This window comes from Hypanus sabinus, chromosome 23 (genome assembly GCF_030144855.1).
Source record: "Hypanus sabinus isolate sHypSab1 chromosome 23, sHypSab1.hap1, whole genome shotgun sequence".
Classification (NCBI taxonomy): Eukaryota; Metazoa; Chordata; class Chondrichthyes; order Myliobatiformes; family Dasyatidae; genus Hypanus; species Hypanus sabinus.
In genome coordinates, this window is record NC_082728.1 from 18,985,870 (window position 1) to 19,057,958 (window position 72,089).

At 40.5% G+C, this 72,089-nt stretch overlaps 1 long non-coding RNA gene across 1 annotated transcript; it reads left to right on the forward strand.

Annotated features, from left to right (window-relative positions):
• The first annotated feature begins 22,428 nt into the window (after window positions 1-22,428).
• Window positions 22,429-46,854, forward strand: LOC132380010 (uncharacterized). Its single transcript, XR_009507610.1, has 3 exons — window positions 22,429-23,074; window positions 25,105-25,169; window positions 46,703-46,854. It is a non-coding gene; the product is annotated as an uncharacterized LOC132380010 (long non-coding RNA).
• Window positions 46,855-72,089: the final 25,235 nt, after the last annotated feature.

Below are 72,089 nucleotides of genomic sequence, written 5' to 3' on the forward strand. Positions count from 1 at the left end.
GTAACTTCTTCATCCCACTCTGATCTACTACGCATGAGTAAGATTTGGCAGTATATTCTGAATTAAATGTTACCCCATTATTGCAGCACTGCATGCACTATATACACTAGAGATTCTGCAGATGCTGGAAACCCAGAGTAGCACACACACAGACTGCTGGAGAAACTCAATGGGTCGGGCAGCTTCCATGGAGAGAAATAAACATTCAACATTTCGGGCCAGGATCCTGCATCAGGGCGTAGTTGTTGACAATATTTTATTGGACAAAAAGGCTTCTGGCTCTGGACACCATTTAACAACCTGTGTTTGATCTATTGTGCTGACTGCACTAAAAGAGACCTAACAGAAGGAGTAAAGAGACATTTTGAAACGTGCAGAACCTTTGGAGAATGGAGGGTTGGGTCAAGTGCAAACATGAGGTATTACGTATGATCACCTGAATGATTTCGGCACTACATTGCGGGCTGAAGGTCTTGTCCCTGTGTTGTATTTTTCTATGTACTTTAGTTTTTGTGGTATCTTGTTCTCCCCTTTCATGGGGCCAACAGGGGATTTTTGTAAATATTTAGTAAATGGGTGCCAATATAGACTCGTGACTTTTCTCCCCACATTCCCCAGCCGAATTACAGCATTAACTTGGAATCATTTGGTTACTTGCCCATTGTTGCAATTCATGCAAAATTTACATGGGATTGTACTGAAGTGGGAAGATGGAACCTGCCCACTTGGCTTAATCCATCTAGGTCAACAGCGATCCCAGCCTAACTACGTGCTTTCCCCACTTCCCTCCCATCTCCAATCTATGCTATTCAGAATATACTGATATTGGTTCTGCTTCACTCAATTCCGGCAATGATTTTACTAACTTAGAATCAAATGACAAAATCACTTCTCCTAAAATTGGTCCTGAATTTCATACCTGTGTTTCATACCCAGCGAAGACAGGAAACTTCTAGAGTGAAAATCAAAGTAACTGCAGATGTCAGAAATCTGAGACTAAAACAGAAAATGCTGGGTAAGCTCAGTCATTTCAGCTGTGATGAAACACTCTGGACGCAAAATGATAACCATTTCTCTTTTAGACTGCATTTTGGTCAAACAATGGCTTAGAGAATACCACACAATTCCCATCAATTAGTTTCGCATGGTAAGAGTCACTATATTGGAAACTAATCAATGCAATTCAACAGGCCTGGCAGCATCTAAAGAAATGAATAAACAGCCGATGTTTTGGGCCGAAATCCTTCTTCAGAACTGCAAAACTAATCAATGTTTTCTTTCAATAAGCAGGGTATGGTAATCCAGTATTAGTACGACAAACCCCGCCCCTCCATCACACCCAACTCCATTCAGTAAATGTGGCCTAAATCGTAATGGAAGAACTCACAGACATTTAGACTTCTTGGTCTGTCTGGGTGGATTAAAGAATTAGGCCTCAGACCTCAACCAAAAGAAAATCCAAGCTGCAAATCCTGTTTTGCATTTATTACCCAATAATCTAATCTTCTCCTGGTTTCCATGAAACTTAGCCAGAATCCGGCACACTGATGAGGTTGAAAATTGCAGAAGGAAGGGAATAGTTAATACCTCAGATACAGTGAAACTGAACCACAGTTATAGACTCAATATAACTAACACAGGCATTCTTGTTGCTCAACCATGTCTGCCCTAGTTCTTCAAACGGCCACAGTCAAAAATCACAAATAGGATAATGAAATTAACTCCCAAGGGAGCACAGTTTCACTGCAATTTCTTCAATTGCATTTAAAGAGCAAGTACAGCTTCCACATTTGCTCAGACAATTTTTCCACAAACATGTCTGTGACAGGACATCCTCAAGTCACTGGGGTTTCTTATGCATGTTTAAAGATGTCCAAAGTCCCCTACTTTGGATATCTTTAAACATGCTCACAAAATCCCAGGTAATGATTCACAACTGGTGAAAGAGTACAGATACGTCTACACATCCAGGGAGAGAAGTCCCTTTAAGGGCTGGCTGCCAATCTGGTTACTTTATTCTGATCTGAGAAAGGCTACAAAAGAGAGAATACAAACCAGGCTTTCTGAATAAGATGTCAGATAATACTTACACAATGCTAATTAGGTGATAGGTCATGACAACTTTGCTGTCTGGTTGGCTAGCAAGGAAGCACCAATCCCAAGCCTTCTATTCTTCAAGCCAAATTAAATTTCATTATGATACTAAGATGCACCTAGTGTAGCTTTTGTCCTGGAGTTTGCCAGCTCCATGTTGAAAAGGGAGACAATATAAACAATCGGGGCATTGGCTCAGAGCTTAACCATCGTTGCTTCTACCTCTGAAGGGCACGGTTGGTGCAACTCAATGAAGGTAACCGAACAATACAATTTGCTCGTTCCCATGTATCTGAATGGATTAGGCAAAGATCTCAGATAATAAGAACAATCATAGATAATAGGAGTTAGTTTGTGGCGATTTCTTGGACCCAGTTTCAAAGCAGCTGCTCAGTTGCAGATATTTTTCAGCTGTTAACCATTAAAATGTGCTTTCACATAAATAATGCCAAATTTGTTTACTCTGTCGTTGCAAGGCAAAAAAAAATGCATCTTGTTCTCCAAAGTTAAAATAGGCCTCAAGGTGATTCAAATGAGGTCAGGACAAAGAATGGTTTTCAAAGCAAATTTAAATCAAAACCACACAGCTGATAGCCATACAGGAGTTGGACACAATCCATTGATAGCTTTGCTTCGGGGCCAACAGGTCAAATAACTGAGTTTTACCAAATGAGACTCATGCATTTTCTCATTAATATTCAAGTATCTCAGATAACCAAAATTTCACTTCTGTTCCCCCATTTACTCCCCCCCCCCCACCCTCTCCAAATGCTCCACTCTTATAGTGGAAACATAGGGCCTGTTGCCAAAACATAAAATAGCATATATGCTGGAAATCAGAAATGAAGAAGCAAAATGAAGAGATGCCCAGCAGGCAAGGAGGCATCTCTGAAGAGATGAGATTGAAGTTTATCTCTGGTTGCCAACAAGATTAACTGTAGCACTGGCATTTTCACCTCCATAAAATCAGTTCCATTGAATACAAGCGTGCAAAAAATAGAAGGCAGAGACTTTTTAACTTCTACTTCAAGATAATGGCTGAATTGTTGCCATAGAACGACTTTCCTGTCTTAAATGCCATAGCTATTGATCAATGTCTCCAAGATTCTCTGCCCTCTGGGTCAGGGGTTCACAACACAGGGTCCATGGACCCTTTGGTTAACATAGAAACTTAGAAAACCTACAGCACAATACAGGCCCTTCAGCCCACAAAGTTGTGCCGAACATGTCCCTACCTGAGAAATTACCTAGGGTTACCCATAGCCCTCTATTTTTCTGAGCTCCATGTACCTGTCCAGGAGTCTCTTAAAAGACCTTATCGTATCCGCCTCCACCACCGTCGCCGGCAGCCCATTCCACACACTCACCATTCTCTGCGTAAAAAACTTACCCCTGACATCTCCTCTGTACCTACTTCCAAGCACCTCAAAACTGTGCCTTCTCATGCTACCCATTTCAGCCCTGGGAAAAAGCCTCTGACTATCCACACAATCAATGTCCCTCATTATCTTATACACCTCTATCAGGTCATCTCTCATCCTCCATCGCTCCAGGGTAAAAGGCCGAGTTCACTCAACCTGTTTTCATAAGGCATGTTCCCCAATCCAGGCAACATCCTTGTAAGTCTCCTCTGCACCCTTTCTATGGTTTCCACATCCTTCCTATAGTGAGGCAACCAGAACTAAGCACAGTACTCCAAGTGGGGTCTGATCAGGGTCCTACATAGCTGCAACATTACCTCTCGGCTCCTAAACTCAATCCCATGATTGATGAAGGCTAATGCACCATATGCTTTCTTAACCACAGGGTCAACCTGTGCAACAGCTTTGAGTGTCCTATGGACTTGGACCCCAAGATCCTTCTGATCCTCCACACTGCCAAGAGTCTTACCTCAGTGGTAGGGGTCCATGGTAATCCCTGTTCTGGGTGAAGGAAGCTCTTACCACTGTGACAATCTCCCAAGCCCTTCTTTTGACATTGCACTCATTGGTTTTTGACTCCACAGCCAGAAGAAAAAAACAACATCCTGGGCTTCACAGGGTGAAATAAAAACATTATTTTATTCCTTTCAGTAAGATCAGCTGTCCTTTTAAGTTCAAGGGATCAATGGCCCTATTTGCTTAATTTCACATCATTTGGCAAGCCCGCTATCCCATAATCAGCCTTGTTGCACTCTGAAACGTGTGCACTTTCTTTGTAGGGAGACCAGGCTTGTTCACGGTGTTCTGCACGACATCCCTCCAGTGCACTATACAATTAAACCAAGAACTCAATTCTTATAGTATCTGCTCTCTCTTACGTCTCCATGCAATTGCTCTGCTCTTGTTCTCAAATCCTTTTGTAATAGAGCTCAATATACTATGTCTTCCTTATACTATTCATTACAACAAAGGAAGTGGCCATTTGGTCTATTAAGTTCATGCTAACTTCCCATTGATTCCAATAATCCTATGACTCCTCCTTATTTCCCTGTACTTTGCCACATGTTCACATACACACATACAAATTCTCCCTTTGCTGTGCACCAACTGATGCACCATCAGTAACTCACTCTGAGACGCAAGGCGAGATATCGGCTTTTATTGACTGGAAGAAGGAACCAGGAGTGAGTGACCATCATACTACGTCCTGGAGACTGAGGCCGAGCATCAGGCCTCAGATCGCCTTTATACAGGGGTCTGTGGGAGGAGCCACAGGAGCAGTCAGCCAGGGGCGTGTCCAGACAGGCTCACGTAGTTCACCACACCTACACAAAGGGATAATCACTACAGCACTCGATTAACCCAGTTGTACGTCTTTAGCTGTGGAAGGAAATCACCAGAAATCGATGCAGCCACAGAGAGAACAGACAAACTCGACCCAAACTGCACTTGACAATTGAACCCGGATCCCTCAAGCTGTAATATAGCGGAGTTAGAGCTGCAACATGCCTGAACCAGCATGTATAACTTCACTCACCTCAACACTCAACTGATTTCACAGCCTCTCGATTCATGTTCAAAGACTCCACAACTCATGCTCTCAGTGTTATTTATTATTAGGGTTTTTTTTGATTGTCTGTTGCACAATGTTTTATTGCTGGTCCTTGTTTGTGCATAGTTTTCTCATTGATTCTTTTGTGTTTTCCTTCAATTGTTTCCATGATTTGTATTTTTTTTCTCTCTTCGCATTGGATGTTGGTCTTTTATTTTTATTTTTATTCTTTTTTCTTTAATTGGGTTCTTTCGGGTACCTTTCTTTGTGGCTACCTGTGAGCAAGCAAATCTCACAGTTGTATAACTTATACATTTGTGGACAATAAACAAATGCACTTTGTACTTCTTTGTACTGTGAATGCCTACAAAAAATGAATCTCAGGGTAGTATATAGTAAGGTATACATACTTCGACAATAAATTTACTTTGAACATTCTGCTGCTGCCAACTGCTTGCTTCAATCCATTGTGGCCTTCTAAATTACAATACCCTTCAACCTTTAGAAACTCCATTTTTAAAAGTGTTTCTTGTCTACCTAAGTGGAGGACTTTAAGTTTTCTGTGTTGTATTCTAACTGCCTTATCCACCCCATTCACTGTCTATATCCTGTCTATATCCCCCCGCAATACCTCTCTGCATTGTACTGCAGTTCACACTCCAGCCCACCTTAGAATAACCAACTGATTTTATATACAGCACTTGATCACCTAAACCAAATCAGGATGATAGGTTATGAATACCTGGCACTCAATTATCTGCTTATTTCTATTTTTTTTCCATCTGTTAGCCAATCCTTAAAAGCACACTAAAATAATACTCACAGTGTTATATGTATTACTTACAAATTGTGCTTAACAATCTCAAGCGTCTCCTTAACAAAGGCCTTCTGAAAATCCAAATTCATCACTTCAAATAGCTTGCTTCATCTCCTTGGCTAATAACAAATTCCAAAATATTCACAATGGTCTTGTCAAACGTGATGTCCCTTTTATAAATTAATTTTGGCTTTGCAAGAAACCCTACAAGCAAGCCCTTATCTCCTTATTCCAGAGAAGCTGATCTCATGGGTGATATTGCTGGGGATATTTCTTTAAAGTAATTCCATAGCTGACAATATGGACACTTGTCTCTTTATCTGAGGAAATCCCATCATTTCATCAGTAAAAGTTTGCAGACTTTCAAAATGTAAATATGAAAGCAGTTGAGCAATAAGCTTTTTATTTTGCCATAGTCTAAAGAAACAAAGATTTAATTTTGATTTCTACTATATTTTTTATTCTTTTCCTCTTACTTTCACCTATGGAATGAAGTGACCAAATCCAAAACAAAAATATGGCAACAAGGTTGAGCCAAAGTGGTGGATGAGGATTTCATTTCAACACTTAAGAGAAGTTTGGGTAAATACGTGGATGGGAGGGGTATAAAAGGCTATGGTCCATTTGTGTGTTAATGAGAGTAGGCAGAGTAATCGTTCAGCATGGACCAGATGGGCCAAGGGCGTCTGTTTCCGTCCTGTAGTGCTCTATATCACATTGAGTCAATCACAATGACTCAATGTGATTGATTCACGTTAAACAACATGACTGGGGCTGCTGCACGGTGATCCAGCAAACTTAAAGATGACATCAAAAGACGCTGCCGTCCTGTCAGGAAACCAATAAATGCAAATTCAATGACTTTACTGCAATCCTATTATCAAAGCCTTTCATGAAGTTGGCAGGTTAAAAATTAATCATAATTATAGCTCAAAAACACTTCTACAAAGATAAATCTGCTCTTTCATTTTCTGCCATACTGCAGTTAATATCTAAACGATATCAATGGATTCCGCTATCGTAGTGACAATTTCAGTGATTAAAGTATATGAGTGTAGGTGTACATTTGTTACTGTACTTACAAATAGCATCCAAATTAGAAACTGCTCTGTGACTTGTTGGGGTCACAGTGAATGAACTCAAGCTCCTTTAGGCCACTAAAGCTAAATAAAATTACCTTTTAGTTATTAGCTTACTCAACAGGATTTTTTGAGAAGCTGAAGAATAAGATCTCATTCTGAGGAGGAGGAGGAGCTTAGGAGAACTAATAGAAACATATAGAAAATAGGTGCAGGAGTAGGCCATTCGGCCCTTTGAGCCTGCACCACCATTCAAGAGAATGTGAACGTGAACCTTCTCTGTACTCCCTAATGGCACCTAACAGTCACTCCTTTATTTGCATCTTTGGAAACAGATCTATTTCTGTCTTTAATATCTCCATTTATCCCTTTTGGGGTTGTTTTCAAGACTCTGACATGGAGTTATATGCTGACAATGGTCCTTTATGGGAATGGTTCCTGCTCTCGGGATTTTACGACTGGCCATTATTCAGCACGCCAAGGGCACAGCCTAAGAGCTTGACTCACCTTCGGAGGTCTGAGATTTCGTGGCTCTGGAGGCGGGCTGGGGGGGTGGGGGAGATCTGAGGTCGGTGTTCGGTCAGGAGGTCGGTGTGTCATGGGAGTCGGAAGATCCAAGGCTGTGTGCCTGGAGACCCGAGATCTTCGGGCACAGAGCTCGGAAAAAGCGCCGCAACGGACTTTTAACATTGTAAACCAGCCAGCTGTTTGTTACGTCTCTTCTATCGCTGTGAAACAGAGATACCTCTTTCTCCCTTTTTAGGGAGAGAGCCTCTGGTATGTCGAATACAGGGTGAATGAATAGTCTTTGGTGTACTGCAAGTCTGTGTCTTTGCTATTGCTTTGCTCCACTCTTGAGTGCTCGGTGGTGGGTGCTGATACTTTTTTTTGCTAGTGGAGGAGGGAGGATCATTGTTTGCTGCTGCTTATGTGCGGGAGGTAGGAAAGATGGGGGGGATTTTGGGGTTTTAACATTTAACTGTCATCCATTCTTTAGGGGCACTCCTCTGTTTTTTTGTGGATGGTTGTGTTGAAAAAGCTTTCTTTAGGTAACATCTGTACATTAGATTCTGACAATACAGTTTGAAGAAGTTGGCTGATACAGAAATGGCAACCAAAAAGTAGCTTTTTACTTGCATTCATTCCAAAGGTCAAAATTCAAAGCGAATATTATTATCAAAGTACATATATGTCACCATATCCAACCCTGAAATTCATTTTCTTGTGGGCATTCTCAACAAATATAGAGAATAGTAACTATAACAGGATCAATGAAAGATCAACCAGAATGCAGAAGACATACAAATGCAAATATAAATAAACAGCAATAAATAATGAGAACAGGAGGTAAGGAATCCTTGAAAGTGAGTCCATTGGTTCTGGGAACATTTCAATGTAAATTGTCAATTTTCTACCTCCGATATTGCCGGTCCTCTTAAATAAGAATTGGCCTAATTGACCTATCACTCACTCCATCTCATATCCCCTTCCCGGTGGAGCTGCCATGTTCTCTCAACCATCAGACTTTGTTGAACCAAAAGGAATAACTTCACTCAACTTCACTTGCCCCATCATTGAAGTGTTTCCACAACCAATAGACTCATTTTCATGGACTATTCATCTCATGTTCTGAATATTTTTTGCTCATCTATTTACTAATTGCTATTTCTTTCTTCTTGTGCTTGCGCAGTTTGTTATCTTTTACACATTAGTTGAATGCCAAGTTGGGGCATGTTTTCATTGACTCGGTTATGGTTATTATTCCACGGATTTATTGAGTATGCATGCCGGAAAGAATGAATCTCATGGTTGTAAAAGGTGACATATTTTTACTTTGATAATAAATGTACTTTGAACTTGGACATTTAACTCTCTCTCGCATGTTCTGTTATTGTCCCTTTATCGTTTCTTTTTGTACAACCTCTGATTGCACTACTGTTTTTGAACCTTGTGTTGCACCTGTCACTGGATTTGTGTGTTCAATTTATTATCATCATGTATACTGTTTACTCTGTGAACTCATACAAAAAAGAGTTTCATTGCATCTTGTTGTACGTAACAATAAACTCACCTAAATTTGGATCGAAATCTGAGTGTCATTATGCAAGGAGTAAATTTATTTACACAGCAACCTTAACATTAAATAAGATTATAATACCATAAGATATAGGAGCAGAATTAGGCCATTTGGCCCATTGAGTCTGCTCCACCATTTCATCATGGCTGATTCACTTTCCTCTCAGCCTCAAACTCCTGCCTTCTCCCCATATACCTTCGTGCTCTAGCACGAATCTAATAACCTCTGCCTTAAATAAACCCAATGTCTTGGCCTCCACAGCCACCTGTGACAACAAATTCCACAGATTCACCACTCTCTGGCTAAAGAAATTCCACCTCATCAACGTGTTGCAGTAGAGAACTTGTTCACCCAATTGCAAAACTTCTGAGCGGCAAAACACCTGTTAACAAATTTGACTCCTGAGTTTTTGTTGAGGCTCCTCATTTTCCTCCAAAGTTCGGGTGCTCTTGAATGACGTCAACTGTCATTCAATATGCAAAATTAATTTACAGTCTTACTTTTCACCCCGGTTCTTTCTACGTGCAGTTCAATCAGGAGTCATTAACCCCCCCCCCCTTCCCTAAATCCGCACTATTTAAAATTGACAGCATGTTGTAACAAATAATACCACAAAACATCAGTTTCAGCATGGCATTCCTCTATCAATCCTGTGGAAGTTCTTGCAGCTGCTGGTACTTATTCCAGCAGACTTAATCCCTGAAGCCATCTCTAAAAGGGACGTGTCACCTTGCCGACCACAGTGTGCCAGCTCATAGAAAATATTGTACTGGAACAAACGGTAGCTGTAATGGTAAGAGAGAGTAAGAGAATGCTCCCAAGGTATCTGAGGGTCCGAGGCAGCTCGCTGAGCAATAGTGTCCACAAGATTCATGTTCCGTTTTCGTGGACATTCGTCAGGCTGCAGCCAGGTGGTCCAGGTAAGAGTTGCTAAGAAAGTCTTTAAAGGGTGTTCTTTAAAGCTACACACAAACATTGATCTGCTTCAGGTATTACTGATTTTCATCTGCATGGCATTGATCTTTTCCCCCCTACGTATATCTGTGTCAGTGATTCCTGGAGCAGAGAAAGGAGCATGAATAGACTTATAAAACACAAAGAAGATTCTCCAGCATACAGTTTATAGCCTTCACCTACCTTTCCACCATGCCCATTTTGCTCGTGGTAAAAACATCTACAAAGCACAAAGGCTTCAATCAGTCTGCTTTACAAGTCCCAATGTAAAATTTCCTATCTTGCATTTGATCAGACACAATCAATTGGTCAAGCAATCTTTCTTCCAACTAAAACAACAAGTTGTGCGTTCTGAAGCTTAATTTAAGGAGAGTCATTTATATAAAAAGTACGTGCAACTGTGTTTAACGCTTCGGAGTGCTGAAGCTGATGCTTTTGATTATGAGCACAAATGGGAATGCAATACTAGAGCTTAATTTGAATTTGTCGCACTAACCAAAACGTTCATTCTCAAAAAAAAACATTAATAGATTTGGTGAGAACAGGATCACATTTCCAGTCTTAAGGGATAACAAGATTCCTCTATTGTCTTCAAAGCATTGTTGCCTTATCCGTGGTTCTTCAGCTGGAGAGCAGTCTCAAAATTGTCAATGATTTCTTTTCAAGTGACAAAGTATATGATTGACAGGATCTATATCATAGGCTGACAAAGAGGTCTCCAGGGTTTTAGCATTCATGAGATCAGTAAAAAAAACAATTCTAGACAAGGTTATCACTTTCAAGTTATCTGTGTGGGTTCCAGGGGTTAGATCCTTTTAACAGGAACCACCTAAGCTGAGCAGTGAACAGTATGCCTGACAGGAAGGAAAATGAGGAAAATTTGGCATAAAATTCAAAATCTTCCAAGCCTTCCAAGTTTAAAATAACATTTAAGAGGGGTTTAAATAAATATGATTGAAGGACTAATTGTAATGCTGGTCTCTTTGACACCTGAAATACAATCATAAAACTACATAGTGCCCATCATCTGAAGTTGGAAAACTCAACATTGGGTCTGGAAGGTCAAAGTGCGCCTCACCTTGGAGCACATGATAGGGTTCATTGGAGCACAATAGAAGGCAGAGCTGTGGACACATCACAAAAACAGCTTCCCATCAATGGACTCTGTCCATACTTCTCACTGCCTGAGTGAAACCTCCAACAAAATCAAAGACCTCACCATTCTCTCTTCGCCACTCTTCCATCATGCAGGAGATAGAAGAACCTGAAAACATCGACCACCAGCTCAAGGACAGGGTTACAAACCCACGGGTTTCATTTACTGTGGACTGCCACTTTAAAAGAGTGCTTCAGTGAGGCAGGACGATGATGCTGTTCACTGACTGATTCGCAGCTTGTTTACCCTTAAAACAAGGACACAGACAGTCACAATTACAAGTCAGAAGAAGAGAGAGAGTCGAGCGAACCTGGAAAAGGGTAGTAGCTCCAGCTTGTCGAAGCTGGGTATTTGGAACTCTGCTACACCCATGAGGGTGGGTTGATTATCGATCCAGTGCACATCGAATGTGCGGCTGCCGCTTCATATAGGAGTAGATTTAGGGAATGTCCTGTGGGACCACTCGAAGTTAACCCTTCCCTGGGTATGTTATGTGGTAACCCCTTGAAGACGGCATCCCTGTGACAGATCACTTTGCTGGTAATTCATGTGTGGATTTGGAACGGCTCAACGGAGGATCTTTGACAACTAATATTTATTAATTACCATCGTGGAACCTGTGGAATTTGACGTAATTGCCTTCTCTCTACATTTTACCTTGGATTACAAATATCTCTCTCCCATCATTTATTCAGTGGATGAACTGAACATCCATGCTTTACCATCTCAAGACTCTAAGCCTTGTTCTCCCAAGCTCAATATCTTGGGAGTTATATTTACACACACCTACACATAACACTGTTAACTTTTGTTTGTCTTGTTTAAATTACAATATTATAAGTAGATATTAATAAAGATAATGGTTTTAAGATCAAAACCAGACTCTGTGTGAACTCTGTTGCTGCTGGTTTGTTTCTAAAATATTACAGTTCATAACAAAATCTTCAATCCTTTTGTTATGGTTTCCTAATACAATCAGTTGGACTCCCAATGATCTTTCACCTTCCTGCTTATACCCTCTCTGTGGCTGCTCCACTTTATTCTGTGTTCTGTTATCATCCTACCTTGTTCTACCTCAATGTACTGTGTAATGAATTCATCTGTATGAACAATATGTAAGACAAGCTTTTCACTGTGTCTTGGTCTGTGTGTTAATATTGAATCAATTCCAACTGAAGTGACTGCAGAATCAAGTGATGTCTCACCCAAAGCCCAGAGTCATGCTTCCGAACCAAGCAGAGTCAAGTTACAAAGAAACCACACACATACGGATGTCTCACTAACATGAAAGCAAGCATATTGTGAGCAGTGAATCCAGTATAACCAAATGTTAACATAAGGTAACTGGAAGAGTGTGCTCAGTGCAGGGGTTCCCAAACTGGGGTCCGAGGACTCCTCGGTCAATGGTACTGGTAAAGGATAGTGAGAAGGGAGGAGGTCACATTTCCTGCAGTTACGTGGCATATTGCTCAGGAATCTAGAAATTATTGGTGGAGACGTAGAGTGAAATAATGCAACCAGCATGAACGCACAAACAGAAGGTTTGAAGAGGAGAGGTGGAAACCACTGGAGGTACTGGAATCAGTGATGACAATCCATTAACAATGGAGCCTAAAGCAGGAGCCTTAATAAATATCTGAAAAGTGTGAGATTAAATATATAGGACATGGTTCACTACAATCCTCAATCCTCTCAACTATGTTGGAGAAGCCTCCCTTGAAGAAAAAAGAATACAGATCATGAATAATGATTCATCAGAATGGAGATGGCTAAACTGGGAGGATAGTGGAATCTGTGCAGAAATGGGTGGAGGGAACAGGGTTAATGGATTTCTGGTGAGCGCTTATTACCATCTTTCCCCTAAAATGGAGAGGAGAGCATTGAGGAAGCTGTCAACAATCCTGCCTCAAGAAAATGGAAGATGTCCATGCTTTTCAAACAACACTGTGGAACTTTTCACTGTCCCTGAATGGACTAGACAGGACCTTGCCTTAATGTCCATTCCAAATTAAGCTCTTCAATGCTACAGCACTACAGTGAATTGTCAGCCAGATTGACATGACAGATGCAGCCTCTGATTCCATGAGTGTAACTGCTGAACAAATATTGAATTGGCAAAAAGCAAAACAGATATTGGGCAAGTTTAAATTCTGTATTTGAATGTTACCATTTTAATTTTGCAATAATGGTTTAAACTTACATTGCTAAAGGCCTTTAGTGACAGAATGAGATCTGCAAGTAGTTTGCCGGGATTCTTGATAGGACAGTTTATCAGGAGAGGGAGAGAGGGAGAGAGGAGAGAGAGAGAGAGAGAGAGAGAGAGAGAGAGAGAGAGAGAGGGGGAGAGAGAGAGAGAGAGAGAGAGAGAGAGAGAGAGAGAGAGAGAGAGAGAGAGAGAGAGAGAGAGAGGGAGAGAGAGAGAGGGGGAGAGAGGGAGAGAGAGAGAGGGAGAGAGGGAGAGAGAGAGGGAGAGAGAGAGGGAGAGAGAGAGGGAGAGAGGGAGAGGGAGAGGGAGAGGGAGAGAGAGAGAGAGAGAGAGAATGCATTAGGGTGTCTAAGACTTTTGCACAGTACTGTACTGTATTTGTCAAAGTGGAGTGGAGAGAGAGTTTGTAAAACCGGTGGAAGCAAAAGTGGTTGGGAATGGTGAGGATGAAATACTGTAGAGGGGTACAGTACAGTGCCAGTTGCGGGGATAGCGGGTGGGTGCCACAGGTGCAGTCACACCCGGCCCTTAGACACCAGGAAAGGTCATTTGATGCCAAACAATTGGTTTATTGATCATTACAGGATCTCTCTCTGGTGCTTCCTGCTCCCTCTTTTTCCCTTCCCCTTTTCCCAATTATGATTCCCCTCTCCCTGCTCCCTTCCCACTCTCAGTCCACAATAGAGACCCATATCAAAATCAGATATATCATCACTCACATACGTTAAGAAATTTGTTATTTTTGCTGCAGCAGTACAGTGCAATACATAAAATTACTGCAGTATATCTACAGTATGTATATATCTATATTTTAAATATAGATGCTGAAGTCCTTTGCACAGTATTGCACATATGAATAATATAATAAGCTTAAAGATTTGAATGGTCATAAATTATACTGCTTTCAACAGGTATAACTCTGCACTAATTATTCTGTTTCTAAGCAAATTATTTGTACTGTCCGGAATGTGTTAATAAGTAGAGAACCAAAAGCAGTAAACGTAAACAACTGATGTTCAGGATAATTTTAAGATACAAAAATAATAGTTTGTCATTAAGTAGCTTCAGCTATTGTACAATGTTTGGTGTAATCAAACAACACAGACCTTGACAACTTGTTATCCATTTGGAACATGTCAGGTCTGTACATCTAATACCACTACATTGAGGAAGGATTATATAATCAAATTTCAGAGCACAACATTATTTAATTGCTTCCTTAGTGCACCTGAAGCTGCCCAGGACTTCCTTGGTGAATGAGGCCTAGGTAAAGGATTTTGCAATACTGGAGGGGGGCAGGGTAGGGGGAGGAGGAGGAGGAGTCTGGAACCAGAGTGAATAACTTCAGAGTATCAGGATGTACCTTTAGAATAGGAGTTCCCTATCTTTGTTAGGCCATGGACCAATACTAGTAAGTAAGGGGTGCATGGCCCCAGACTGGGAACCCTGCTTTAGCACAAAGATGAGGAGAAATTTCTTTAGCTAGAGGATGGTGAGTCTATGGAATTCATTGCCACAGATGAGACTACCATTACCAAGTCATTAGGTATACTTAAAGCGCAAGTTGTTAGGTTCCAGATTAGTAAGGGCATAAAAGGTTGCTGGGAGAAGGCTGGAGAAGGGGTTGAGAGGGATAATAAATGATCTATAACGGAAAGGCAGAGCAGACTCAATGGGCTGAATCACCTAATTCTGCTCCTATGTCTTATGGTCTTATTATTATTATTAGGGGTCATTTTTCTCAACCAACATTCAGCTCAACTATTTCAAAGTGAAAATGTTCTGTTTGCAGGAAATAGCTTTTCAACCAGAGTTCTGTTGCGACCCAGTATTCCCAGAATTAACAACTTTCTTGCCAAAAATACAGGTATTCTGTAAAGCATTTGTAAAGTCCAAATTCCCCCTCACAGCATTAGTAGGCTGGGCAGAATATACAAATCCTTGGTTGCCAAAGGCCCCACTTGCAGTGATTAGTCACACTGAAAGACCAATTTTCCTTTTTAAATACAGCTGTTGCCATAATTTTAACTACTATCTTAGCACTCAGCTTTGTCAAGAGTTCCTGACTCAATTCACTTGGTTATAAAAAAAGTATGACTCAACTCATGATTCCTGATCGCTGCACTCTACTAGACAATTCTTCTTTCGTGAGTAATTTATTTCCTGCTAGATTTACGGGCACTGTCTACAAGAGGAAATGGATGGCTGAAGGTGCAGCAGCACAAATCCTGAGCCAGTATCCCACAGACGAGAAGCAGCTCTTGTCCGTTGCTCTATACAGGTTAATGGGAAGAAGGAAAATAAGGGTTTTAAAAAATCTATCAGGTGAAACAAAGTAATAACTTTCCAGTCACCACACTGGAACAGTTCAAACTCACCTGGCCATCTCATCAGTACGTGGTATGAGCATGAACTACACAAGAAAAATTCTACCAGACATTCAGCTCCCTCGGGGCAAAAGTATTTAAAGTAATGTGTAAAACAATATAGAGTTTAAAGTTAGACAAGACTAGGAATGTTCAGTAGGTCAGCCAACATCTGTGGAGACAGAATTAATATGCCAAATTGATGATGTTTCCTTAGGAGAAGTGCTCTTGACCCTTTGAGTATTGCACCGAAAACATTTCTGTCCTAGCATTTTGCGTTTGCTGAGGTTCGATGTAAGCCAGCTTATTCAGCTTCTAATCTTAGTCATATCACTGTCTAAATCAAATCGTCTGGGTTCAGTCCTTGGAATAATACTTCTGCCAGTACTCCAGTACAGTATCTGGAAAACTGTGTTATTGAAGCTCCAGCGTGTAAAATACAAATAGTGAAATAAAGCCTCTATCTGTTTCAATAAGGACATTAAGACATAACAGAAGTGGGCCACTTGAGTTCTCATGTCTTCACTGATACATTTTTGATCTTCCACTTCGCCACTACTTTGGGATGCCAATTTAATATTTCTTGATATGGGCTTATTCCAGTCAGCCTTCCCTTTTTTTAAATCAATTACTTCGTCCTTCTTAATTAGGGTCTGAATTTTCCCTACCCTCAAAGCTAATTCAACATAATAAACCTTTTCATTCCATCCCATGTTGTCTTTAACTTCTCGTGCCAGCCACAGTAGGACCACTTTTGCTGGTGGATTTTTGTGCTTCAGGAGGGAGTACGTCTTCTGCAAATTATGTATTAATTCTGCAATTCATAACCGGGAACCGTCAAGCTTTATTCACAACCGTACTTCATAAGTCCAACACCAACTTATGTCATTACAGTTGTACTCTGAGGTTTAAGAGTACCTTTGAAACTTTGAAGACCCTGTTTATAGATTCAGTGGTTTCTGGCCCTTGCTTTTTTAAAGGAAAACATCAGCTTAATTTGTCACGTGTACACTGAAATATACTGTAAGTGCATTGTTTGTTTCAAATCAGCGAGGACCACCAAAATGATTCTGCCTATTGATTTTCACAGCCAACATCATTATCAAGACTACGCTTTCTTTTTTTTATTTTGCCCTTTTTCATTTCAATTCATGTTGTAAATTTAACTGTGTTATTTTGAGACCTCTAAGCAGGCAGACAAAGAGTCCTCAGCTTTGCCTTTCTAATCATATTGTTTGTATTGGAAGCATTCTCTTATGTTTTCCTGGTCCATCTCTTCCTCAGGGGCCCTGGTTATCAATATCCCTTTCACTTTTGTACTCAGCATTTTGTCCCATCTCCTTAACATTCCAAATTTCCCATCACTTCCACTAATTAGTGTAAAGATGTATCTGGCTCAACTGGTCCCAACTTGATTCAGGTGAAGATCTTCCTAACTCAACAGGGTTTGCTGGGGTTATTTTCAAGCACACAAACAGCAAGGCTTGGCTTGCCCTCACAAAATCTGATCATAAACATGAAAAAGTCTGCGGATGCAAGAAATCCAGAGCAACACACTCAAAATGCTGGAGGAACATAGCAGGTCAGGCAACACCTATGGAAACGAAAAAACACCCAACCTTTCGAGCTGAGAGCCTTCTTCAAGACTGAGAATGAAGGGGGGAGATACCAGAAGAAAAAGGTGAGGGGAGGGGAAGGAGGCTGGTTGGAAGGTGATAGGTGAAGCCAGGTATACTGGAAAGGTCAAGGACTGGAGAAGAAGGAATCCGATAGGACAGGAGAGTGGACCATAGGAGATAGGGAAAAAAGAGGGGACCTGGGAGAAGTTAGGCAGGTGAGAAGAGGTAAAAGGCAAGAGTGGGGAATAGAGGAAGGGGGAGTGGGAGGGATTTTTTTAACCAGAAGGAGAAATCAATAATCATGCCATCAGGTTGGAAGCTACCCATACGGAATATAAGGTATTACTCTTCCAACCTGAGGGTGGCCTCACCTTGGCACAAGAGGAGTCCATGAACTGACATTTCAAACAAGGGATGGGAATTAGAATTAAAATGTTTGGGCATTTTAACAAAATTGAAACTTTTTTTTGTTTTCACATTACTTGCTCTACACAAGTTCACTGACACATTTAAATATAGACACCTCAGCTGGAAACTATTCAGTTAAAGGCAGTCTATAAATCTAAATTCTTATTTTGAATGATTACATTCTTCTTGGCAAGGTCAATGAGAGGGTTAATGAGGAAACAAAATCTCAACGGAATTCTTTAGGCTGATGTAAGATAACTCCTGCTGATCGTTCAACTGTGTGACTAAATATTTGCTTTCCAATAATTGTTAAATTTACAGTACATATTATTTTGTTATATTTTCAGAACTTTGTTTCCAGTCCTGTGAATGTCTTGCATTGCCAGTTACATCCAAAACAATAGGCCGATGAGGATTCTGAAGAAAAGACAGGAGTTGGTTAGCGACATTCAACACAGCTTTGTGTGCAAGAGATCATGTCTCAAGAATTTGATTGAACTTTTGTAAGCAGTAACCAAGAAGGTCGATTAGGGCAGAGCAGCAGATGTTCTACATGTTCTTCAGTAAGGCTTTTAATAAGGTTCTGTGAGATATGTTAGCTTGCATGAGATCCGGGAAGAACTAGTTAATTGGAAACACAATTGGCTTGGTGGTAGAAAGCAGAGGGTAATGGCAGAAGGTTGTTTTCAGACTTGAAACTCGTGACCAGTGGAATTCGCAGTGGTCAGTGCTATTTGTCATCTATGACAATGATTTGAATTAAAGTGTACAAGGCATGGTCAGTAAGTTCGCTGATGACACCAAGATAGGTGGCATTATTAACAGCGAAGATGGCGATCAGGTTTGAGAAGGATCTTGATGAGACGGGAAAGAGGGCCAATGAGAGGCAAAAATGGAGTTTAATTGGGATCATTGTAAAGTGGTGTTTTGTGGGTGGGCAAACAAGGGAAGTAATTTCACGGTGAATGGTAGGGCCCCGGAGAGTGCTGTTGGACAGAGAGTCCTAGGAGTACAAGAACATGGTTCCCTGAAAGTAGCATCACAAGTAGATATGGTGGTGAAAAAAGCTTTTATCACTCTGGCCTTCAGTCATGACATTGAGGAGAGATGTTGGCATGTTGCAGTTGGAACATTGGAGAGGCTGCATTTGGAATATTGTGTTCTGTGTTGGCCACTCTGCTGTAGGAAAAATGTCATTAAGCTGGAAAGTGTGCAGAAGAAACTTATGGAGAGAGATTGTGCAGGTTGTGATTTTTTTCAATGCACCACAGGAAAATGAGGGAAGATCTTACACAAGTGCATAAAATTATGGAGGACATGGACAGGATGAATGAGCACATAGTTATTTTCCCAGGGCTGGCCAATCAGGAACTAGAGGGCATTAAGCTGAGAGGCAAACTATTTAATGGGAAATAGTGGAGCAACTTTTCATCCAGAGTGTCGTCAGTATATGAAATTAGCTGCCTTTGATAAGAAAAGACCATTTAGAAAGGTGCTTGCACTGATACATAGATAGGTTAGAGTGATATAGATCTAATATGGGCAAATGAGGCTAGCTTAGATGAACGTCTTGATTGGCTTGGACCAGTGGTCAATGTTGTATGACTCGATGAGAGTTCATTAATCGAAAACATCAACTTTCATCACCTTATTAAATGCTATCCGACCTTATGGGCACCTGGAATATTTTAAATTTTTAATTCAAGATTCTAACCAGCCTATTTACCTTGATGACAAATCACTTTGCATGGGTCCATTATTTTCTGGCTTTGCTTCAAGTTTCTCATTTTAACCAGGTCATCCGACTTTTTAAAATTGAGGGGAACGTCAACTGAGATGTGCACTACAAACACAATTTACTTAAAGGGATAGCAGTGATCATTGGAAAAACTGGGGAAGAAATATTTTGTTTTAAGAGAATTGCTCCTGAATTTTTTGCTCTCCAAATTAAAACAAAAAGCCAACGTGCACAAGTTGGGAAAGGAGGATGGATAGGGAGTGATCAGCCAATGGCTCACTCAACTTTATTTAATATCCAACTTTGACTGCACAGAGCTTTCCAAAAACCCAGAATAAGATCACACCCAGCACAGAATCTAAGCAATTCAGTGCAAATTCCTAAGAAGGTTCAAGCAAATTACGACAGGGAAAGAACTCCACTTACAAGAAATAGCAAGTTTACTAACAGAGCATTAAATCATGGAAACATTGACCACGTCCACTGTCACAAGGTCACACAGAGTCTAACAAGTGCTGACACTTGAAGAATGCCTATTTTAATCATCATAAATACATTATGAATTAGATGCAAATCTTTCGCAGTGCCCCCAAAATTGAAGATGACATGCCGTTAAAGTGCATTGTCCAGCGGACCAATTAAGCCAGTCATTTCCAAGCCTGCTCACACATGGGAAGCACTCACTGTGTGCTCACAGGGTGACTGGAATGTCATTGTGCAGTTGGATTGGCTGGAAATGCCAGAGAAAAGACAAAACAACTTGAATCTGCAATCAGCAGTGGCAGAGCTCTCAGCACCGGACTGGGCTACAAACTGAAAGCAGCCCAAACTCCAAGCACCCTCCTGAGAATATCTCTACGGTTATTCAAGAGAGAAGTGTAGCTGAAAGAGTTAAGAAGCAACGGGCACACAAACACTTCTCTGCTCATTTTACATTTATTCCTCAAAAAAAATGCCCTTTCGATTTATGAAGTTTAATTTAAAATTGGCCTCAGCCCATTAAACCACAGGAGATCCCCACATGGTCCGAGCTGAAAATGGATTGGTGTGACCTAAGTGTCAAGTATTAGAAATATTCAGGCACATGGGTCAGTCTTACTCTCTCCCTGAAATCCCCTATTGGATTAACCACAGACATGTGCTAACTGTTAGCCTCAGCTATCTGTGGCAATTTTGAATGCTATTATTTCCCCATCAAGGAGAGCAAGTGGTGGTGGGGGGGGGGGGGAGAATGGCAGTAAGAACATTACAAATCCATCAACCCCATGCAAAAGGCTTTGTCAAATTCCAAAACAGGCCGGTTGATTGGTTGGTGGGGAAGTGGAATAAAGGACATGCCTGCAAAACCTTGAACAATCTTCTGTTCCCCATCTCTGTCCTCCAATGTAGATGCCTGAAAGAGATGAGCAAAAAACTTCAATACCATCTCATTACAAAGGCTACAAAAAGTGGAAGTTTATTGCAGGAGATGGTATATTGAAAGAGCTCTCGCAGATCAAATTAGGATGGATTTTCTGATTGTAGAAGCCTTCTTTGGAGCAGCTGATGCAATGCAACAATTGTACTGACTTTTAAACACATGTAATAACAATACTAAGCTGCAAGCAGTAAAACCCTAACCATGACTAACAGAAACAGAATGGATTGATTGGGACATTACATTTGAACTGGCTATTCCATTTGCAGATAAAACTCCAGGGAAGGAAAAATCTCAGCCTGCCTTGAAATTCTGGTCATATTCAGGAGATCAACAGGGGATTAAGGATTTCCACAGGATCCAAAGTAGAACTAGAATACAAGATGTCTTAAAAAAAAGATTGCCCATTGACTGCTTCTACTTAAAAGAAGTGGAGGTTAATGTACTCTGTGATAACAATAATTAAATGATCCACAAAGTACAGGGGTATGTAAAAATCGTAAATTTAAAGAAAAAATATTCTAAGTCCCTTTGATGACTTCACCATAAGACAAAGGAACAGAATTAGACTCTTCAGCCCATCAAGTCTGCTCTGCCATTCAATTATTGCTGATTTATTATCCCTCTTAACCACATTTTCCTGCCTTCACCCCATATCCTTTGATGCCCTTACTAATCAAGAATCCTTCATCTTCTGCTTTGAATCGTAAGGTATATTACAGCTAAAAATAATCATAAAGTATTTTCACACTTGCAGGGACAGCAGCACTGCACAAATGTAACCATTCAGAGTACATTATTAAACATTTCATATCTGTCTGCTCAGTGCCTAGAAGCTCTCTTAACTTTATTCCTTACATTAAACATCGGTGAATACGAATCAGTATTTGTAATATCAAACCCACTTGTGTATTTAGACGATAAGACCATAAGATATAAGAGCAGAAGTCGGCCCCTCAGCCCATTGAGTCTGCTCGGCCATTTAGTCGTGGGCTGATCCAATTCTTCCGGTCATCCCCACTCTCTGTCTTCTCCCCATACCCTTTGATACCCTGGCTAATCAAGAACCTATCTATCTCTGCCTCAAATACACCCAGTGACTTGGCCTCCACAGCCACTTGTGGCAACAGATTCCACAGATTTCCCTCCCTCTGACTAAAGTAATTTCTCTGCATCTCTGTTCTATATGGACATCCTTCAATCCTGAAGTTGTGCCCTCTTGTCCTAGACTCCCCTACCATGGGAAATAACTTTGCCATATCTAACCTGTTCAGGACTTTTAACATTCGGAATGTTTCTATGAGATCCCCCTTCATTCTCCTGAACTCCAGGGAATACAGCCCAAGAGCTGCCAAACGTTCCTCATGCGGTAACCCTTTCATTCCTGGAATCATTCCGGGACTCTCCTCTGAACCGTCTCCAATGTCAGTATATCCTTTCTAAAATAAGGAACCTAAAACTACACACAATACTCCAAGTGTGGTCTCATGAGTGCCTTATAGAGCCTCAACATCACATCCCTGCTCTTACATTCTATACCTCTAGAAATGAATGCCAACATTGCATTTGCCTTATTCACCAACTCAACCTGGAGCTTAACCTTTAGGGTATCCTGCACAAGGACTCCCAAGTTCCTTTGCACTTTGAATTCTCTCTCCATCTAAGTAATAGTCTTCCCTTTTATTCCTTCCACCAAAGTACATGACCATACACTTTCCGATTTTGTATTCCATTTGCCACTTTTTTGCCCATTTCCCTGAACTATCAAAGTCTCTCTGCAGGCTCTCTGTTTCCTCAACACAACCCGCTCCTCCATTTTATCTTTGTACTATTGGCAAGTTTAGCCACAAATCCATTAATTCCACAGTCCAAATCATTAACATACATCATAAAAAGCAGCGAACCCAACACTGACCCTTGTGAAAATCCACTGGTAACTGGCAGCCAGCCAGAATAGGATCCCTTTATTCCCACTCTCTGTTTTCTGCTGATCAGCCAATGCTCCACCTATGCTAGTAACTCCCCTGTAATTCCATGGGCTCTTATCTTGCTAAGCAGCCTCATGTGTGTCACCTTGTCAAAGACCTTCTGAAAATCCAAGTACACCACATCTACTGCATTTCCTATTTGCTGCTACATCTCCCTACATTACAAGAGCTACCATATTTCAGTAAGTATTTTTGTTTAACCTGTGAACTGTTTACCTTGAGAATGAAAAGATCCTGCAGCAGTGTACCTCATTCCCTGTCTCACCAGGGTTTGAGGCCTGCTGGCTACCCTCCCCTGGTTTAGCCTGCCTGATGAAGTGTTATAACAGGGTGTGGCCATGATTGCATGCAAGCAGCTACTTGGAACCACATGTGACAGCCAAATGTCCAGTGGGGACTATATGTGAGTTAGAAGGCAATTCTACAACTCTTTGTGGAGAGCAGAGAGCATGACAAGGCACAGAAGTCATGGTCACACACGTGCAACTAAGGAAGGCTCCAGTTGTAACAACTATTTGTACACTGCAGCCAGACTTGCAAGGCTGAGAGAATGGAACCACTTGTGCAACAGTTGTTCCACTTTAAAAAGTCTTCCACACAGGTTTCCATCATCGTCGGATATGATAGACAACCAATAAAAAGAAATCATACTTTTTTAAAATGTACTTTTTGGAAACGGGTGATTCTGAAATGTTTATTCAACCCAAATTGTCCTTGACATGATGCTGGTCCATACTCGCATGTGGCAATCTATGCCAGCTATCACAGCAGTTTCATTCCCTCCACTAACTTTGCCCATAACCAGTCCTCCACATGTTCTGTCAACTCCCCTCAGATCTTACCACTCATACGCATCGGGGCAATTTAGTGGACAATTAAGCTACCAACTCACATCTTCACGATGTGGGATAAAAACAAACCACTGAGAATCAGGGTTCCGACAAATGGGCAAGGAGATCCAAAAACTGGGAACATTCTAATATTTTCACTCAAACCACCTGATTTCCAACTAATTCAGGCTCATCGAGCCAAGAAACAATTCATGAAAGTGCCAAGATCTACAGCCACCCGTGCACATGACTCATGTAATGACCACAGCTTCCAATGAGAGAAGAAAAAAAAATTATATTGCTTTATAATTTGGCATGGAGTTCCTTGTGACATTATATCGAGGTATTTAATCATGCAGCTATCTAGATGCAGTATTTAAAACATCATTTCAGAAGCACCTTTACGAACACAAGGTGAAAAAAACAATGTGGTGAGGAAGAACCCATGCAATTTAGGAAAATACAAACATTTTGACTGGATGTATTTTTTTAAGCCTCATATTTTTCTTGGTTACCCACGTGGGTCAGCCCACAATAGTGGCAAGATACACTCATTACACTTTATTAGATACAGGAGTCATCTTGGGTGGAGCCCATCCCTCTCCAAGTTTTTTTTTAAATGAGGTTGAGTTTGACACAGATCTAGCTCGACACAAATGGAAAACATGCAAGGGAGCTGGCCAGATTCGAACTCGGGATTTCTCACCCCAAAATCCAGCGCTGATGCCACTGCACCACCAGCAGCCTTTATATATAGAAGCCTGAGATTCGTTTTCTTGTGGGCATACTCAGTAAATCCAATAACCATAATAGAATCAATGAAAGACAGGGTGGACAACCAGTATGCAAAATACAACAAACTGTGCAAATACTACAGAAAAATTAGAAATCCCAGTAATAAGTAAATAAGCAATAAGTATCAAGAACATGAGATGAAGAGTCCTTGAAAACGAGTCCATAGCTTGTGGGAATAGTTCAGTGATGAGGCAAGTGAAGTTCAGTGAACTTATCCCCTCTGGTTCTAGAACCTGATGGTTGAGGGGTAATAACTGTTCCTGAACCTGGTGTGTGAATCCTAATGCTCCTGTACCTTCTTCCTGATGCCAGCAGTGAGAAGAGACCATGACCTGATGGTGGGGGTCCCTGACGACATACCACCATAGGTGTCTCTCAGAAGGGCAATGAAGGCTCATTCATTCTTTGGTTCAAAGAGAACTCAGCAAGGCACCACTTGCACATAACCTGAAGCAGTACAACTAAAAAATATAAGCTTTGCTTCTGTTTAGAAAGCACTCATTGCTCATGCATAAGTTCAGTTAAGTTTTTCCTTGAAGTAAGATTTAAAGTTCAGTTGTAATATTAACTTGGGACCTTCTTTTCAGAGGCGAGGCTCTAAGGGCAAATGATTCCCAAGTTTTCTACTGATTGAAAGACATCCTGGCTCAGGGTAAGACAGAGTGGGTTGAATAGAGTACCTGTGTTGTATTTTGCTTATGTAGAGAATTTGAAAACTTGTGTTATAAAGATTTATTTATTCAACTGCAAGGGGAAAGGAAACGCAAGTTATTTATTTTGTAACTGCCAAATTTTTAAAAACACCTCTTTCCAAGCTACGACTTCTTCTGCCATTTCTGCCAAAGGATCCATACAGTTTTCCCCCCTCTCTCTCTCCAAAAACACATCTCTGAAATGTCCTGGGTCTATCGGTAGTTATTTTGTAATTTACTACTGATAACTATACAAGGAAAGTGGTCAAGGAATAGTTCGCCTATTCAAAAGTGGGCTATCAAGTGATTGGCAATTAGCAGCCACAATGGCCAAGGAGTTAGCAAGAAAAGAACTTTGCATTTATAAAGTGTTGCTTATTCCTGTTGGAACCTCCCAAATCCTTTTCCACACAATGTACCTTTTGAAGTCTTGGTCCTGGTCTAATATAGAGATAAGCAGAGCAGCCAATTTGAGCACAAAAGTAATGAGATAACAAAGGTATTTCTTGAATTTTTAAATGTCAATCAAAAAACTGGGGAAAACACTCATCTTTTTTCCTCTCCTCTAAATAATCAGATATCTTAAATCCACTTAAGTCGACAAACAGTGGCTTGCTTTAACATCTCAGCTGAAAGTTAGCCTTTCTGACAGTCCAGCACTTCTCCAGAAAATCCAATGCACTAACCTAGATTTCTCAACTCAAGGCTTGGTCTGGGAGTCCTTGAGCTTAGAGGCAAAGCTACTAGAAAATGAAGTCAAAGCTAACCAGTGATAGGCAATGGATTACTTGGTTACAAACACAGCAGCTCAAATCCTATCCCAGGGTAAATGGGTCAAAAGAGTTTGGGAGACCCCTTGTTTCCTCACATGGCCCAAATGAGTATTTCTACTCCTTCTGCTCCACAAGTAAAACTGAACAACAAGGCAATTGTTATTCAGTTAACAATTGAAGAATAATTTCCAGAGTGAGTGGAGATGATTTGTCATTCAAATTTGGTGACCACACTCTTGTAAATCTTTTGCTGAGGTTTGTATGTGTTTGAGAAGAGAATGCAATTTATTTCACTTCTGCTCTTTCAATGCACGTTTTTTCTCAGCAAACAGGATTAAGTTTGTTACAGAATTGACAGTTAGTTCTAGCCACTCCAACTGCCCTCTGATCAACGCACCAATGGATGTGGTGATGCCAATAAATACTCTGAAACAAAGTACCATTGTGCTTAGCATTTTACAATTCTCAGTGTTACAAGCAAAATAAGTGGCGTCAGACTGGCACATTCAACGCAAGCGTTCTGGCAGCTTTGAGCATGCAGAACTATACGAGGAACTGAAGCAGAAGTGAATTATTGGAACCAATATGTTTGCATCACTTTTCTCCACGAGCCCCGTGTTCTACAATTTCCTATCTTAAGAAAAATAATCGGTTACTATCTTAAATATGCACAGTAACACTGCTTCCACTAACATTCTAGGTAGTGAATTCCAAAGAGTCACAAACAACTGAATGAAGAAGCTACTTTTCATCTCAATCCTGTATGGCCAATTCCTTATTTTGAGTTCTGTTGTCCAGTTTGGGGGAAATTCCAGCCGTGAGGAAACCTCATTCCTGCATCTATCCTCTCAGGACATATCATGTCCCAAAGATCATCTCTCTTTCTCTAAGGTCAAGAAAGGATAAACCCAGTCTACTCAACTTCTTCCTGAGGCACAAGTCTCCCATCTCAAGAACTGGTTCAGTGAATCTTTGACAACTGACCTCCACTGCAAATATATCCTGTCTCAGATAGGGAGACCACACCTGCACGCAATATTCCAGGTGCAGTTTTACTAAGGTCTTGTAGCAAGGCATCTTTATGTTTGCACTCAAATCTTCTTCCAGTAAAGGCCGATGTAAAGATCATCTGAGATACAGAGGGACAAGGGAGTCCTTGCGCAGAATACCCTGAAGGTTAACTTGCAGTTTGAGTTGGTGGGGTGGGGGAGGCAATGCCATCTTAGCATTAATTTCAAGAGATCTAGAATACAAGAACAAGGATGTGATGCTGAGGCATTATGAGGCACTGGTGAGGCCTCACCTTGAGTATTGTGTACAGTTTTTGGCCTCTTATCTTAGAAGAGATGTGCTGGCATTGCAGAGGGCCCAGAAGATGGTCACAAGGATGATTCCAGGAATGAAAGGGTATCAGGCGAGGAATGTTTGATGGCTCTGGGTCTGTACTCGCTGGAATTCAGAAGGATGAGGGAGGACCTCATCGAAACCTTTCAAATGTTGAAAGGCCTAGACAGAGTAAATGTGGAAAGGATGTTTCCCATGGTGGGAGAGTCTGGGTCAAGAGGGCACAGCCTCAGGATTGAGGGGCACCCTTTCAAAACAGAAATGCAGAGAAATTTCTTTAGCCAAAAGGTGGTGAATTTGTGGAATTTGTTGCCACGTGCAGCTGTGGAGGCCAGGTCATTGGGTATCTTTAAGGCAGAGATTGATAGGTTCTTGATTGGACATGGCATCAAAGGTTACGGGGAGAAGGCCGGGAACTGGGTTTGAGGAGGAGATTTTAAAAAAGGATTTGCCATGATTGAATGGCGGAGAAGACTTGATGGGCCAGTTGGCCTAATTCTGCTCCTCTGTCTTATGGTCTTATATATTGCTTACCTTCCTAACTGTTTTTTAAACTTGCAGGTTAATCTTCATTTGTTGTGTACTTTTCAATTTTGACTAACTTTTAATCCAGTGGCAGAGTCATGACATTTGCCGTATCTCTGGATTTGGTTCTGATGTGGACAAGGATGACAGGATCTTTCCTCTTCCCACAATCACACTACAGTAACCACTGCCTTATTTAAATTAATGAATACCAATTAAAGACCTGGTTGTTACTCACTAACATTTGTCTTAACAAATGACAATTCAACAGCAGGAAATTGTAATAAGGATGAGCCTATGTTACTTGAAATATGAAGACACTCCAATGCAAACCTTTGGATCCCCATGCTTACTTCAATCCTGGTAACATCCAACAGACTCCTTGTCTAATGAGTTCTTCAGAAAATCTAGTGGGTATGGGTAATTCAACGCATTGGGTGCTCAGTTGTGCTAAAACTCTTGATCTTTTGGTCAAACAGAAGGCCTACACTCCCAGCCTCAAAATATATGATGGTAACATTCAGCCGATTCATTTAATTTACTTTATTAAATCTTTTCATTGTCCTTACTCAACAAGATCTGTCCTCTGTGGACAACTGTCATATGTAATGCCAATCAGGATGAAAACAAGATGGAAACTGTGCTCAATTTCTTCAGGGTTGAGGAAGATTAAAAAAACCAACCACTGAGTCATTCACATCTCCCCATACTTTACCAATCCCCACCCACTACAACAATGAATCGCCAGCATAACTTCCTGCCTCCAGCATGCAGTTCACTTCACCTGATTGCTGTCACTGCCATCACAGAGAGCATCTGCAGAGAAAAGCTGGCTTATCTTTACCAAACAAATCACAATGCCTTATGATGTAATGAAAAGAGAATGACATTTATCTTGATGTTCAGTTCGTTCCAAATACCATTTAATTAGGAACCAGACACAAAAAGCTAGAGAAACTCAGCAGGTTAGGCAGCATCTCTGGTGGGGAATAAACAGTTGACGTTTCGGGCTAAGATTCTCTTCAGCCATCTGCAGAATCTCTTGTGTTTACCATGTAATTAAGTCTGAACTCTTAGCTCAGATCAGATTTGTTCTCAGCAAGAGCTACTGAGATTGCCAGCAAAGCTCATGGTTTGCTTACAGGTTGAAGTTACATTGGCCAGGACTCTAGAATTCTGGCACAATAGCATGGTGGTTAGCATAACACTATTACTGCACTAGTGACCAGGGTTCAATGCCACTGCTGCTTGTAAGGAATTTGCATGTTCTTCTTGTGGTGGCATTGATTTCCTCCAGATGCCCCTGTTTCCTCCCACTTTCCAAAGACGTGCGGGTTAGAAGGTTCATTAGTCACGTGGGTGGAATTGGGCTGTGCAATCTCATCGGGCCAGCAGGGCCTGTTGCCATGCTGTCTCTCTAAATAAACAAAAAATAAATAAAATTTTGAAAACCCACTGCACAAGTAAGATCCAACTGTATGCTAGAGTTGTATGTCCAACTCTTGGGGCAGGACTGACTCCCTTTAACATTTTTTTCCAAATTAAAGAAATAATTTTTGTCCCCAAGATCCTTTTGATTCTCTTTTGGGAACGATTAAAGATGTCATTAAGAAAAAACTGACCGAAGGAAAAGTGCAATTATTTATAGAGCACAAAACAAAATTATAGCTTTAACAGCCATGGAGAGCTCCTGTATACACCTCTGCTCCCTTCTCCTTCTTTAAGTTCCAGTGATCCTTGCATCAGGGTTAACACCCTCATAGAGAATTTTTCTGCACTTACGTGATCCCTGGCTTCCAAAAACCTTGGCCCCTCTCCTACTGATGAGACGGGAACGAAGTCCAGGCCTGTGACTGCAACAGGTTCAAGTAATGAATGTTTCTTGCATCAGCCAATAGCAACACAGAAGGCAGCAGTTTACAGACATATTAATTGCAAGGTAAAAGAAGGTTGCATTGCAGAAATAGAACATAAGCCGTCTGAGTGGCGATTAGCTACCAGATAAAACTTCCTCTTCTCAGTCTGTCACTCTGGACTGTGGGCAACAACACATCAATGCAGCTATAAAGAAAGCAAGACAGCAGCTATACTTCATTAGCAGTTTGAGGAGAATTGGTGTGTCCTCTAAAACACTTGTAGATTTATACAGGTGTACTATGGAGAGGATTCTAACTAGCTGCATCACCGCCTGGTGGGGGGGAGCTACTGCAGAGATATTTTTTCCCCTCACCCTTTATGGGTAGTGTGTATATGTATTTTTCCCACAATCCTTATCCTCTACCAGAGGCCTGGGAGCTTGAGGGTTTGGCACAGGATCCCTGCTGTTCCTAGTAATGCGCTCTTCTGGACTGAGGTCTCATGTTGTTCTTGGGATTTGTTGGAAACACTTTCCCAGTCCAGGTGTCACAGCTCCAAGTGCTCCTATCACCACCCTGGCTTTAACCTTCAACATCCTTTCTATCTGCTTTTTCAAGCCCTGGTATTGTTTCAGCTTCTCATATTCTTCCTTCCTGATGGGATTGCCACATCCATTATTATTGATTTCTTCTGTTCCTTGCCCAGTATCACTATGTCTGGTTGGTTGGCCAGAACCTGTTTATCAGTCTGTATTTGGAAGTCCCACAGGATCTTAGCTCAGTAATTCTTCACTACCTTCTCCAGTGTTTCCCATTTTGGACTTGGGAGTGTCCAATCCATATTCAGCATAGTTGCTCCAATACACAATTCCTGCAACTTGGTTGTGCAGTTCAGTGTATGCTGTCCCTGCCTGCATCTTGCACCCTGCTACTATGTGCTGGATGGTTTCAGTGAATTCCTTGCACAGTCTGCATCATGGGTCTTGTCTGGTGTGATAGACCCCTGCTTCTATTGCTCTTGTGCTCAGCGCCTGTTCTTGTGCTGCCCCTCAGCCCTGCCATTGGTAGGACTTTCTTATGTCAGTCACCTCCAATATCTAGTGATGGTACCTCCCATGCAGTGGCTTCTCCTGCCATGGCCTCTGGTCCTCTGGTTCTGCTCACCTGTTTCCACTTCCATGTCTCCTGCCCGCTGTCTGAGTTATTCTCCTAGTAAATCATCCTTAGGGACCATCTTCCTGACACACTTGTGGGTGTTTTGCATTTCTTCCAGGACTGTGGCCTTGACACTTCCAAGTGTCTGTCGTCCTTTATTCCAGGAGGTGTACAGTCATTTGACATTGGACTTTGGATGAAATCGTCCATGCATTGTTAGTAGTTTCTGGGTCTTGATGTCAGCAACTTCCAGTTCATTCCTTGGCCAGCACACTATTGCGACTGGGTATCTGATGACTGGTAGGGTAAACATGTTGATGGCTCTGATCTTGTTCTTCCCATTCAGCTGGCTTTTTAGGATCTGCTTCACCCTTTAGAGGTACTAGGATGTTGCAGCCTTCCTTGTGTCCTTATCATGGCTTCCATGCGCCTGCAGGATCTCCTAGTATTTGTAGCAGTCCTGTAGATCTGATACGTGGCCTTTGGGTAAATCGACTCCTTCAGTCTTAATAAGTTTTCCTCTTTTGACTACCATCCAGATTAGGGAACTTCACAGGCCGACACTGGGAACCGTCCGGGATCAGCGGTTCAGGTCCTGGTGGTGACAGCCCAGTAGGAGACTTGGGCTGGATCCCTCGTTCTGACGCTACATCTGCCCACAAAAACATTCAGAGAGAGTGACAAGCACAAGAAGAGTCAGACCGGCTTGGATATTGCCCAGATTTACAAGGTCCGTGTCAATGGTTGAAGAAAGAACTGGGATGATCTGGTGATAAATTGGCTACCGAAACAAACCACAAATTGACGAGACAGGACAGATGAATACACACACACACACACACACACACACACACACACACACACACACACACACACACACACACACACACACACCACCTTCTTCCCCCCCCCCCCACAATAAATATAGCTCATTGTTAAAACATTCTTCCACTGACTCCTTTGCCAACCTTTCTCTAAATTAAGTTTTCACTATCGTGCATCACCGGTAGGTGAACATTTATTGCCTGTCCCTCACAGACTTGAAGTAAAAGATCTTGGCAGAGAGTGAAAACCACATGCAGAGAAAGTCAAATCACATACCTTAATCAATGTGGAAAGCATATTCAGCTGCTGCTGCACAAATCCCTTCAGTGCAGTCAGGTTCCCATTATTCAGCAAACCACAGAGTTGTGTCACCTCTCCATTCAGCCTCGGAAGCATCACATTAAAGGCTGTTCCAAATATTCACACACTTGTTTCTCACACAGTACTACTCAGTGGACCATAGATCAGTACAGCCCAATACAGTCCCTTCGGCCCACAATGTTGTGCTGACCCATTAACCTACAGTAAGGTCAATCTAACCCTTTCCTCCCACATTGCCCTGATTTTTCTAAGAATCTCTTAAATGTCTCTAATACAGTATATTTGCCTTGAACACCACATCTAGCAGCACATTCCATGCATCTGTGTAAACTCCTGCCTCTGAAACCCCCTCCCAAATACTTTCCTCCCAACATCACAAACTTATGCCTCCTTGTATTAACCATTGCCACTCTGGGAAAAGGTTTGTGGCTGTCCACTCAATCTATGCCTCTTTTCATCCTGTACACCTCTCTCAAGTCACCTCTCAACCTCCTCCTCTCCAAAGAGGAAAACAAATCCTAGTTCACTCAACCCATCCTGATAAGATATGTTTTATAATCCATGCATCATCCTCGTAACAATATTCCAAGTGTGATCTAACCAGGGTTTTATAGAGCTGCAACATTACCCCATGGAGGGAAAATACTGAAGTTATAACACAATGAAATAGATTTAAATGTCTCGATGCATTAGGGGGTTGGATGTATAGGAACTGAACCCCTACTACAATTTCAGGCAAGATCATTGATGCTTATAGTCATTTAAGCAAGGAGAAATATACATTTTCTGTTGAGACTGGCAATCAGTGCTCCACTGTATTTTTAGTCTGCACAGAACAGTGGTAAACCGGATAGATTTCATTCAAATAGTCTTGAAAACCTTATTTTGAGAGCTAAAGGATTTTTATCAGAGAAGATCTTAACAAGGATCAATTGTACTTAAAGTGCCACCTGTCTGTTACCTTTTCATCAACAAACGTGAAAGAATGAGACATTAGCCCAAGGCTTTCATAAAACAAAACTCAACTGTTAATTTTCTGGTAATAATCCAGTATTAACAGATCTTCCCTCGGGTTACACGAGTGACCCTTGAACATCATTTTCTTCCTTTCCAGTAGTCTCTTAGCAATGTACGGCATTTCCGCACTGAGCTGTGGTTAATACTTGCAAAAGACCTCAAAAATCAGAATTTGAGGAAAACAAAAGCTAAGCAAAAATCTATCCTTAGCCAGGAGTCCGAGTTTTGATGTCAGCTCTACCCTTTGACTGCATCAGCCTGATTAATAACGGGCAGGATACAAACTGCATGGATCCATTACAATGTCAGATTGAGCAATGCAAGGACCAAAGAAGGAAACCAACAGTATGTTCATGGGCAAAAGGCTGGCAGCAAGTTCTCCAAGCTCCAAGGTACCAGAACCACCTGAAAGATCTCAATGAACTGATGCTGGATGTGATGGAACCAAATAATACTGAAACAGAAACAGAGAAGGGAGGTGGATTTCTGACCAATTAAAAGTTACCTCTGCTATAAAGGTTGGCGGGGTCCACTTGATCTACAGTATATGAAAGAGTAGGATCATGAAAAGAGAAATAGGGTTAATATTTCAGGGCAATGACTTTTCATCTGAACCTGAAAGGTTAACTGCTTCTTCAGCCACAGATATTGCCTGACCTATTGAGTATTTTCAGCACTTTTGATTTTATACCGTTAGAAAAAAAAGTTATATAACACCTGCATGATTTCATATTCTCCCTAAAAAAATTTTCACCACCAATTATGGGGAAAGGTTTTAGGTGTTGCAAACAAAGCAAAATACCACTGCACGTCTGTACTCCCTTGATCCTATCCCATTTTAAGCCCAACCTATATATGAGCTTTTTCGCTAAGTTGTGTATTTAATATTTCAGTAATATTGCAAATATATTGTTTGATTAAACATTTTTACTTTTACATATAAACCACAATGCATTATGTAAACAGCAGGTGAATAGCATACATCATCATGTCACTTTGTCACAAGTGCATGCCTCGCTTAAAGTAAAAATGAAACTTGGACATATTCTTCTGGGCCCCCTGCTTTTCCTTTCAATTAGATTTATGTTTTGGAGTTACAAGCATTGCACACCCATAAGAATTACTTCCAACGCAAAAGAAACTCATTTGTTGAGCTCAAAATCAAAACTTGAAATGCACTAATAGCATGAGATCTTGGCATAAAGATATGAAGAATACTAAACTGTGGTATTCTGATTGGCCATAGAGCTGCAAAAAATAACATTGTTTTGCTGTGCTCATTAGCATGTAATTACCTGAAGGCAAATTTAAGCGAATGTGCAGATTACTGCGTATTATATTTATGGATGCATACAAACAGCATAAAAAGGTCTCATCACTCTCTTCCATTACCAGTCCCACCATCTAACAAATACAGCTGTTTATGGTGAGACCTTAACCATAAACCATAAAGTGGGGATTCTGCTCCCACGTCCAACACTGAACAATGAAATGGAAACTTCTTCAGGGCTCCAGGGGAAACTAGAGAACAAGCGTCACCCTGGAGTCAATACGGGTCTGCTATCTGTCACTGTGTAAGACTGTGCCAACCAAATATGGCCAAGAGGTCAACCTACTGGTTTTAGCATCTGGCCAATTTTAGATCAACTGAAGCAGTGCTTTAAGTTATCAGTGAATGCAAAGGGCATCAAAAGATCCAAGTGCAAGAATCTGTCATCAAGATCAAAATGGGTTGATTGGGTATTTGTTTCATCAATGTTTCCATCACTTTCTTTTAAGGATCTTGATCAGCTTTTTGGTGACATTGATGTTCACGAGAAGGAGACCAGTAGCTGGGTCTACTAGATATACTACTGCACTACCAGCAGGGTGTAGAGCTAACAGCAAAAACCATGAAGGAATTACGGTCAAAATGGCTCTGCCATTTCTCCATACACTGAGCACCACCCTCTAACTTCAAGTCAGAAACTGAAAATACTATTACACACACAAGAGAAGATCTGCATGTGCTGGAATCCAAGCAACATACACAAAATGTCGGAGGAACTTAGCAGGCCAGTCAGCATCTATGGAAAAGAGCACAGTCGACATTTCAGGCCGAGACCCTTCTTCAGGACAAATGATGAAGGGTCTCGGCCCAAAATGTTGACTATGCTCTTTTTCATAGATGTTGCCTGGCCTCCTGAGTTCCTCCAGCATTTTGTGTGTCTTGCATAGCATTACACATGTAGTGCTTAATACAAAATATGCACATTGTGACATTGTGGTCAAGGGTTATTTTTCAACATAACAGATGATCTAGTCATAATCACCCTGCCATTCATGGTTCATTGCTATGAGCAAGTAGGCTCCCATGTTTCCTGTTCAACAGGAGGGACCACATTTAAGAGAAATAACTTATAAATTACATCGTGCCATGTTGAATCCTCCATTAATGCAAGTCTTGAAGAACAGAGTGAGAATCACTTGTTTCAATTTTGGCAAAACACGGCAGTAAAAAAAAAAATTACTTAACAGAGGTTAGGCTTGTGCCCTGGCTGATTCTTCTCTGAAGCTTAATAGACCAGCTTTTTCACAGTTGCCTCTCAATTTACAGATGAGGAGGTAACACTGCCAAACCCTTCTGCTGATGCTTCATGCTTTGTTCACTAGGTAAGGCAAGACCTGAATCACACAAAACAAACCAGCCCTCCACCATCTTCCTCTCACCAAAAAAAAACATAACCTCAAAGTCAAAATAAAATATATTATCAAGGTATGTACATGTTGTGATTCATTCTCTTGCAGGCATTTACGGGAATGTAAAGGAATACGATAGGATTTATGAAAAACTATACATCAACAAGGTCTGACAAATAACCCATGTGCAAAAGAACGACCAAAGAGCCTTCTGCATGATACTGAACATGACTAGATGACAAAATGGAAGTGGGACATTTAATGAGCATTTATTATACACTCAGTAGCCAATTTATTAGTACCTCCTGTACCTAACAAAGTGGCCACTAAGTACACATTCATGGTCTTCTGTTTCTGAAGACAATCCACTTCAAGGTTCAATGTGTTGTGCAGTCAGAGATGCTCCTCTGCACACCTCTGTGGTAACGCATAGCTATTTGAGTTACTGTCACCATCCTGTCAGCTTGAACCAGTCTGGCCATTTTCCTCTGATCTCTCTCGTTATCAAGGTGTTTACACCCATAGAACTGCTGAATGTTTACTGTTTTTCACACCATTCTCTGAAGGCTCTGGAGGCATGAGAAGTCCAGGAGATCATCAGTTTCTGAGATATTCAAACCACCTCATCTGGCAATGACAGTCATTCCATGGTCAAAGTCACTCAGCTCACATTTCCGCCGCAGTCTGATGTTTAGTCTGAACAACAATTGAGCCTCTTAACCACGTCTGCATGTTTTTATGTAACTGAGTTGCTGCTACATGAATTGCTGATGAAATGCTTGCATTCACACAGTATACAGGTGTCCCTAATCTGAGTGTATATAGCAATCCATGGCTTTTCTCTGATAGATGGATTTAAATCTTTAATAATGCCACCTAAATTTAACCCTTTTTAAATTTGAACATAATTTTTTTGGGGGTGGGGTGGGGTTCTTTCATTGTAGCACCCTGAACCTCCCTCTGTGAGTGCAAAGCAGCAAATTTGCATTTCCTCCCAGTTAGGATGTCAACGTGGCTTTCCAGAATACCTACTGCAATGTTTGGATGAACAAAAATAGTTATTGGGGCTGGAGCTGGGCTCCCAGCGTGTCATCCGAGCCAACGCAGCTGCAGCCAAATCCTACAACAGTATCAGGCACAGCGCAAGCAGTTGAGTCAAAATGTTCTCCCAGACAAAATGTTCTGAACACCAGATTGTGCTTTGAATGGCTTGGCCATAATTTAAATGGTCAACCATCCCAGCCAAATTACATTCTTGCCAGCCAATGATAATGTTTTTTCAGTGATATTTTCAGCTTTGCGCTGCACAAACAAATATAGCAGGACAATTTTTATTTTTTTTAATATATGCATACATATCCATTTTCTAAAATTGTCTAACCTTTATCCAAATACATTTGAAACTAAACAAAATTAAAGTTAAAAAATAGTTAGGAACCACAAACGAAAAATTACGGGAATGTGGCCTGTATGGATTTGGGAGGTCTCTCCTGAGTGAGGTTGTGAGACGTTGTTTGGCTTGATGTCAATTGTGTTTGATTACGCTCCTATGAATGCTGGGGTATTTTTCTGCTAATATGAGCGGCTATCATTTAAGATAATTGGAGGAAAGTATGTAGGGTGAGGGGAAGGTCAGAGATAAGTCTTTTTTTTACACACAGAGAACAGCGGGTATGTGGATCGCCCTGCCCAGGGGTGGTGGTCAAGGTAGATACATGAGGGACATGGATGACAAAAAATGGAGGGCTATGTAGGAGGGACCTATCTTCGAGTAGGTTAAAAGGTCAGCACAACATCATGGGCTGAAGATCATGTACATGCTGAATGTTCTGTATTAGAACATGCCTCATAAGTATGAATTGTGGATGCTCTAGTTCAGAGAATTCATATACCAAAAGTATGTGATAAATATTTGCATCCTGGGCCAGAGGCCTCATGTTTGCTAAGCTAACTTTCTAAACACAGCCACCATCACTTGTAAAATTGCTGTTTAGTTGCTAAACATAAATAGGAGTTGGTCTTCAGTTTTTAAAATGCAAATTATGAGCAGTAATCAGCTTGAAGTTAAGCATCTCAGCCTTGCAAACAAGTTCTGTGAAACTCTAAGAAGTTAGCTTCACAGCATTAATTGTAGGTACCTGTGATTCATGTGTCCAAAAGTGCTTTTAGACCTCTTGTGTAAGAAGGGTATCTGAGGAAATATCAAATGCATGTGAAGTCACACCCAGGTGGCAAAGAAAAAGGTTATAAATGTACAGAGCAGCTCAGGCTTATTAGAAATGGGGTAAGGATATTCAAAGAACATGAAAGCAACACGGGGTGAAATAGAAACCATTCCTCTCGCTTTGGTTTCTGCAACAGTTGAACTGTTTGTCTGTATCATTGATATATCTTCTTAGTTCATGACAATTGTATTTGTGTTTTGGAAAAACTTCATTTTTTGTATTTTAGAATTTTTTTTTAAATTTGCTGAAATTAAAGATGGAACTTAAAAGAAAAAAATTAAGATAGAAATCCTCTAAGTTTTACATTCCATTTAAGAATGTTGTTTGGATTTGCTGTAAATGTGTATCACTGTAAATATATGAACTGTTTAAACTACTTTGATAGCTGAAGGTTTCTTCTCCTTGGTAGGAAGAGGGGGCCCACCACTCAGATTGTAGCTATCGGCAGTTAAACATCATAGAAGATAAGCAGGAAAGTGAACTTGTCTTTGAAGACTGGGTAGTTACACTATAATCTCCCTTTAGGTGTGAACTTGTGGCTACTTTTATCCGCCGGGCTTAAATGATAGTCCCTTGTATTAGCATAAATAATACCCCAGATTTTCGATAGGTTTGAGGGTCCAATAGGACCAATGGGGCTCAAGGTCTTCATTTGAGTATAGAACTTTACAGTCAGCAAATACAATATCATCACAAGTAAGCTTATTAAAATCTATGTTTGAATGCACATCAGTAATAATTTTATGCCATTAACATTCCTTCAATGCTCAGTTAACTAAAACAAGGGTTAGATGGTCAGTTTACAAGAACCGGTTGCATAATCTTGCCTTCCATTGAGAAATGGGTCACTGGTCATTGGTGCCAAATTCTTGTATAACCACAAACTGCTGACAATGTCAGCTCTGCATATGTGGTCCAACAGACTTGAAAGAATATACAGATGCAAGCAGAACTAAGAGGAGATACTCTAGCACAAAGTGGAATAGCCAATGAATCTCAATGGAACTGAGTGGTTAAACACTGAAATCTCAACCTCTTCGTGAGCTGCAAGAAATTAATGAAATTTTCTAGATTTTTGTGGTGTTTGACTGTCCTAATGGTCAGAGAAAATGTAGCTCAATGGAATTGAGATTTGGATCATCTATAATCCAAATGCATAGCAGAACAGGCTTTTGAGTAGCTGAATGGCTTGCTCTGTTTACTTCTTTCCCCTCCCCTATATCACAATACTTTCAAAGATTTATTTTCTTTAGTTAAATTGCACAACCAGTCCTATAGTGTCTAGTTCATTGGTTGTTCCTATATTCTAGACAGACTGATTAATAATTTGTTGCAGACCATTTGTCTCTAGGGATCATAGAAAAAATGGCCTCGGCACAAACTATCACCACGCCCAGCCAACATCATAATGTGGTAACCATATGGCAACCAGTTTAATGGATCCTGTCTATATTTGACTACACTGTCTCTATGCTTTGGACTGATCACTTGAGGCTCTCCTTAATATTATTCCTGTCATGAACAAACTCAGTTGACACAGAGAGTAATGGCGTTTCTTGTCTTGGTAACTCTAATTTTGCTGCATTTAGCCTCAACTTATTCAATAAGATCATGTCTGTCCCAATCTCATCCACAGCACCAATATCCCACTCTGATCTCATACCCCACGACTTGCTTGACCTTCAAATGCTACAGATATCCATCTTGAATATATTCAATACCTGCACCTCAATGGGTATCTGTGGTAGATAATTCCAAAAGAGAGTCATAAACTATAAAGAATACACACCACATCACTATGTCAAACCTCCAAGTTCAAAACCATGACCAATATTTCTAGATACCTCGCCTGGGAAAACATCCTCCCAGCATCCAGCCACAAGCTCCTTCACTGATTATGTACCCACCTATGATCAGCACAACTCTGAACAGAATATGGACTTCATTTCAAGAAATCTACAAGTCACGTTCTCTGCATCTTTTTTTGGCACAATTTTGTACATTGGCTGGTTGTCAGCCTTTACGTATATTTTTTCATAAATTCTCTTGTAAATTCTCTTCATTTCCCTGTAAATGCCTGCAAGAAAATGAATCCGAGGGTAGTATATGGTGATAATACCTTGATAATAAATTTACTTTGACTTTGACAGTGGTTTGAACTACTGGACATTTGCAGCTCGAAATGAACAAGAAAACGGGATGAATGTAAGATTAACCTACATGGGTGTTTGACGTTCGGTGTGGAGGCAGAGGGCCAGAAACCAGTTTCTGTTCTGGTTCATTCTTTCTCAGACTCTGTCGGAACTCAAAATAACCAGCAGCCGAGGGAGAACCTAAAAAGCCGCCTCTGATTCAATGAATGGAATTTATTTTAAAGGCGTCCCATTCACAGGGTACTGCCAGCAGGTAACCTTATTTAATATTTGAAGCAACTTTGCAGCCCTAAGTGAGCCAGACTCATTTACAAACATGTCAAACAAAAACAGTGAATTGATCAGTCTGTATGCTGTCCACATATGAAGGAATGCCTTATCAGTGTGTTTGTATTCTCACCACTCCCTCCCCCCCCCCCCCAGGAATCATTTTAAAGAAAGCCCTTTACATTCAGACAAAACCTCATGGCTTTGTTTAAGATCATTTGTTCCAGAATTAATTTTATTACCCGGCTGCTTTTGTACCTTATCTTTCCCTCAGCCTCTCCTTACCCACCTCTCACTTTCTGTCAAACCGGTTTGCTCTATTTTTGTTTCAATGTGGATTATCCCTATGGCAACATACAGGTGATATATGGGAAAGAGCACCTGCATCAAATTGTAATCCATTGAAGTGTGTCAGGACTGAGCATGTCCCCATACTAGCCTTTGTCTCAGAGCCAGAACTTAATAAAATCATAACATTTGAGCTACTGTTGCCTCAAGGTAATACAGTCCCTTGCTGAGATTGGAAAGTTTTTCAAAAAGTAGTTCACTTCTGAAAAGCAAAATGACTGGCTTGAACAATGATTTGAATTCTCAGAAGTGTTTAAAATAAAACAATTGTGCTGTTTGGGCAAGCTCTCAGGTTATTAAATATTAAGCCTTGGGGGTTTAGGAAGTATTTTCTTTTGTTGGGGAGGGGCAGGCATGCAGTGATTCTGACATAAAGACTTCCTTTTCTCTGTTCTGCCTGATTGCACAGAACAAACCTGGCGCAATCTCCTCCAACAGTTCAAGGCCGAGGTATTGGAAGTGCTAACCATCCTTCTGGGTAAGAGACGTGCAGGAGAGATGGTCATTTCAAGATGGGCAAGTTGCAGAATGTCCTTATTCTCTCCCAGCAATAGCAAGAACTAACACAACCTCACAGTTAATCCTGCCATAATGAGGCCACTCTCAGGCTGGAGCAGCAACACCTCATATTCCCTCTGGATAGACTCCAACTTGACTGCATGAATATAGATTTCTCTAATTTGCTGTCAATTCTTCCCCCTTGCCGCTTCGCTTTTCTCCCATTCTGGCACCCCCTTACCCTCACCTCTAGTGCCTCTTCTCCTTCACTTTCCCCCATGATCCACTCTCCTCTCCTGTCAGATTCCCTCTTCTTCAGCCCCTTAGCTCTTCCACCTATCACCTCCTAGCTTCTCACCTCATTCCCCACCGCCTCCTCCCAGTTTCACCGATCATCTGTCAGCTTGAACACCTTCCCCTCCCACCCCCCCCCCCCCCACACACCTTCTTATTTTGGCTTCTTCCCCCTTCCTTCCCAGTGCTGATGAAGGGTCTCGGCCCATAATGTTTAATTCTCTCCACAGAGGGGGCCTGATGTGCATACTTGCTCCGCCATTCTGTGCTTGTTAGCCCTGCAGCTTGCTCCCCCCAACAGCACCTCAGTGTTTGCTCTCCTGGGAAACCAAATGTGTTTAATCCTGGATAGAATATCAAAAGTGAGGAAGGAGAACCAAGGTATTTTACAGCTCGTCATATTGATAGTCCTGTGGTCCAGAGTAGTTTGTGTGCAATTCCAACAGTCAAAAGAGACAGTGTGACAAAAGGAGGCCACTCTGCCCCTCTAACCTACTCTGTCATGCAATGATCATGACTTGTCTGCTCTGGGATAAGTATTCTCGTTCTCTGCCAATAGATACTTCTGTCACTTTCTTTTAATGTTAGTAAACTTAATTGAAGACACTCAAAAATTGGTGTTAAGTATTTCTGCTTTAATATACGAGGGTGATTGATAAGCTCATGGCCTAAGGTAGAAGGAGATGAGTTATACAGCTCTCGTTACATGTACATGCAGTTCAACCCTTTGAATGATTATGCAGAAAGTTTGAAGTTAATAACTCTTCAGGGTGATTGGTAAGTTGGTGGCCTAAGGTAGAAGGAGATGTTATTAACTTCAAACTTTCTGCATAATTACTCAAAGAGTTGAACTGCACGTGCATGTAACGAGAGCTGTATAACTCATTGCCTTCTACGTTAGGCCACGAACTTATCAATCACCCATCTGTGGACACTTTCTGGAGGTCCAAGATCCGTATGCTCCTCGACCGCTGGACTAAGTGTGTACATGTAGGAGGGGATTATGTTGAAAAATAAATGTGCTAAGTTTTCTAAAATTGACAAACACGAGGAAATCTGCAGATGCTGGAAATTCAAACAACACCCACAAAATGCTGGTAGAACACAGCAGGCCAGGCAGCATCTATAAGGAGAAGCACTGTCGACATCTAAAATTGACTCCCTCTAACTTAGGCCACGAACTGATCAATCACCACTTGTATTTCACTATCAGTGACACTTAAAACTTTTCAAAGCTCCAAAGAGATGCCCGGCAAGGGAACAGGCAGTTAAATCCACCTAATCTATGCCAACTACAAGTCCCCATTGATAACAGTCTCATTTACCTTTCAATGTCTGGGCCTCATTCACCCAGAACTCTCTCTCTACCTCACTGGACCTTGCAGACACGGAGAGTCACCTCATTCAGACCTCCGCATGCAGATGGGATGGGTAGGAAATGCCGGCAGCCAGCACAAGTGTCAAGAATGCACAGCAAAAGGTGATTCAGCAAATTCAATCAGTCACTGTGAGGGGTAAGGCCATCAGGCAGACTTGGATGTTTTCTGTGGAGCTGCAGAGGCTAAGGGGAGACCTGAGAGAAGGTTATAAAATTATGACAGGCATCAACAAGTAGATCTCTTTCTTAGGGTACCAGATGTCAAATACAAGAGGGCACAGCTTTATTGAAGAGCAAGGAAGCATAAAAGGAGAAAGTTTATAAACAGAGAGTATAACTTAAGTGGAATGGGCTGCGATGTGTGCTGGAAGCAGATACAGTAGTGGTGCTGGGAGTTAACTAGACAAACACAACAGAATTGAGAGGTACTGACCACACTTGGTTCCTTAAGGTTGAGGGAGGGCGTAGTGGGGATAAGCTCCCACTATCTATTAAATGCTCACAATGGCATGCATTTCAAATAGCCTCCGACAACCAAGTCCAGATCCTAGCCTTCATTTGTGGATTAGCGACTAAACCCGGCGGAACCACTTCTACTGAAAGGAGGAGGGGCAAAAGCAGGTTACTGGCACCTCTGAACCAATCGCTTCAGTCAAATGGGGCTTATCAACCATGGTTGGCAGCTCATCTAAGAGAAGGAAAACTCTGATCTCAAGCCTCCGCTGCCTTGCAGCTATACCCGCTCATGGGGAAGGCTTTAGAGGTAAAATCCGGAGCTGAAGTCCCGACATTGACGAGCAACTCCTGCAGTGTTGCTGGTCCCAAACTGTACCAGTCTCCGCCATCCCTTTGGATTCATCAGCTGTGTGGAGAGGGCAAGCCCACTAACATGGACAGCCGCTTCCTTTCCAAGTAGTATTGCCCTGGCTTGCATATTACATAGATAGTCGGTTCGCAACATCCATGACTGACCCCAATAGAGAGCCTCAAAACCACACTTCGGCTGACAGGATTATTTTTATTTAGCACCAAGGACGGCACAGACATGATCAATCATTGAGCTTGTTCCTGTGCCATGTTGTTCTATGAATTTACTAGAACGGATAGTAACCCTCCCTCAGAGACTGACAGCTGAATGAGATGCTGGCGTTTTCAGGCCCCAGTCCATTTTGATGCAATGAACACTGACAGGATGTCCTGCAGGTGAAAAGTTTGCCAAGCACATTCTTACCAAGCAGCCGGGAGCAGAGCTTTCTCTCCAACTGGCTTTCAAACATTTTTCATCTTTGATTGCCTGAGCACCAACCGTCACACAAAGTTTAGAGTTCGGTATACATCAAACAAGCCATCATTTCTGAATCTCATTTGTAATCTTTCTTAAGTAAAAGAGAAATAAAAACAGATATGCATCACACAGCCTTCTGAGCATGCTGTGCTCATGGCTATTGTCTTGCTTCAAACCTCTTTCCTGCTTGTACCCCTGATCCCAAATGTACCACAGACAATAAACTTCAACCTCAGCTTCATTGTTTCATACTCTAAAAAAATTCCAAAGTTCCACGACCCTCAGAGAAGTAAATTACTCCTCATTTCTGCCTCAAATATGAAAATCCCTAATTCAGGAATACAGTTACCTTTCTTTTGCAGCTTCAGTCTGTTGCCCAAACAGCAATTATATGCCCTCCTTGTCACTGAGCCTATTTACAAAGAGTGCTGGCACAAGAAAGCAGCATCTATCCTCAAGGACCCCAACAACCAGGCCACGTTCTCTTCTCACTACAACCATCAGGCAGGAGGTACAGGGGCCTCAGGACCCGCACCACCAGCTTCAAGAACAGTTGTTACCTTACAAACATCAGGATCCTGAACCTGCATGGATAACTTTACTCGCCTCAGTGCTGGACTGATTCCATAACCTACAGACTCGTTTTCAAGCACTCTACAACTTGGCTTTATTTTTTACTATTTCCTATTATCTGCACGATTTCTCTTCCTTTGCATATTAGTTGTTTGTCAGTCTTTGTTATTTATTAATTTCAATAAATTCCATTGTATTTCTTTATTTTCCTGTAAATGCCTGAAAGAAAAAGAATCTCCAGGTAGTATATAGTGACATATACAGTATGTACTTTGATAATGAATTTACTGTGAACTTTGAAGTTTAAAGCCCCTCCTCAAGACCAAACTTTGGCAAGCTTAACACCAACTTCATCCTCCTCCACTGTCTGTGACTGAACATCCATAGCTTTGTACCGATTCCAAGAAGTGTGGATTTTTTGCAGGTCAGAGCATCACACTGGCAGATAGGAATCAGTGAATTCATGAACCAGCTGCAGCACAACTCATAACACATCTGCTGGGCCAGCCTGGTCATGTCCACACCTGCATACCCTTCATCTTCAAGTAAATGGTTTCCTGTTTGCGATAACCGTGTACAAGTGATTACCTTTTCCTACACCCAGCTTCAGAGTGGTGGTTTTATCACCACAAACCTTCTTTGTACAAGTCACACACACAATTTAGACTCTGTGCAAAAGCTTCAGCAACTGCGGTTATGGACACCTTAGCATCAAGAGGAAATGCAAACAGTGGAACCTCAATAGAATCAGGTCTGTTATCACTTTGTTTTGCAGCGGCAGTACAGTGGAAAAATAGAAGATCACAAAATAAAAGTGTAGTGGAAAAAAAATGGCGAGTTAGTGATTTTGGACCGTTCAGAAATCTGATGGCAATGGGGAAGAAGTTGTTCCTGAGTCACTAAGTATGAGTCATCAGGTTCCCTCATGATAGAAACAAACGGGCTAATATTTTCAAATATGGAAATTAAGGAATTTTAAGAACATTAAAGATTAACTTTATTTGTCATGTACATCAAAACATACAGAGAAAGGCATCGTTTGCTTCAAGTCAAATCAACGAGGATTGTGCTGGGCAGCCCGAAAGTGTCACCACGTTTCCAGTGCCAATACAGCATGCCTGTATTTCACTGGAATGTGGGAGGAAATCAGGGCACCTGGTGGAAACCCACACAGTCATAGGAGAATGTGCAAACTCCTTAAAGAAATGGCAGGAATTGACCTCAGTCTTACAGCTGGTGCCGTAAAGCACTGCTTTACAGTATATTTACATTTAGAGTAAAACAAACATCAGTAGAACTCCAGTATTTGGAGAAAAAGGGTATTAACACAGACGGCAACAACAGAAGTTACATTATAGGGATTGCCAAAATGGGGTCCACTGACCCCTTGTTTACTGGTATTGGTCCATGGCATGAAAACAGTTGGGAACCCTGGTATGACAACATTGCTGACTATAATTCAAGTGGTAACACAGTGCTTGATGTTCAGGAGTCTGGACGGTTTATCCTGCTACCTTCTTCTCTTCCTGTGTACATTCACACAGTGAGTTGTGTCCTTTCCCTTAATGAAACTTGAGTGATATTTATTGAATTGCAGCTCTGCATATTACTACGAAGGTTCAACCTTATCAAGTTTTAAGGGGATGTATGGACTACAGGTGTGGGCAAATCCTGGAAGGCAGGTATCATTTAAGGAATGTTCTTCGAAGGGACTTGACAAATGTCCAGGACTGAGACACCATGTCTGCCAATGGGAGTTCTGCAGCACAGTCAGATGTTTCTAACTTCCACTGGAATCCTATGTATCAATAAGAACAGATAAAAATATTGTTCATGTGATGAAACCAGAAAAATAGACAATTTCTCGATGCCAATGAGGCTGTAAGACCCTGCAGCATGTCCCACCTTCAGAAAGCAACACATTAACTTGCTCAGCAACTACCCTTCCGTTAAGTTACTCTCACTTTTCAAACTTAGGTACGGCTTTACCAGGATGGAGAGGTGACTTCCCGAGAAATCTGCTGAACGCGCTTTGAAATAGGTCAGAACATGATGATGGTGATGTACCAGCAGGCTACAGTGCATGCATCAGCACTTTTTCAAGATTTCTGCAGCTGAAAACTGGAGTGTGGACGCCAGGAACATTTTATAGAACAGATTTTAATGTATATGATGAATCAGAAAATCTTTAGATACTGCCAATCTAAAGTTAAAAAATGCTGGGAACACGCAGCCGGTCAGGCAGCATCTGCGGGAAGATAAACAAGAGGTAACATTTCAGGTGAAAGCCCTTTGACAGAACCATTTTCTTCCTACAGAACTACACTATGCTATGGTTAGCATAACACTATTACAGCACCAGCGACCAGAGTTCAATTCCATCACTTTGTGTACAGAGTTTGTATGTTCTCCCCATAATGCATAGGTTTCCTCCTGGTGCTCTGGTTTCCTCCCACATTCCCAAAATATACAGTGTTCATTATTTAAAATGTATATACAGGTTGATTAAGCATTCTTGTTTGTTTAAATAATTAATTATGGGTTATATGTCAAAATAGGTTAATTGCATACATCATCAGAATCAGGTTTATTTTCACTGGCATGCGTCATGAAATTTGTTAACTTATCAGCAGCTATAGAAGAAGAAATAAGTAAAAATAAATAAATAAATTACAGTATATGTGTATTGACTAGATTAAAAATTGTGCAAAAACAGAAATAGTATATATTAAAAAAGTGAGGTAGTGTTCACAGGTTCAATGTCCATTAAGGAGTCGGATGAAAGAGGGGGAAGAAGCTGTTCCTGAACCACTGAGTGTGTGCCTTCAGGCTCCTGCCTGATGGTAACGGTGAGAAAAGGGCATGCCCTGGGTTCTGGAGGTCCTTAATAATCCTTAATGCCTTTCTGAGACACCGCTCCGTGAAGATTAATATTGTGGGGACTTTGTAGGCTAGTACCCAAGATGGAGCTGACTAGATTTGCAACCCCTTGCAGCTTCTTTCAGTCCTGTGCAATAGCCCCCCACCCACCCCCCCCCCCCCCCCCCACCTCCATACCAGACAGTGATGCAGCCTGTCAGAATGCTCTCCACGGTACATCTGTAGATGTTGTTGAGTGTTTTTGCTGACATACCAAATCTCTTCAAACTCATAACGTTACCACATGATACATGCATGCCTCTCTTAAAGTTATACCTGCGTTTTTCGGACTCTGTCTTCTTTTGAGTTAATGTTTAGAAGTTACAAAACATAACGTATGGGTTAGCAGGTTAACTGATTACATGGATGTAACTGGGTGACACAGGCCAGAAGAGCCTGTGCTATATCTCTAAATAAGATGCAGTCTGATATCTTTGTGTATTTCCAGCTTTTTCCAGTTTTAATATCCATGCATATGATGTGCTGTATCTGGATTTTGCACTGAACCAAGATTCCATTAACACTTTATATCCAGCTCCTCAGCTTCACAACAGCCATCATCTGCGATATTTTGGAAATTCAAAAGCCTTTCAACAGCAAAAGCCACCGAAAGTTCATGGGACAGTCAGAGAGCAGGCTTAATTCTGCGCTACTGGGGCCTACTTCCACCCGAGGTCCTCTCTATGCCACAGAAGAGCTGCAGCATCTCACAGACATTAGGAACTGCATGGGCATGTAAACTTCATGTGGGCCGGTGGCTGCTGTGAGAATGGTGGCAGGAGGTGACAGTACAACACAGGCTGGCTCCAGCACTATCTAGCCCATTGAGAAATCTAACTTACATTAGTCAATAGTTACCAGGATGCTCTCTAGATTAGAGAGCATGTTTTCTGCGAACAGGTTGAGCAAACTAGGGATTTTCTCTTTGGACGAGATGAGAGGTTACTTGATAGAAGTGTACAAAAGGGCTGAGGCATAGATCGAGTGGATAGCCAGAGACTTTTATCTCAGAGTGGAAATAGTTAATACCAGGGTACCTAATTTTAAGGAGATTAGAGGAAAATATGGGAGGGCAGGATGCCAGACGTACATTTTTTTTAAATACACAGCACCATGGGTGTGTGGATTCCCAGTCAGAAATGGTGGTAGAGGCAGACACATTAGGAACATTTAAGAAACTCTTAGATATGCACATGGACAATAGAAATAGAGAGGGTTAGGTTGGGGTGAAAGGCAAGATTGATCTTGAAGGAGATAAAAGGGTCAGCACAACATTGTGGGCCAAAGGGCCTGTGCTATAATATTCTATGTTCTAAAATATTTACTAACCACACTGAAAGCACAAGGCCTTAACAACAACTGGTGGTGATGCCGAAAAGGCCATACATCTTTTTGATCACTGAATTGCAGGAAGAATATTAATAAGGTTGAAAGAGTGCAGAGAAGGTTTACAAGATGTTGCCCGGACTAGAGAAACTGAGTTACAGAGAAAGGTTGAATAGGTTAGGACTTTATTCCCTGGAGCGTAGAAGAATGAGGGGAGATTTGATAGAAGAATATAAAATTATGATGGGTATAGATAGAGTGAATGCAAGCAGGCTTTTTCCACTGAGGCTAGGGGAGAAAAAACCAGGGGACATGGGTTAAGGGTGAAGGAGGAAAGGTTTAAAGGGAACATTGGGGGGGGTGGTTTCTTCACACAGAGAGTGGTGGGAGTGTGGAATGAGCTTCCAGATGAAGTGGTAAATGCAGGCTCACTTTTAACATTTAAGAAAAACTTGGACAGGTACATGGATGAGAGGGGTACAGAGGATATGGTCCAGGTGCAGGTCAGTGGGACTAAGCAGAAAAAGGGTTCAGCACAGCCAAGAAGGGTCGAAGGGCCTGTTTCTGTGCTGTAATGTTCTATGGTTCTACGGTTCTATCCCCAAAATATCCAAGGGAAATGAAATCTGCAGGGAACTGTGTAAGGTAGCAGCAATCTGTACTGGCAAGGAATCTTGTTAATAAGACTGAAACTTGGCATCCTTTCCATTTCTTCTTTGTCTTTGGACAGCTATTAACAGCACAAGTCATCTCCATTGATACCAAGTAATGTTTACCAACTTGGTGATCAGTTCTTTTTAAGATTATGTTACTTTACACCAAAACATACAGTGAAATGTGTCGTTTGCATCAACCACCAACACATCCAAGGATGGACTTAGGCCATGTTTCTTGCTCCAACATCCCATGCCCATAACTTACTAATCCTAACCCCTATACCTTTGTAATGCGGGAAGACATCAGGGTAGCTGGAGGAAACCCACACTGACATGGGTAGAATGTACAAACTCCTTACAACCAGCAGCGAGGATTGAATTCTGATCGATCTTATAGCTGGTGCTGTAAAGCAATCCACTGCTACACTACCTTGCGTGCCTTATTAAACCAATACTGTTTAAACTAACCATACTGTTGTACACAATGTTGTTGAGTAAACGAAGTCACTGGAGAAAAGTACTGGCAGATATGAAGCAGCCTATTTATTCGACAGAACGAGATAGAGCAAGCATCATGTTGAGAACCTTGGAAAGGATCTGACTGGCCCAAGACCACCCAACATTTTATGTGATAAAGATCAAAGAAAATTCAAGACAATTCCAACAAATCCATATTTACAATGCCCTCTTTTAACTACACATCCCTTTCACAGCTCCCTCGTTCGTACCCATAATACAGACGCCCAAATAACAAATTTAAAGCAGCATTATCTACTGGCTGTTCGGAGTTGCATTTTAGATTTAATCTTCAATGCATATTCAGATCTGAAGGCCGGTTACTGAAGTCAATATTCACTTTATGTCCTAACCCCAAGAATGCCCTAACACACAAGACAAGAATAAAAACCTGTCATTACATAATGTCATGCAAAAACTCAAAATTCATTACTTATGTAATTTCCTTGTTTAAATACCATTGAGTCACATTCAAGGTTTTAATATAATCTTTGTTGGCATGTTGACAACACTTTAATAACAGTGCCTACTGCACTGGGCATGAATATCAACAGAACCACAGGGAACAATTAGATGTTTAGCAACCAAAGCAATTCTCTCTCTCTGGAGCAAATAGAACTCTTGCAATTTAAATGCATTTTGCTGTAAACTAAATCAAAGTTATAGCAGAGCTAATAAAAAAGCATATGCAAGATTACGAGACATTAATATAAAATAAATAATAAAAAGGACTGTAAAACAGCAGTTTATGAACACTCGACAAAGGGGGGGGGGGGAAACCCACTCTGTTGGGTTTGCTTACGGAGAAGCAGAAGAAACTAACAGGATAAACCATTCAGATTGCTGAACATCAAGACCTGTACTGCCCTGTGAATCACTAAGGGTAATCGATGTTTATCAGTGTTCACAAAAAATCACATAGAATTTTGTCCCTCGTAAACTGACATCAATTATTCCTTGATCAAATTCAAAACTGTTCATTAGGTCATCCACAGTGATTTTGTTTACTAATCCAAAATGTATCCAGACGTTCCAGTGAGTACAGATAGCCTTCAACATTCGGCCTTAATAATCCATAACCTTGGATGATGAATATCCTCTTTGATGGAGGTTCTGGTCCTTTGATAATTCTAAGAATTGGTAGAAGGAAAGTGAGGTTTTTCCTGAAGGTGGGAACTATCCATATCTCCTATAGAAGACTATGTACCCCTGAAGTCAATTTGCTTCCATGAGGTATATTCTGAGACATTTGAGGGCATTATCTACATGACTTATTCCTTTTTGGTTAGCATAATACTATTCCAGTACTAGAGATTGCCAATCAAAGGTCAATTCCCACTGCAGCCTGTTGATATGTTCAACACCGATCACCTGTAACATGGTCGGTGAACTCATCCCAAATCACTCAGAGAGCATCAGTCCTTGGCACTGAGCACTACTCAAAACTCAAGACAAGATACTGACATAATGCAATAAAGCACAACATGGAATTTGCATACATTACCATTTTTGGAATGAAATACAGTACCATAAAATCTCAGGGGATGGGTCAGCAACCAATTACAAGCCCCTAGATTCCCACTTCACCTTACTTCTTGAGATGAATATTCCATTTTCCCCAGTTTCATCAACTTAGCCAAATAGATTCTAATGATGATGACCATGACAATTTCTGCACCCATGTTTCCAAAATGGATTCCGTCTTCCTTAACAATAGCGTTCTTTCCATTGCAACCAATAGGGCTTTTAAACACATTGTTTCTATTTCCTACAGATCTTGTCTCAGCCAGTCTTCTTTCATCCAGAGCAAAAGGAGAGATCCCTTGTTCTTCACCCTCCAACCCTTTCATCACCGATTCTGCAGATCATTCTCTCTAATTTCTGCCACATTCAACCAGATGCCAACAGCAGATACATTTTTAAATTACCTTTTCTCCATGATTCGTCCAACTACAGTGGTCTTGGTCAACAATCTCGGATTTCCAGCTTTGCACCTTATGGTTCTATTTTGCTTCTTCCATTCATTCTAGGCAAATCAGTTCTGATTAAGAAGCCTTCACCACCCAGTCTCAACCTGCAATACCTCCATTTGTGCCAGTTTCCCCTTTTCTCCACCCCGTCAAAAATATTCTTTGGTCTCACCTCCTCTTTCTCTGTACCTTGAAGTGCGTTCAAATCCATCAACTTAAAAAGTCAAAAACCTGAATTGTTAATTCTCTCTCCAAAAATACCACCTCACCATATGAATACTGACAGCATTTTCTATATTTAGGTCTGAAAATTGTGTGGCTTGTTGGCTAAAACCTGCAAGAAAGGAAGATTCTTTTTGATCTACAGGTGATTCAGTTTAGTGTCTGCTTTAAAATAGCAGGAAGAGTAGCATAAGAAAACTTTTCAAACTGTGGAGAAATTTCCTTGGTATACAATAATGTTCACACAAGTATTTGCTCTGGTGAAAACAAATTTGGAGCATTTCCACTTCCTACTTCTAACTCTCAATTACAAGTACAAGAAAAGCCATCAAAATTGCTCAATTAATCCATCATCTTTTGACAATGTGCAAAAAATGTGCGCATTGCAAATTTTAACCGTTTGGAATCCCTCCTTCAGACAGCCCTGTAACAGGACAGTAGATTTACTGTAAAAAATATAACTTTAACCCTACTCTACTCCCTTCTCCACATAACCCCCCCCCCAAAGAAATAAAAGAAAAACAGGGTTTTCCTCAGATTTTCCGTATTTAAACAACCAACAGAATGTTGCAGATAGATGATTTAGTAAGTAGCTGCATGCCAAATGCGGCATCTATTCAACAGTTGCACTCATAGCTTAAGTGATATTTTTGACAGCTTCATTCACAGCAGTAAGAGCAAATCTATATAGAGAATAGGGTAACAGCAAATCCACGCTAAAGCAAGGGCAAACATAATATAGATGCTTATACCCACACAAGTTACAAAGTAACAAGAGATATTTTCGATCACCTAAATATGTCATTACAAAATTCCTCCACAATCACAGGTCCAGTAAACATGCATACCATTCACTTAAGGAATTTCTTATATTTACACAAAAGGTACAGCACAGAGAAAAAAAATGTTCCCAAACTCACTAAGGAAGAGTTGAGTAACCCTCCACTTACCGTCAAAAGGAGGACATGCAATTTTTGTCATACCAGGAGATTATGAGGGTTTTTTTTAGAAAGAATGGAACCTTGTGTTTTAGACCTGTCTTCTTCACTACCTTAATTTAGAGGTGTGCACTTTAACTAAGACATACTGTTGTTTTTAGCCAAAACCTAATCCATATTCAGCATAGTTTGTTTTTGGTGACATCTGTTGACTGAGTGCAATGTTCCATTGATTTACAACTGAACTGCAGCTATCGTTGGCCAATTTATGTCAGAAGTGAGAGAGAGAAAAAAAAACTCCTGTGGAAACCAAAACAGCTTCTCTAACGAAAACATTCCTTTGATTGCATTTCGTTTCCAACTGAACAATTTTCAGTCAAATAGATTATAGGCATTTCATTCTTTCTAAATCATTATTAAACAAATTCAATGTTAGATTTTCACTGGGGATAGTGCATCTTGCAAACCTATTTCCTTTAGGTTAACTGCCCATCACTGGCAGGCTTCCTAATTCCATTTCCATAGTCATCTAAATATTGAAGATGTGTTTATAATTTGTTTAAAAATGTAAAGAAATTGTATTCTGAAAAGAAAGTTTGATTCATAATCTACATAAGGTTTAATTTGCAATTTAGTCACCTCCAAATTGCAATTACAGTAAGTGACTTGAATTTTCTTTTGCAACATGTTCATCAATAAAATCATGCAAAACACACTAAGAAACAAGGGCAAGAGGTATATGCAGAACCACTTGTAACAACACAGGTCATTAAGCAAGATCTGATCATGCTTTCTTTTCCTGATTCCCATTCTCGATTTCCAAATGCAGTGGATTCCGTTGAATTGGGTTGTCAATTAATCTGGGCAGCTGCTTATACGGGAAAAACCTTAAAGAACAAAATCAAATTGAGAAAACAGCCAGGATTCCCTTTGTTTATTGCTTCTAAATGCTTAATTGGGATAGAGAACAGTCAATACATGCACTTGTGTGGCCTTTAGACACTACACTGTGCTAAGAGTGAATAGTTGCACGTGCATGTGTTATGTGATTCATTTTGGTCTATAGATGCAGACTCAAGAAGATTTTTGATAATTTTGTTTTTTTTATTTTGATTTTTTTACTTTTTTCAAGATGAAAAGATATGATACTAGCCAAAAAAATTAGCGTACTGGACAGAATTAAAAACCACCCACCAAACCTACTTTTCACCAGCTGGTAGAGATGATTGGTGTGCTAAAATCTACAATTGTAATTATGAACAAATACTTAGTTTGCTTAACAATTATGTTATCTGTTATTTTATTTGCTGGAAGAGTATGATCCAAGAAGAGAGATAATAGAGGAATTTTTTACAGAATTAACTTCTAAGGAGACCCATGATGGGCAACCTTTACGATAAATATAATAGCACCAGAAAGTAATATTCCTTATATTGGCAGCCCAATAGTAAAACCTAAAATTGGGTAGGGCTAATCCATCCATCTCTTTATTTCTTTGTAGGTAAACTTTACTTAAATGAGCTTGTTTATTATTCCAAATATAAGATGTTAAAATTGAATCTAAAGAATCAAAGTAGGTCTTAGGAATAAAAATAGGTAAGGCCTGAAAAAGATATAAAAATTTAGGAAGAATCTTCATTTTAATCGAATTAATTCAGCCAATTAGGGATAAAGAAAGAGACCATTTAGAAAGTGTCTTTTTCACATAATTTAATAAGGGGTTTAAGTTTTCTTTAAATAAATTCTTGAAGATTTTAGTAATTGTTACACCTAGATATGTAAATTGACTTGTAACAACTTGGAACGGAAATTTGGCATTTGATGACATTGGGTCATTTAAAGGAAATAGCTCACTTTTATGTAAGTTCAGCTTATATCCTGAAAAAGAACTGAACTGGGAAATTAAATAAAGAACCAAAGGTAAAAAAGTTTCATTGTTAGAGATAAAAAGTAAAATATCCTCAGCATATAACGAAATTTTATGAGTCATACCTTCCCTTAGTATACCAGAAATGTCCTTAGATTCTCGAAATGCTATTGCTAAGGGTTCTATTGCTAAAGCAAAAAGTAAAGGACTAAGAGGGCAACCTTGTCTAGTTCCCCACTGTAGTTTAAAAGGCTTAGAAATTCGAGAGTTAGTAATAACCTGAGCAGTAGGAGACAAGTAAATTAATTTAACGCAATGAATAAAACTAGGCCCAAAATTAAACTTTTCTAAGGTCTTAAAAAGATAGTTCCACTCAATCCTATCAAAGGTTTTTTCTGCATCTAAGGATAATATACACTCTGATATTTTTTTGATGGTGAATTTATCACATTCAATAACCGACATATATTAAAATGTGAGTAACGATTTTTAATAAATCCTGTCTGGTTATGTGATATAATGGATGGTAAAATATTTTCAAGTCTTCGAGCTAAGATTTTGGTTAAAATTTTTGCATCAACATTTAATAAAGAAACCGGTCTGTATGAAGAACATTCAGCAGGATTTTAATTTTTTTAAGAATAAGAGAAATAAAAGCTTCATAAAAAGATTGAGGGAGTTTACCTGATTTAAAGGACTCTGATAAAACAAAGGATAAATAAGGTGTAAGTAGCGAAGTGAAAGTTTTATAAAACTCTCCAGGAAATCCATCAGGTCCTAGGGTCTTACCAGAATGTAAAGCATATATAGCCTCAGCCACTTCTTCATTGGAAATAGACTGATCTAACTATCAGCAGACAATGTAGGAATGTTGATATTACTGAAAAAAAGCATTCATATATGTATCATCTGAAGAAGAGTCAGACTGATACAACTTAAGGTAAAAGACTTTAAATACATTGTTAATTTCAGAATGGTCAGATATCTTAGTACCATTATCTTTAAAAATTTCTGTGATTTGACGACTAACTGTAAAAGATTTTAAGCAATTGGCTAATAAACTACCTGGTCTATCCCCGTGAATGTAAAATTGAGTTTTATCTCTCAACAGCTATCGTTCAATTGGGTAAGTCAGCAGAAGATTATACTTGGATTGGATTTCAATACGCTTATTATATATATAGTTGGATCTAAAGATAGGGCATACTTTCGATCAAGATCTTTTAATATTGCTGCTAGGTCAGACCTTTCTTTGTCAGCTTTTTTCTTTATATAGGTAGAGTAAGAGATAATTTCTCCATGAATATATGCTTTAAAAGTATCCCAGACTATAGTACCAGCAGTATCTCCTTTAAAATTTTCTTTAAAGAAAAAAGTAATATGGTTTTCCAAAAACCTTAGAAAATATTTATCAGATAACAACGATAAGTTAAAACTCCAACTTCTATTTGGTATAGAGTAAACAAGTAATCTTAAAGCCAGAAGCACCGGTGCGTGATCAGCCAAAGCAATCTCCTTATAGTCACAGGATCATACCAGTGGAAGCAAATTTCTATCTATAAAAAAGTAGTCAATCCGAGAGTACATATGATGAACCTGAGAGAAATATGAATATTCCTTTTCTTGGGGGTGTAAAAAATGCCACACATCGAGAATACCACATTGAAATACAAAAGATTTAAAAAGTAGGACTGATTTATTAGTGACAGGGGTTTTACTCGAAGAGAGATCTAATATAGGAACATCCTAAAAACAAAATCATGAAGGTAAGGATCCAGATGTTGAAGAGGACATCATTCATTTTGTAACGTAACTGGATGAGGTGTGCGTGCCAGTGGCCCAATGTTAAAAAACAAGTCAGAGGAGCCAGCTAAAATGCTGGGTCATGAAGATTTTAAAGCAACAGAAGGTTGGTTGTTTCAATGGAGCATAGGCACCATATTAAACTCAAGAATGCACACAACAGGAAAGGTACTGCTGATGCTGTACGAGCAGAAATGTGGAAATCTACAAAACTCTCTGACTTGCTTCAAAAATATTGTGCAGTTGATATCTACAATGCCGTTGAAACAAGCCATTTTTAAAAAACAGTGCCAAGCCCAATGGGTCCCCTTGCTACAAATACTGAACACTATCAGATGTAAAGAAATCAATGGATCACATAACTGTGTGGTATTGTTCAATTACGTAGGGGACTGATGAAAAGAAATTGTTGGTTACTGGAGAAAAAGCGTTAAAACCTCAATGCTTTAAGGTACTAAGAACAGATAGTTTACCAATCAAGTACTATGCCAGCATACACTCAATGAATTCCTCTGTCAGTAGACGTTATGAACTAACATAGTACTGTTTTATAGTACTGTATTGTAGAGGTATTGACAGTATTCTAATTTGTTCTGCTTTTCATTTACTTTGCAAATGCATAATTTGTACTCAGTTAACTGGTAGTTTGTTTCTTATATCTTTTTAACTATTTCAATTAAACTTCAGATATTTGTGGTGGCCATTTAATTGGGCTGATGTGTCCTAATTAACCAGAATCCACTGTATTCATTAATCCATTTCTGCCTTCTTTACATATAATGACAAGCAGTTATACAGATCTTTAGGATAGAAAATTCTGAAGATTCAGAACATGGAAGAAGACTTCCTTCTAAGGATTAACTTACGATGCATCCTTCATAATAATGAGCCCATGAACAATAATTGTTCCTTTAATACTGTTGCCCCTTTAAGAATGGTTTTATTTAATTTGGTTTGCTAAATACCAAAGCTGAAGCAAGTCTGAAGAAATGGTTGGTTGGTAACAGAGGGCCCTTGGCCAGCTCCAATAGGATGCCAGCTGGCTCTGTATAAAGCTCAACAAAAACAGTACCTTTAGTACTACTTTAATTTACTGATTACCGCCCGTGTCCAGGAGAGTGAACAAGGGAAGACACTGAGACGAATAGCCAAGTATTTTCTTTAAACATTACTGTTTATTCATTATTTATTAACTCACTGGTAACATACAGGGAGAACTTTGCTACACTATTCAAATGAGCAAAGACAGATTGGGATACGCAGTTAATTCAAACAAGTGGGATTAGTGTTGACCAGTGTTTTGGTCAGTTTGAATCCAGTCTGCCAAAGGACTTGTTTCTCTGTCGTACCACTATGACTACAGGGGGAGAGGATATTAATGTTTTACGTCACAAACTAAATGCAAAAATGAGTGTATCTGTCTTTATATTCTCAGAATCCTTCTTAGTTCAATACACATTCCCAAAATGAAGGGGAGAACAAAACTGCTGAAAGAACACAGCCAGGCAAACAGCCGGTGTGGAAAAGGAAATTATCCAATATTTTGGGTCAGCAACATTAAAGCAGACAGGTAAAGAGTTCCAGTCTTCAGTTAATTCCCTTGTGCAGGAACATTGTTCTTGCATTCTCCTCTGTTCCTCTCTTCCTCACTCAATGCAACACATTTCTCTCAGGAACTTGGCATAGGAGGTTGCAGCATGCTTAACCTCTGTCAATGTTACTCTATGTGTAATGCACTAATCACTCCCATGTGCTGGTCCATCTCACGTAATGAGCTTCACGGTACAGCGTGTGAGGCAGCAATCTGTGCAATTCCAAAGAAAAGACTCATACACAGGTCTATACATTGATTGTTCCTTTTGAAGCCCTTTCACCTACATTCCTTGTACCACCTGTATTCACACCAGCTGACAATAGATACTTCACAGTGCATTCAGGATCATCCCTATCTCTCATGGAAAAATAACAGGGACACAATCAAGAACAAAGGGAGAAACTTATTACCCGTAGAACTACCCATTATAATTTACACCAGTGATCATCATTTGTACTTTGTGTTACACCTCCATTTGAAAGAGGCTCTAAGTTTTTGCTGTTTAGTATTAAGATACAAGACAACTTATCAAAAGAAAAGCTGCGTCTCAGTGCCACGGATTTTATGAAATTGATTCTGTGCAAGGTATTCCGGATGTTGGTAAGTTTTCCACCTGGTTGTGCCCAGGGCTGCAATGCATCACAAAGTGAAAGGACAACTTTTGTGCATCATGTAAGGAGAATGAGAATTAGGAAAATATGACTATACTTGAAGAGAAAATTGCTCATCATTCCGTATGTTACAGCACTCTGTAGCTAGATATGCCTTTGATATAGGTGCCTTACCGTGCAAAGTGATCAATGGAAAGATGCCTTTTTAACATTTTAAATAAATTGAAAAATGTTTCAAAATCAAATTATTTAACTTAAAGATTAGCAAGAATATTATTTAACATTTTTCTTGCATTAGAAGAAGTTACGATTTCATTTTGCTGTAAATATTTTACAAACTTCAATAAATCTATTGGAAAAATGACTTCCATGAAAAAGTATATATATATATATATATATTTATTATTTAGAGATACAGTGCAGAATAGGTGCTTCAGCCCTCCAAGCTACATTGCTAACAACCCATCAGTATATGGTTATGCTCGATCTCTCTCTCTCACCATTAATAGACTCTTGCCCTTGCATTAAAACCTCTGAATATATGAGAGCGGTTGGACTGCTTTGAGCTGGGAACCAACCCAACACTTGCGTTCCTGTAGACCCGACTGGCAACGAATGGACTTTATGTATTCATAATGGTTTACTCTGTGGCCCCTGACCTGTAATATTAGTTCTATTCCTCCTTCCATAGACACTGCCTGACTTACTGTTATAAAACAAGAGATTCTGCATTTGCTAGAAGCAAAAGGAACTCAGCAGGTCTGGCAACATCTATAGAAACTAGTGAAGAGTCAACGTATCAGGATGAGATCCTTCATCAGGACTGGTTGCAACTTTTTATTATGTCAGGATTTACATTTACTACTGCAAACTGCAGACTGCGTGCAAATTTCCAATCATATCACAGGCGACTGAGCTCCACTCATAGCAGAGCTGACTCCTGATTGGTAGGTTTAAGAGTTCAAATCACATCCTCAAAAGCAATGTTAAAGTCTTTAGCCCAACTCTGCTGGGGGAAATATGTGGGAGAAAAGGCACAAAAAAAAGCTGGAAAGCCAAGTCTAATTCCAAGGAATAAGAACAGAAAATGCCAGACAACTCAGAGTTCAGGTAGTGGCTGAAGAGAGAGGGGGAAAAAGTGCTAACATTTAAGTCGATGACCTTTCACCTTCCATGTAAGTTTGCCTATAATTACATGATTAACTGATAGCATCGACTGCGACTGAGAAATAGGTCTTATCCTGAATTATTCAGTCTACTGTTGATCTGTTGGGGTGTTCCAATAGTTCAGATTTTGATGAAGATATAAGAGGAAGGAAATGGGAAGGATGAAGAAAATCACTGTCATAAAAGCATCCTGTTTTTAAAAAGTGAAGACAAGCATGGAGCATAGCAAAATGTTAATTCAGTGATATGACAGCAGGTCAATGGAAGGATTTGTTATTGAAATAGGTGGTTTTCTGTTTTGCCTTTGGCAATCAGTCGATTTAACTCCAAAGTTCAACCTGTCTACAAGTTCCATCAGGAGTTACTGCTTTGATATCAGCCTGCGCCCAACACGCTGATGGATTGCTCTTTTGCACTGTTGCCAAGAATCAACGTGCTTTTTGAAGAAAGAGGCTGTCGGACTTTGTGGTAATTGAGGGATATGCGATTCGATTGTTCAGCTGAAACAAAGAATATCTGTTCGAGACAGGTTTGCACTTAGCCCAGGGTTCTGGCAGCAGGTCTGTTGTCTTTGGTGTGCTCTGTGCAATACAGTAAAGGACACTAGCCGATACACTAGTTGCTTCAATGTTGTGCTCATGACATGCAGCCAATGCAGAAGGCAACACCAAAGGAAGCTCACCAGATGTGTCAACAGGTTGGTATCCAGGATGATACTTTTGGTTAAGGAATTGTGCTCAAGAACATGACCAGTTTTGTGAGAGTTAATTGTTTCGGTAAGGACTCAATAGTTTAGTTAACATACACATTATGCTCAGTAGTTTGAGGAAGTTGCTACAAGTTGGGCTCTGACACCAGTGGCGACTTGCACTTGAAACAAGTCAAACTCCGGTCCGGTCTCCGGTCCTGTTCACCCTGTACTCATCAGACTTCCAATATAACTCAGAGTCTTGCCATGTGCAGAAGTTCGCTGATGACACGGCCATAGTGGGGTGTGTCAGGAATGGTCAGGATCAAGAGTATAGGAAACTGATACAGGACTTTGTGATATGGTGCAACTCAAACTACCTGCGTCTCAATATCACCAAGACCAAGGAGGTGGTGGTGGACTTTAGGAGACCTCGGCCTCATATGGAGCCAGTGATCATTAATGGAGAATGTGTGGAGCAGGTTAAGACATACAAGTATCTGGGAGTGCAGTTAGACGAGAAGCTAGACTGGACTGCCAACACAGATGCCCTGTGCAGGAAAGCACAGAGTCGACTATACTTCCTCAGAAGGCTGGCGTCATTCATTGTTTGTAGTGAGATGCTGAAGATGTTTTATCGGTCAGTTGTGGAGAGCGCCCTCTTCTTTGTGGTGGCGTGCTGGGGAGGCAGCATTAAGAAGAGGGACGCCTCACGTCTTAATAAGCTGGTAAGGAAGGCGGGCTCTGTCGTGGGCACAGAACTGGAGAGTATGACATTGGTGGCGGAGCAGAGGGCGCTGAGTAGGCTACGGTCAATCATGGAAAACCCTGAACATCTTCTGCACAGCACCATCCAGAGAAAGAGAAGCAGCTTCAGCGGCAGGTTGCTGTCAATGCAATACTCCTCAGACAGGATGAAGAGATCATTACTCCCCAACGCCATTCGGCTCTACAATTCAACCACCAGGGGCAAGACATGTTAAAGTGCCGGGGTTAGGACTGAGCTTAAGTTACCACTCAATGCACTTTAGTAAACTATTTAAGAACTTTTTAAAAGCTATTTATTAAAGCTTTTTGGGAGGGTGATTTTAGATGCATATATTTATATTGAGTTAAATACTTATGTAATTAGTTTTGCTACAATAAGTGTATGGGACACTGGAAAAATGTTGAATTTCCCCTTGGGCATGAATAAACTATCTATCTATCTATCTATCTATCTAAACTCAGTTAGGCTTCCTGAGGTTGAGAGGCAAACTCTCATTGCCACAGTAGGGGGGACTTTCAGAGTACTGGATCCAAGATAAAATTTCTTGTCTTTCTTTTAATTACTGAGAACGGCACACAAACAAGCAATACTTTTTATAAGCAATCCATGATTGCAAAACTGTACACCACATTTCACAAGAAATCGACTCATGTCCTGGCATTTTGGGGATTCAATAAGCACATTTGTGCAACGTTAAAGTCGAGCTCTGGGCAAAGACCCAGAATGCGTTGCTGAAGAGCCCAACAACCTGACCTGAGCTGTCAAATTCAATACATGAGGTATCTGAAGAATCATTCAATTCTTATTAAATGAATACACTAAGAAGACTCAGTCAGCTTGATGGGACCTGATAACGATTCAGGTTCAAATCTCAAAATGATATGTCAGGTTCAGCTTGGCCATGGCCACATTTTGATTTTATACTTAAGAAATCTCTACACTGCAACATAACTCGCTTCTAGAATCCTTTTTTTTTGGGGAGGCCCCAACATGATTCTAGTTAAATGCCTTTAAAATTATGACTGGCAGAAGACATGTTGCAGCACACAGCTTTGGATCTGGGGAAGAAAAATGTTGTTTACTAGTAATAGATTCAGCGGCAGATACCAGTTTTTACAATTCATGACAAGATTTAACAAGCGTCTGCTCATCTCTGAGAAATTTGGCACAATTCAATAGAGCAAGAAGAAAAATAAGAGTTTTGACGTCTTCATTGGTACAGAACAACTGCATGTTCAATGTTCTGATCATTTTGAGACTGGCGCAGATCAGAGTGTGAAGAATGATAAAGATGATTTTAATCTCTAAATTATATCTTCCTTTTTCACTTTTATCCTGAATGGAAATACTGTTCTCTTTAATGGAAAAATATCATAAACAAAATCATTGTTCTGTAGTCAAGTTCAATGCTTTACAGCTATCCCACTATCTGACATTTAGGTTGTCTTTCAATCATTTCATCCACTTTTCAACAAGTCACAGATTTGAATTCATGTCCTAATTCACTCAAGATGGGCTGACTTTACCGGATAGCTGATTTTTAAACTCTGTGTGATTGCTGGACTTTTTCCTTGTTTGCATTTGTCTGGGCAATCAAACTTAAATTATTATATGAGTGGTTCACAGACTTCACTCTTCAGCAAGGTTCTGAACTTCACTCAAAATCATTGCCTCCACTAGCATTAAATCACTGATCTTTTAGATTCTCTAATTCATTCACAAAAAGTGCGGTAGCATAGTGGTTAGCACAATGCTTTCGAGCACCAGAGACCCAGGTTCTATTCCTGCAGCTGTCTGTAAAGAGATTGTACATTTGCTCCACGATGTTGGGATGACTTGGGTCCTCCAAGATTCTGCAGCCCATTTTAAAAGTAGTATTTTCCTTGTATGATTCACTGCCAAGATCTCCAAGCATTACTCTGGATCAGGGATTCCCAAGCTGTGGTCCATGGTATAAAAAAAAGTTGGGAATCCCATTCTATTGATAAAGGGCAATTTCACCACACCCAGATGAAATGAAACAACTGTATATATGTTAAGCAGCAGAAAAGAACATCCCGGATCTTTTGATAATTGATAAACCTGCATTGCACTAGGATCCAGCAAATCATTGGTACAAGCAATATGTTTTGCAACTTTGCACTTGGAAAAGGAGTGACAGTCATAGCAACCACATGGCAGTCAATTGTATTATCGTTGTGCCAACCAGAGGAGTGAAGGATAACATGGATCGAGAAGTCGATGGATATGAGAAGATTTGAACAGAAGGTTAACATTAAGAGCCCAAGTCCTTAGAAAACTGTTATTGTCAAGTCACTTTTTATTGTCATTTGGACCATAACTGCTGGTACAGTAAACAGTAAAACAGTAAAAACGAGACAACGTTTTTCAGGACCATGGTGCTACCCGAAATAGTACAAAGCCTACACTGAACTACGTAAAAACAACACAGAAAAAAACTACTCTAGACTACAGACCTACCCAGGACTGCATAAAGTGCACAAAACAGTGCAGGCATTATAATAAATAATAAACAAGACAATAGGCACAGTAGAGGGCAGTAAGTTGGTGTCAGTCCAGACTCTGGGTATTGAGGAGTCTGATGGCTTGGGGGAAGAAACTGTTACATAGTCCGGTCGTGAGAGCCCAAATGCTCTGATGCCTTTTCCCAGATGGTAGGAGGGAGAAGAGTTTGTATGAGGGGTGCTTGGGGTCCTTCATAATGCTGTTTGCTTTGCTGATGTAACGTGTAGTATAACTGTCTGTAATGGCGGGAAGAGGGACCCCGATGATCTTCACTATTTAAGGCACTGCATTATTAACGTGTGCTGTCTACCGCTGCCTATAAGGAGTTTATACGTTCTCTACATGAACACGTGGGTTTCCTCCAGATGCTCCTGTTCTTTCCCACAGTCCAAAGACATGCCTGTTGGTAGGTTAATTGCTCATTGTAAATTGTCCCATGATTAGGCTAGGGTTAAATTGGGGGTTGCTGGGCAGCGAGGTTTGAAATGCCGACAGTATCTCAATAAATAAAAAAAATAACGAGGAGAACAGAACGGAAATTACAGGCATCCATTTCGCACTCCATTTTCCTCTCCTTTAAACCATGCAACAAGTATTGGCAGCCTTTTTTTTTCCACATCCACCCTAATCTTTGAGTCACTGCCTGAGGTTCCTCTCCCACTCTGTGGGAAACACCTTTCCCTCACCTAATCTTGCAGGCAATAAAAGAAAAACAACAAAAGAATGTATCAAATGGAGCAAGCGTAAACACGGTTTTGAAAGTGAAGAGCTAATCGGCAAACAAAACCAGTGAGGGAAGGAGTTAAGAATAGGTCATTTTTTACATTTTTAACTTGCACTTCAGAAATCGCTTTTATAATTGCGAAAAACAAGCTAATTAATCTTTCGAGCCCCTATAAACAAGCTTGATATAGTGAGAACAGGCTACAGGTTAGTGATTTCCAGATGTTCTTAGCCTCATACCCGGAATATTAAACTCACCAATCCCACACTCAGAGAGAGCAAAGGGACTTTCTTCAACGACATTTTAGCACCAGTGATCCATGCACACTTTTGAATGTGCACCCCAATAGATGAAAGCACGATTTTTCTTCAGTGCCATCAGATTCACCCAAACTAAAACTGTAACAAAATCCAAAGCCTAAAAGTTGGCAAGAATTGGATAACTTAAAGAGTGATACGGTTAAGCTCGCTCATTATTACTTGTCTGCCATGTGTTAGAAAACATCATTAAAGTCACATAAGTTCATCCTCTCAGTCTCTTCCTTAGCTCAACGGAGATGTTTTTTGGCAATCATCAGGCAAAATCTCTGCCCTCTTTCCAGCCCGACCACCTTTCAGCAAAGTACTGCTTGTTACATTACTATGAACTGTACCTCCTCTAATATTCCTTTATTCTACCTCAGAGACACAGCTTCAAGACAACATTGATAATCTGACCTGTGCAATTATCATCTGGGGTGGGGGTGGGGGGGGGGGGGGTAAAGGAAGAGAAACCCTGGGATTGGGCCAGAGTAATGACAGCCAACATTGCTGTCGGGACTGCCTGACACTGCATGGCACACCCAGCAACAGTAAAGCTAAAACAGCGAGCCGAAGAAAATACTTCAGCACCAAATGAAGCTTTTAGTCAGAGAAGGAAGAAACATTTGGTCCAAACTCTGAGCTCAATAAAGCACATATCCCTGCTAACTCACTGTGCCACCCAGCTCCCGAAAATATTTCACACTTGGAAATGAGGTCAGTTGAACCACCCAGGGTTGCTTAACATTAGTTACAGGAATGAAGTATTACAACATTTTTTCAAGAAAAACTCCCATTTAAAGCAAAAAGGACTCCAACATATTATTTTGCAAATTTATTATTTCAGAGATATTATACACCTTTGTATGCTAATGACTAGGTCATCTCTGGGTTACAGCAAGGTACCGTTCCTGTGAACTATTCATAACCAGTAGAGTTTACAAGTCAGAAACACAGTCGTGAACAGAGTTTGCAGGTAGCAGTAGACACCTCCAGCCACACATAAATCCATCATACTAGTCTCCCAAACACATGTTCATACCTAACTCGGGCAGCCGTCAGTAGGACCAGGAGTTAATACCATTCAGTTTTGCAAATGACAGAATTAACACAGTGAAAATTAACGGAACAATATACAAAGGAAGTTCATTAGCAAAACCCATTTGAAAATGAAAGGTGTAGATCTATAGCGATATGTTTATAGTACATCGGTGTAATTAATAAGGCAAACCCATGAGCACGGCGTAAATATGACTAAAGAAGCCCGTCAGCCAAATCAATACAAGATGAGATGTTAATACATTTGAGAACATGGAAGTGAAAAGCAAAAATTATTCCTTCTATAATAGAAATTGCTAAAATCCAATTATTCACACCATCTACAAGTGACTTAATTTTAAACTCAAATCCTCAGTAAGGACTCTCAACATAACAGTGTTTACGCTCACCATGTGTAATGGGAAAGTGCCCAGATGGAGAGGGCGAGAATGCTAAATGGAATGGCATGATCTCAAATGTAACACTCTAAAATGTTGGAAGATCAGTCAGCATCAATGGAGAGAACTAAAGAGTTAATAGTTCAGACATAGATCCTTCATCAGGATGGTTCGAATTGTTGACTCTTTATTCCTTCCCATTGATGTTTCCTGACCAGCTGAGTTCCTCTAGTATTTTGTACGTTGCCTTGGATTTCCAGCATCTGCAGAAACTACTGTGTTTAAAATCTCAGATGTACTTAGCATTTGTTTTCCATTGACAAGGCTGAGTTTCAATCAAATGTCTTGATTTATGATAAGTTGGAGAAAGTAATCAGATCCAAGCAGGAGGTTTATAGTGACAGAATGTGATAGATGAGATTCAGAAGTTATGAAAGAAGTAAAGTTCAAAGTTTGAAGTAAATCTATTATCAAAGAACATATATGTCACCATATATAACCCTGACATTCATTTTCTTGCAGGCATACTCAATAAATCCATAAAAGATAATAACTATAATAGAATCAAAGAAAGACAACACCAGACTGGGCATTCAACTAGTGTGCAAAAGACACAAACTGTGCAAATACAAAAGAAAGAAATAATAATAAATAAATAAAGCAATAAATACAAAAAGCATGGGTTAAAGAGTCCTTGAAAGTGAGTCCATAGGTTGTGTGAACAAAGTAAGGGGAGAACTTAATAAGAGTGCAAAAAGCATCTGAACAGAAAATATTCTATTAATATCCTTCAATAGCACGTTCACAGAGAAGCACAGCAAAAATTCAGGTAGACTATTTTCTGAAAGGACAGGCCCACATGGTCACCTCAATGTCACAAATGCCCTCTTCCACAACCCCACCCCCTCAGCTATTGTGCTCAGTGGCGGTCACAATCGGACATCTGGCGGGGAGTTATGAAAAACAGATGAAGGGTCTTCAACATGAAAGTTTAGTTTTTTCACTGTTTCCTCAGATGCTGAGAGGTGTAGCTGTTGCCAGCATGTTTGATTTCTATGGGAACAGGGGTGATACAGGTATAAGTCTTGAGGAAAGCAAACCTTCCAGCTCTGGGAGGTCCAAAGTTAAATGTTATTCTGCCTGTGGAAAACATTCACCTCAGGAGTATTTCAGGTGACCAGCATCCCCGCTCTAGGATGATCAACAGAGGCAGAATTCGGCGTTAATTTTTAAGAAAAGAAATGGATTGGCATTTATAAGAAATAATTTGCCTGGCCACCGGCTTAAAGCAGGGGAGTGGAACTGACTGAATTATTTTGCAAAGAGCCTGCATGGATTCATAAGCAAAAGGTCCTCCTATACAAGAGCAACTCAGTGAGTTTATGAGAGCAACAGCACGATGTGTGAAAGTACAGCCAAACAAACCAAGTCAACAGTTACTCTCCCCAGAATACCACATCCTTACTGTGCACAAATCACAGGTGAACAAAAGGCAAATGCCAAGCAGCTGTAAATCCTTCCAAATACAGTCGGCCCTCCTTATCCGCGGGGAATTGGATCCAGGACCCCACCGTGGATGCTCAAGTCCCTTATTTAACATGTATCAGTGCAGTGGTCTTTAGGACCCAGCGGAACCCCGGACTTTATTTAACATGTCTCCGTGTGGAGAGCATTAGGACCTGGCGGTGCAGCTCTGAATCCGCGGTGTTTCTGTTCACGGAAATAATCACGATCGCAATTGAAAATAAGGTGGAAGTAATAAAGTGATCGGAAAGAGGTGAAACGCCATCTGTCATTGGAAAAGCGTTAGACTACAGTCAGTCAACGATCGGAACAATTTTAATGGAGCATGTGAAAGGCCCTGCCCCGATGAAAGCTATAATTATTACTAAGCAATGCAGTGGTTAAATTATTGAAATATGTATGTTTCTTAAGTGTTTTATATGAATAAAAATGTAAAATATATACTATATACTAAGAAAAATGTTTGACTAACTGACGCTAAATAATACTGGATGTACCTGTTCCGACTTCAAATCCGACTTAAAGACAGATTCAGGAACGGAATTCATTCATAACCCGGGGACTGCCTGTACTTTTAAGTCATTTCTAAATTACTTATAATACCTAATACAATGTAAATGCTATGTAAATAGTTGTTATACTGTATTGTTTAGGGAATAATGACAAGAAAAAATAGTCTGTACATGCTCAAACAACGAGTGCTGGAGAGAGAAATTCCGGGTTTTCCCGATCCGCGGTTGGTTGAATCCACGCATACGGAATCCGCAGATAAGGAGGGCCAACAGTAGGAACAAAGCTGCTTGGTCAGAGTGGTGAGATATACTTAGTGACATTCATTTTTAAAAGAGATAGGGATGCTGTATCCAACAATTCAAATTCAATTGAGAACCATTAACATGTTAATGCATTGCCTTGTTATTATTTGTGAAACCTTTTTTTTCCTTTTTAGCTGCCCAAAATGATAGAATACATAGAAAAGTACTGCACAGAAACAGGCCCTTCAGCCCATCTAGTCTGTGCTGAACCATCTAAACCCACTACTCCATTCAACCTGCACCATGACTAAAGCCCTCTGTACCCCTACCATCCTTGCACTTATCTAAACTTCTCTTAACATTAAAATCGAGCTCACATGCACCACTTGCACTGGTAGCTCATTCCACACTCTCACAACTCTTTGAGTGAAGAAGTTTTCTCTCATGTTCCCCTTAAACTTTTCACCTTTCACACAACTCATAAACTCTAGTTGTAATCCCACTCAACGTCAGTAGCAAAAGCCTGCTTGCATTTACCCTGTCTATACCCCTCAAATTCTGTATACCACTATCAATTCTCCCCTCAATCTTCTACGTTCCAAGGAATGAAGTCCTAACCTTCTCAATCTTTCCATATAACTCATGTCCTCCAGGCCCAATAACATCCTTGTAGATGTTCTCTGTACTCTTTCAACCTGATTGTTCATGTATATTATTCACACATCTTTATACATTCAGATTTAGCAAAGTAAGTTTAATAGCTTTAGAACTATGATGTTCTAAACCTTTGAAGCAAAAACAAAACTGCGGTTGCTGACAATCTGAAATAAAAACAACGCTGGAAATGCTGGGCTGATGTGGAAAAGTGGAGTTAATATTTCAAGGCAATAACCTTTCACCTTATGATTCTGAATGAGGGACATTAACTCTAATTTGACATCAATATTTGTGCAAAATGCTCACAAGCAGCATCTTGGAACATTTTAATCCCTTAATGGCACCATATAAATGTGATTATTATATGCAAATATTTTCAAAAATGTTTACAATGTCTTTTTTCCTCATCTGCAGATGTCACTGTTTATTACCTCACAACACAGCCATCTAAGAAGACCAAGGAAGGGTTGCAGAGTGGAAATACACCCTGTGCTCCCTCTTTTTATAAGTTTCGTTCAAGATAAGGTAGTTCACTTGGGGCACAATGTTCCACAGTACTTTGTGTGTTTATTTATTGTCACAACTTAATGAGGAACATGTGTTGCTCATCAGCTTTTCTGGCACCGTGCATCAGCTTTTCCCAGTTTACTATGATAGTATGTATGAATTAATCCTGAAACCAAAAGAAATGATGTGGAGGTAACGGTGAGAGCACTGCAGTTCACTCAAGATTTCCATATTTGCAAAGAGAGAGGTCATGGTGAAGATAGGAGTGGAATAAACAAGGGACAATGACCCCCCCCCACCCCCGAGGTCAGTGAGTTGGGAGTTTGAGGCCTGGAGTCCAGGGTCCCATCGTTGGTGAGTCCAGAGCTTGAAGCCTCAAGGTCAGGGTCCTGTCATTGCAAGACCGGGAGTCAAAACCAAAGATTGAAGCCTGAAGGTCGAAGATTGAAATCAGTGAGTCCAGAAGCCAAAGCTATATGGCTAAGCTCCTGGGTCCGTAAGTCCACTGGGGAGGCAGGAGGTGGGTGGGGAGGAGGGAGGGAGGATTGCTGTTGTTGTTGCTGCTGTTAACACTGTGCACACAGTATGTTGGCACTGGAAGATGTGGCAACACTTGTGGGTTGCCCCCGGTACACTCTTAAATTGTGTTGGTTGGAACATGAATGATGCATTTCACTGAATGGTTCAATGTACAGTACTTAGGCCCACATATATAGCTAGGGTGCCTAAGACTTCTGCACAGTATTGTAGTAATTTTAGGTATTGCACTGTATTGCTGCAAAAAAAAAATTCATGACATATGTGAGTGTCGATAAACCTGATTTGGATTCGAGTCTCTATTGTGGACTGAGACTGGGAAAGGGGCAGAGAGAGGGGGATTCCTGGTTGGGAAAGGAGGAAGGGAAAAGGGAGGAAGCAGGAAGCACCAGAGAGACATTCTGTAAAGATCAATAAACAATTGTTTGGGATCAAATTACCTTGCCTGGTATCTCAGAGCTGGGTGTGTCTACAACTGCATCATCCCCTCCATCCTCGGCCACTACTTCTCTGCCACCTGCCCCACACCCTCCCACAGCACTCCACCCTCGCCATTCCCAACATCATTTGCTCCCACCAGATTTACAAGCTCACTCTCTGCTCCATGTTGACGAGTATTGTACCGTGCACAAGTCTGAGGCACCCTAGTTATTTATGTGTGCCTAAGACTTTTGCACAGCATAATGCGAGAGAAATAAATGAATCTGAAGCTAAATTTGTAAACTCTAAACCTCCTATTCCAATGACTTAACACTTGCATTGCTGTATGTGAAATGGGAATAGAGCTCCTTCTTTATTGCCTCATTCTAGCTCAGAGCTGACATACGCTGGTATTCTTGAAGGCAATACACCTTATTCAGCAATATGCCACTACAGCAAATGCACCAAACATAACCATAATGCAAAGTTACTTCAAAGTAAATTTATTATCAACATACATATTATTATCTATTGTTCTGAGATTCATTTTCTGCAGGCATTCACTGTAACTACAATGAAACACAATAGGATCAACGAAAAGTCACGCACAACAAAGGCAGACAAATAACCTATGTGCAAGGGACAATAAACTGTACAAATACAAAAACAGAAAAAAGAACAAAATAATAGTAATAAATAAATAAGCAATAAATATCGAGAACAAGAGTTGTAAAGTCCTTGAAAGTGAGATATAGACAGTGGAACCAGTTCCGTATTGGGCTGAGTGAAGTTATACACATTGTAAGTAGCTGTTTTCAGACCGGGAGAGTAGAAATAGTAGATAGAAGGTCACGTAAAAAGTGGAAAATAATTGGCTGCCAAAATTAGGCAGCTGCTAATTAGATGCAATTGTCACTCAGGATAATCTGCAGA